A 72,089-nucleotide genomic window follows, 5' to 3' on the forward strand; every position below is an offset into this window, starting at 1 on the left:
GCTGTTTACGAGGGGTGACAATCACCAGGACTACACTCCCCACCGCCCCACGCGACCGGAAGTCGCGCACGCCCTGTCCCGCCCCCGGAGGTGCTCATAACTCCAGCCAGAGCCCCGGGGGAGCGGGGGACACACAGAACTGACCCAGGAGTCCCGGAGGGTCCTTGAAGCGCCACAGCCTTCCTGCGCTGTTTACGAGGGGTGACAATCACCAGGACTACACTCCCCACCGCCCCACGCGACCGGAAGTCGTGCACGCCCTGTCCCGCCCCCGGAGGTGCTCATAACTCCAGCCAGAGCCCCGGGGGAGCGGGGGACACACAGAACTGACCCAGGAGTCCCGGAGGGTCCTTGAAGCGCCACAGCCTTCCTGCGCTGTTTACGAGGGGTGACAATCACCAGGACTACACTCCCCACCGCCCCACGCGACCGGAAGTCGCGCACGCCCTGTCCCGCCCCCGGAGGTGCTCATAACTCCAGCCAGAGCCCCCGCGTCGCGGGACGCGCGCGCGGGCGCCGCCGGGCTAAGCCCGGGCAAAGGGCGGGCCCTCTGTGGCCCTCAGAGGCACAAAGAGGACGGGACGGGCCCCCCCCCCTGGCTACTACGAAGGAGGTGGTACAGTTTTTACTTTATATTGTCCTACCATCCACTGGACACAGGAGGTAAATTATATTGACTCATAATAGTGACTGCTTTGATACCCTTCCCGCCTTAACAGATCTGGGCTTATGACATTGTACACTGGTCCAGTACTGGTGTTTGTTGTTGTTACCATATTGCTGCTATATACGAAACCTTTCAGCATTATGGATGGCACAGGGGTCTTAAATAATACTAACTCCCGTGGGGGATTGGAAACGGGAGTTTGGATAACTCAAATGTCTGCCGTCAATCCCCTTTAGTAACAACCAATTACTGCCAACCGTTATCACTATTGGATGAACTTAATGCGCTTTGTAAAACTAACTACATCCTGTTTCAAGAGGGTAATGAATCAACTGGTGCCCCACTAAATTCAAGTCCTAGTCCTAACAAACCACCTACCCCCCAAGTAACTCACCAGGGAAACCACTCCTTAGTTTCAAACCCTCAGACACCCACCACCAAAAGAAAGCGGGATGCTAGTCTCCCTTCGGTCTGTACTATTTCCCCGCAATCATTTAGGGCACGTTCTACCTCTTATTCTCCCCTACTTTCAACACCAATTGATCCTTTGACCCTGATTGAACACATCATTAAAACTTTAATATCCCCTTTGGTTAAAAAAATCATGGTCATCGGGGAAAAAGTTACCTTTATAGAAGAAACAACGAAGGCCAACGCTATCCTCTTAGAAAGTCTGGTTAGAGCTAACAAAGGTGAACTCACAGCCACTGCCGATATGTCACAAAGCAGTACTCCCCCAACCCAGCCTTCTGCACCTAATAAATCCGAAAAGTCATTACCATCTAATACCCGGCAGACCACACCTAACAGATGTAGTTCAAAAAAGGTAATACCTTTGAACCCTGATAACGGAGTAGGGTCATCTAAACATTCAACGCCCTTAGTGGGGACTCTCTCAAAAAATGATTACAGGCATAGAAAAAGTAATCAAATTGACCTACCGCCGGAGGCTGCTCCATTTGTTTGCATCCTATCAGGCGTGCCTGAATTAAGCAATGGAAATATCGAGGGTCAAACCGAGCTGGCTAACAAGGTATCATCTTGGTTAACAACGAATAGGCCCCTTCCACCAAATTTACATGGGAAAATACTGAATGTCAGAAGGGTGAAATGGCTGGGTCCTCTAACCAAAGATATAGCGGGAGATCTGATTCTTGTAAACTTTAGGGATCCTCGGGTTGTCCATTTTCTTCTGGGCTGGCAGCCACAAAGGGGGGACGGCCCAATAGTTGTAAGGGAATTGAGAGATTTTTACCCCAGAGCCGCATATATGCCCCATGTAAGATTTAAGACAGGAAATTACTTTAGGGGCAACAATACACTCAGCAACTACAAGCTACCCACTTGGCATCATTTTTCGCATTGATCTGGAAATTCGAGCCTGAACGGTCTGATAATAAATCTCTGATGCCTGGGGCTGCCTAGAACTGCAGAGGAGGCGGCTCTAAGTGGGGGAAGGATGTTACGTCTAGACCGGTTAAATGCCGATTGAGTGAGGGTTGTATCCCCCTTTCCATATGAATGAATCTCTTTCTCAACGCACTTTGCACTTTTTTCGTATAATTTAAAAATTGTCTGTTTTATTTTTGTAAATTTATTGTATGTATGTACATATTTACTCTTTGGAATGGTATTCCCTTTTAATGTATAGATATGAATGTATTTTAATCTTGCACTGTGCTTTTATGGTTGCTTTGTCTCAACCGAATAAAGCTTATTATTGGCTTATTGATAAAGAAGTAATTACGTTAGGAGACAAAGATAGGGCCACCCCAGATCCCTATCCCACACCTTTCCCCATTACCCTTGATATTACATTGCTGGAAGTAGAGAGAGCTTTAAAGGCCAGTAAAGGGGGCAAAGGCGCCAGGTCCTGATGGGGTCCCTGTGGATCTCTTTAAGTTCAATATGGACCTTTGGACTCCAATTCTTACAAAGGTCCTGGAAGCATCCTGCGCAGTGGGCTTCATCGATTCATGGTCCAAATCTATTCTGGTGCCAATTTTTAAAAAAAGGAGATCATCAGTGCCCAGCTTGTTATCGCCCCATATCCCTGTTAGACTCCTTGGGTAAGGTAGCGGGACGGATTATCCTTGACCGCTTAAATCAATTGTCAGAGGACCATAACATTCTGTCCGACCTTCAATTCGGCTACAGGGAAGGCTTGGGCACAACGGAACAAGCCCTTAATTTAACTCTACTGATGGCCAAATATATAAATGCAAAGGGGGGAGTTTTTATATGGCTTACGTAGACTTGTCAGCAGCTATTGACTGCGTAAACCGTTCTAAATTGCGGAAGGTGTTGGGTGATCTGGGAATAGACCCCGCCCTATTAAACTTCCTCCGAGCATTGTATTCTAATGCCTCGGCTAGAGTAAAATTTGGAACAGGAGGTGAACTCACGGCCCCCCTTAGAGTGGAGAAAGGGGTAAGGCAGGGATGTGTCCTGGTGCCCTTTCATTTTTCACTTTACACGAATGGGCTAGAACAGGCAATGTTAGAAGGCTGCCAGGACCTACCCAGCATCAAAAAGCGGCCAATCCCCGCTCTACTCTACGCGGATGACGCAGTGATCATTGCACGAACCCCCTTAGAACTCCAACGCGCCATCAATAGATATCATTGTTTTTTGGCTAACCTAGACCTCAGAGTTAACATTAAAAAACCTTTTGTGATGTCCTCTGGGTCAAGAAAGAAGAAAATGCGGAGTATTTATATAGAACATACTAAGTTGGAAACCACCACCGCATACCCCTACCAGGGAATTATAATTGATGACAAGTCCTCCTGAAGACAGGCAATAGAGGCCAGGAAACTCATGTTTATTAGGGCCACGATGGCATTTGTTAACTTCGCACACAGGCTTGGTAAAAAACCTCCAGTAGAAATTATCCAAATTTACCAAGCCAAATGTATTAGTGTGGCGATGTATGGGGAAGGGGTGTGAGGTTATGGTAGAGTGGATTCAAAGATAGAGAACAGCTTTTTGGGGTTCCTCCTATCGGTTCCGCACTGAACCTCTACTTTCAGCTGCCATACGGAACTGGGCATGCCATACATTACAGACCTGGTGAAACTCCAACCTATTCTTTTATGGTATTGCATCTGGACATCCTCTAAATTAGTATTTAACAGGGAGCTTTTGAGCAACTGTCTCTCTCTTGAAAACTCAGACAAAATACCTTGGCTCCTGTATGTTAATAACTTTTTGTCTGATTTAGGTTTGATTAGATACTATTATAATCCATCATTAATAGCTGAGATTCCCAGGAAAAAAATTAAGAAGTATGTTTGGTTCATATGGAGGAGTTCCGACTGACTATGGATTCATCTAAAAGCTCAACACAACATATTCTATCAGTACAAACCACCCTTACCATGCAACCATACCTGACTTTTAAACTGAACGGATATGATATGTTTGTGCTAACTCGTCTGAGAATGAACACATTCCACCGCCTGATCACATTTCCCAAGGTTAATGATCGGTAACATTTGTTATCATTATGCCCCTGTGATGAAGTCTCCACGCAGTCTACACTTCATGTAGTCTTGTTTTGTAGATTCTATCAAGAACCAAGAAAACAGTAGGTAATATCAATGCTAAAGACAATGGGTTTGCGACAATGCCGTCCAGCCTTTTTGGCAATTTTATACCTTGAAACAGAGTGTTTCGCAAAGAATATGGCTATATTCTTGAAACTTTGCCTAAGACACAGACCGAATCTAGAACAGGAGCACTGAAGCACTTATGATATAATTCATTTTTAAGATGTTTTTCTGTATTTTAATGTAAACTCACAATCTACATATTTTGACTTTCTATTGTACCATTTTCAGGCTGGTGTGCGTAGCAATTTTAAATACTTATTATGTTTTTGTATATCTTTTTTACTGAAGGTAAAATCCACTTGTTTTAGTATTTTAAAAAGTATCCTTTTAAAAAATTAACTGTTATGGTTTTTGTACAATTCAAAACTGAATAAAGAAATCTTGACTTGAAGACCAAGATTTTTCAGCGAAAATTGAAATTTATTTCCAGGCAGCCAAGTGACTCTTAAAGGTGGTGAGGAATGGGCTTGTTCATGAGACTCAAAGCATAAACATAAGAAGTAGAATCTGTTCTTTGGTAAGCTGCTGGTAAGGTAACAGAAGAAGCAGCCAGAGACCACTTGGTTTAGCTCAACTGCTATCTTACCTGGGATGAAAGCTTCTCCACTCCAGATGGTGGGACGGGTAATATGAGGGCAGTGGTGGTATCAGTAAGCACAGTGTAATACAGTTAGTGTATAAAGAACAAAAAGCTCTTCTTGAGCTCCAAAACAGATCTTCAAAATTCCTAGACACAGTGCACTTGAGCCTAAATATGCATAACAGACACATAGCCCAAGACTGTGCTACTGGGATGAGCATAGAGCCACTTGTAAAGAAGAAAGTCTCTGTCATGGTAAGTAAATTGCAGGTTTATTAGGAATGCGGCACAGTACTTGTACATGGTACAATGCAAAGGCAGTAATTGTAAAACTGGGCTCTGGAACATGGAACCTCAATTATACAATGCTGGTACATGATTCCATGTTCCAAGCACGGGACAGAGCACAATGGGAAAGAAAAGAAGGGGAATGGAGGATGTAACACATCTCACCCCTGAAAGAAAAGGAAAAGGAAAAGGAAAAAAACTAAATAAAGAGCAGAAGAAAAAACACAAGAACAAGAAATCAAGACAAATATGTAGCAGGTAACAAACTCGGTCTATTGTTCCTCTTGACTCTGGATGCTACAGACTGGGCAGAAAGAGGGGATCTACTTTTGGAGATGGGGCAGGCAAACAACTGAAAAATAACCTCACTGTTCAGCAGTGATCATGATATTTGCACTTAGCTACACTTCTCACATTCCACACCTTACCATCCTGAGTAATAACACTGTTCTTGCAAACCTAACAACTTTGATGGGATGACTGAACTTGGAAATCCCTTTAACCAAGAAACCAGGTTTTTTAATTCTAACCCAATCACCTACAGTAAAGTCAGGAACTCTTACATTCATATTAGAGTCAAACAACGCTCTCATCTTGTCCTGCTTTACTTCCTCATGCTTAGCAACCAGATCCAAATCAATGGAGTCAGCATCCTTGTTGACTCTATTGATCCACCACGGGCAGATATCTGAAATAGGTTCTCTGCCCTTTAAAAGTCTGAAAGGACTCACCTCGGTAACAGAGTTGGGGGTGTTGCGGTACATCCACAGCCTCTTCCTAACCACATCCCTCCAGGGCTCACTGGACTTACAAGCAGACTCAATACCATCCTTTAGAACTCGGTTGAATCGCTCAACTTGATCTTTCTCCCTTGGTTCGTAGAGTGAAGTAGTCACATGCTTGATACCACACATACGGAGGAAAGTCTCCATCTCCTGTGATGTGAGTTGTACCCCGTTGTCCGTCACTAGGACCTCGGGGAACCCCTCACGCACAAAGACCTCCTTACAGAAGGTAATGATGACTTGAGTAGTGACGTTTGCTACGAACTTTACCTCTGGCCATTTAGAATGGTAGTCTATCATTACAAGTGCAAAACGTGCATTGGAAGGCAAGTGATCGAATGGGCCTGAAAGGTTGAAGGCCAGCTTTTGTTAAGGAAATTCAGGCCAAGAGACAGGTTTGAGAGGTGTAGAGGAAACCTTGAACATCTTGTCACTGCTGATGCAATCGGGACATTCTCTAATGGCTCTAGCGACCATTTTGTCAAGGCCATGCCACCAAAAATTGGCCCTGATAAGGTGTTTCATCGACGACATACTAAGATGTCCCTGATGAGCTAGCAGCAAAATCTTGTTTTGCATGGAGGCAGGAGGAATGATCTTTCCCCCTTTAAAAAGTAGACCGCCATCTTCAATTTCATCAGAGACCTGGCAAAAGGGGCAAGATCAGCAGTGACTGATTTTTCTTTAGGCCAGCCCTTTTTCAAACAATCAACAACTAGTTGGCACACCACATCATTACTCATTTCGGTCACCCATTCAGACTCAGACAAACCCAAAAACTCATCAGAGACGAAATCTTTAACAGTGGCAACTATGTCTACATCTTGTTCATCACAGGACACATAATCATCGGGACAAGGCAGTCTGGAGAGGAAATCGGCAGTAACCTTGCTTTTGCCAGGGACATACACAACCTCAAAATCATACTCCTGAAGTCTGGATGTGAGCCGAGCAATACGAGCAGTAGAGTTCCACTCCCCCGCCCGGAAATAGGATGCCAATGAGGGGCTTATGATCAGTCCTAAGTAGAAATCTGTTTCCACACACATTGTTGCGGAAAGGTTTTCTAGCCCAGATGCCTGCCAATAATTCCCTCTTGATCACAGCATACCTTCTCTCAGTAGTTGAGAGAGTCCTAGATGCAAAAGCTACACACCACTCTTCCTTCCCAGAGCATTGACTAAGTACTCCCCAACCATTAAGGCTGGCATCCACAGTAATGATGCATCTCTTATTTACAAAAATGGCGAAGATGCACAGCTGTCAGGTTCACTACTCATTGTTCTATCACTTTACACAGGGTAGGTTGCTCTCACAGGTAGCGTGTCCGTCTGAACGCTAACAAATATAGTTCAAATGTGCATACAAACAATTGGATGCATCCCTGTATGAGGCACTCCTTAAGGTTCAGAAAAATGACTCCACTGCAGGTCAGTTCACATTATTCAAGTTTATGTGTAGTATTGAATTTCATACTTTGTATTTAATATATCAATACATTTGAATATCTCATTAATCATAGAATTCATTCCAACTCCAATGCATTTCGGGCGCGTTTTGGTCGGCGGATCGGCATTTAGCTGCTTGGAATACAAACTACGCCTAACCTTACTAACCCGCTAACAGCACACCAACTAAAATACCGACCGAACGATTTACTCCTTGACAAAGGGCACTCCATGCCTGAAATGCATTGGAGTTGGAATTAATTCTATGATTAATGAGATATTCATCATTACATCAAATGTATTGATATATTGAATACAAAGTATGAAATTCAATACTACACATAAACTTGAATAATGTGAACTGACCTGCAGTGGAGTCATTTTTCTGAATCTTAAGGAGTGCCTCATACAGGGATGCATCCAATTGTTTGTATGCACATTTGAACTAGCATCTCTTATTTAAACACAAATATTTGAGAGTGGGGGCACTCACAATCTCGCTTTTGATTAGTTTGAAAGCAGTTTCCTGTCTTTCTGACCAAACAAACTCCGTGGACTTTCTGGTCAGTTCCCTTAGGGGCTCCATTTTGGTGGCAAAATTCTGTATGAATTTACTATAGTATTCACACAGACCCGCAAAAGAGTAAAGCTTCTTTCTGTTGTCAGGAGAAGGAGCATTTATAATGGCATCCACCAAAGACTTCTTGGGTACTACACCATCACCCGAAAGAGTGTGACCAAGGTACTCCACTGACTTGCAGAAATATTTGCATATCCCAGCCTTCAGTGTTAAACCACACTTTCACTTGACAGGTACAGATCCCTCTCTAACTTTAATCCTATGGCTGAAACCTTTAAGCTTGCCGAGTTTCTCGGAAATCACATCTGGGAATAACTTGGTAAAATCAGCACAGGAAGAAGATATAGAAAGAACGGATACAGGTTCTTCCTCCCTGGGATTTAACACAATACCAAGTTTGGCTTGGTCACGCCAGCCTAACACATTTACACCTTTCAGGGCTACATAAAGCGTAACAAAAGCAGTACTTCCTTTGAATTCAATGAACACTTCTTTGAAATCAATAAAATCAATATTGGAACCATCAAAATGTTGTGCTACAATCTCAAGTTTACACAAAGATCTGAGATCAAGAAAATCGCCAAATGACTCTGAACAGTATTCCTTTGTGAAAATGGTCCAAGGCGATCCAGAGTCCACCATAAGCTCAAGCTTCCTTCCTTCCAAGAATACAAACAAGACACTTAGGGGGACCAATCTTGTCTGCTCTAGAATCATCAAAGGAATCACCAATGGAAAACACAATGCCAGTCTCTAAATCACCCTGGGCATCATCACACAAGGACAGATTATGAGAGACACAAGAAATGTTCCCTTTGGTGTAATTCGGAGAAGAAGGGGCACCTTTCTTCATATCCTTACATATTTTAGAGAAATGTCGCATGCGTCCACATTCCTTCTCAATTGCAGGACAAGGAGGGAAAGAGGCTATGTGACCAGAATTAGAACACCTGTAGCGTTAAAAAAAAAATTGGGGTTAGAGATATTCTTATAATTGGAATTGGAAGAGCTTTTAGAGGTGCTGGGAGTGACACTATTGATTTCACTGATAGTGGGAGATTTAACATCTTTGTTGAGAGACTTTATCCACTTTTCAGACTGTTCCAATGCTTTGGCGGTACTGATAGCAGCCTCCAAATTAGGATCACCCATTATCCAAAGCTGCTCTTGCACCTTTTTACTCTGTATGTGAACAATGATTTGGTCCCTGATCATCTCGCCTGTGATCAAGCCAAAGTTACAATGTAGGGCAGTAAGAAAATTGTCAAAACGTTCCCCTTCTTCTTGGGCTCTTGTGTAAAGCTTAAACCTATTTAGAGTAACACTAGTAGTAGGTTTAAACCTGTTCTCAATTCACAGAACAGCTTTGTCATATACATTATGATCACCTCCAGACCTGACAGGAGGCAAAGTCCTGTAAACCGCTTGTCCCTCAGACCCTAAACAATGAAGAAAAATGTCTTTCTTTCTCTCAGCAGACATGTGTTCGCCATCAATAGCCTTTAAATAGGGGATAAATTCCTCGTTCCACCTTGTCCATGGAATGGGCGGTTTCTCCTTCGCTTTGCAGAAACTTACTTGGTGGATCAAACTGAATAGTAATAATATAGAAAACACAATATATACAAAATATACAAATAGTAATACTTATAAAATAAATGGTGACAATTATGTTCTGTAGCAGAGGTAAAAATATGTAAAACAGCTTAAAATAATGACTAAGAGGAAGCTAATAAATAGATAGTAAAGTAATGAGAGAGGACAGAAGTTTTCTTGTCACCATATAGGGACAGGTTGAGTAACTGGAATGTAAGCTGTCAAGGGTGCCTGTCACCTCAAAAAAGCAGGCTAAACAATTTTTAAAAAAACGAAATGCAATGAGAGCCAGTGTATCAGTCACTGCAAACTAACAGGCTTGAAGGCAAGATGTACTAAAGTTAAGGTGTGCCTGTCACCGTAGTGTGAACAGGCGTCATACCTGTATTAAAGCAAAGGTGTGCTAATCACTGTGCAAAAAAACGCAACGAGGGTATGTTCCTCCAAAATAATTTGAGCAGACACAAATGGCTACTGGTAATTAGGGCAGTGTGCTCACCACAACGTTGGGCTGATGCAAACGGCTTCCGGCCTTTTTAAACAGTTAGGAAAAAAGGAGGAAACCTTCTTGAAAGTTCTCTTCTTAAAAAATAAATAAAAGTCAAATGTCACTTACACTGACAGAAGTTTCTTTCCTACAGCACAAACTTGCCTTGAGTCGGTGCCGGGAGAAGAAATGTTCTGTTACAGCTGCAGCGGGCGCAGGATGATGAAACGCTTTGTTGAGGGTGAAGAGAAACGTAGCCAATGGAAACCAGAAAATGACCGCCGGCGTGAGAGCGCATGACGTGGCAGACGTGAAAAGGAGATTTGCTTGGAAGACGCGTAGGGCAGTGAGCGTCGGGAAGGTATCCAGGCAACAGTTGATGTGCTATGCTCCACATAAGATCACGTACGGGAACTTCACGGATCACGTTTGACATCATAAAAGGAATGCAGCAATATAGCCGTTAGCGCTAGCATAAAGCTCAGAACAGCCAAAAAAAACATAAAAAAGGATTAAAAGTTACCAAAGGTGCAGTGTAAGAGTCAGAAACACCGGATTTCCACACAGTGGTACGGAGGGGTCCACAGAAGACAATGGAGACTTCGCCGCTGTCCCCCGCATTCAACGAACGACCTCCGGCGGCAGATCCTTCTCCTTCCTCGCTGCCAAAACTTGGAACACCCTCCCTACCCACCTTTGACAGACCCAAGACCTGCTCACCTTCAGAAGACTCATCAAGACCTGGCTCTTCGAGCACTAGCAGCACTCCCTCCCTCTTCGCCTTGAGACCCTCACGGGTAGGTAACGCGCTCTACAAGTACAATGATTGATAGATTGATTGGAGTGCTCCGATCAGCAGTACCCGACGGAACAGCCTGAAGAAAACGGAGTAGGGTTCAAAAGACATTGCTGCACCTGTGCCACAGTGAAGATGTATCAGGTGAGTCTTCTTCCAGTTGTCGCCACTTGTAAAGAAGAAGAGCTCCGGCATGGTAAGTAAATTCCAGGTTCATTAGGAATGCGGCACAGTACATGTACACTGTACAACGCAAAGGCAGTAACTGTAAAACTGGGCTCTGGAACATGGAACCGCAACTGTACAACACAGGTACATGGTTCCATGTTCCAAGCACGGGACAGAGCACGAGGGGAAAGAAAGGAAGGGGAATGGAGGCTACAACACCACTAGTAACACTTCATAGTAAATACCTTGTGAGTTGCATTCCTGTGAGATTAATGAATGGACCTCTGCGTTTCTGGTCTACCACTCTCGTAGACCCACACAAACACATAACGTATATAGAGTTGCTTCGCGTGCACTGAACGAGGTGTGACCGGGGGCGATAACTTGTATCAAGCTTGTTCTGTTCTGAGGCCTTTCTGCTATACCTTTAAAATATGCACATTATATAGCTGAAATGTTTGGAAACGGCTTGCCATTCTTAAATTTACAAAGTCTTTCAAAGCAATTGCTTTTTGGCGTAATGGGGCTCTGAATAAAGCTCTAGTGCTGTATTATGTCAAGCATTCTACAAGCAAAAATTAGCTTTTTTGAACATTCATCTAAAAGGAATTAAAGTCTATATTCCCCTAAGCCTTGATGACGCTCGCAGTACGCAACCTCTTGCGTGACCTATATAGCTCTGCTCATGAATATGCTTGCACTAAGACAGATTGATGCATGCATTCTGTTCTGTCAAACACCTGTGTGTATCCTGTGGAAGTGTAAGAAAAAGTCAACCTGTCTTTGATCTCCCAATTGTATGCGCTTCACTCTATCTCACACATGAGATTGGGTGCTAATGCAGAATGAGCTGAGTTCAGAGGTAACTAGATGTTGTTCAGTTTGTGTTGTGTTAGGTGTTGTTGAACAGATGTGCCTGCATGTCTCACTCATTGACAAAAGCCCCGATTACATCTGGCGTGCAATCCTGAGTGTAAATTGTGAACCTGCAAATTACCACTTGCAGGCTGTGACAATTAGTAAGTGATACATTTTCACTTGATTCCAAGTTGTGCTCCTGAGTTGCAATCCCCTGCAATGGGAATATATATTTCCTTTGTGCATGATTTCACGTGGTTCAGGTTTGAGCAAAGCAGAATTGCTTACATTTGGAACCCCACTCAGGATCTATGGCAGATTCTACCTGCAATAAATCACAGGCGCGAAATCCTGCATCTGGCGATCTTTCTACTGTTTCAGGTACAAATATAATTTTGCGCTGGAAACAGACAGATCCAATGCGATTTTGCATACATCATTACAATTACATTTTGGCGTCTCATTTCACGCAATGCGATGAAGTTTTAAACACTTTATGCTGGTCTCATTGCAAAGTGCTTAAACTCCTGCGAGGTGTATTAAGAATTTAAAACATTTGATGCTCATGTGATCAAACTACTTGGGGCAAATTTCGAGAATCAACTGTGGTCCTTCACATGAACCCAAATAGATATTTCCTGGAAAGCATTGTCTGACATGAAGGATCAGGTTGTAGGTTACTGCAAGGCTACTTTAAAAAGTGGGGGAGGACTGTAGGCTCTTCTCCCTGGCATAGGCGGGTAAAAGGGCCTGCCTTGCCACTATGAACGATATTGCTGGCACCGCATTCAGGGGCATATTATCAAGGGGGTTTATCTCCGCTTTTTTGGCTTTAAAAGCCAAGAAAGCGGAGATAAATTTACCTCCCTATTACCTAGCTGTCGCTAACACCAGTTAGCGACAGCTAGTAGGAGATAGCGACCATCTTGGGCCCCACTTTGCATGTCAGAGAAATTTATCACTAATGAGATACAAAGTGTGCGTGCCAAGATGTTAGCGAGTGGAAACAGTCACTAACATCGCTATCTCCTATTACCAACTTTTGGAGATATTCGCGCTAAGAGCCAATATCTCCAAAAGCTAACACCTGCCCAGAGCTGTTCTTAGCCATTTTATCCAATGGAAGGTGGATAACATGGCTAAGAGCATTAGCTTGGTAATGCCTGAATATCGCGGACTTTTCAGCGATATTCATGCATTGCGGCTGATTTTTATCGCATTTGCGATAAACCTTGGTAATACCAAGGTTTATCTGCGATAAAAATCGCCGCAGCTCAGCGGTACATTTTTGTCTCTAACCAAGCAATAGCGATAATTATCGCTATTGCTTGCTAATATGCCCCTCAGTCCTCTCTACAGCTTAGTGAGCTGACAGTAATCACACTCAGCAAAAACAGTGCACATTGTGTGCACCTCCTGTTCACAGCATCCCTACTTGGATCTCAATTTGCGTCTCAAAATACCTCTAGCGCACATGCACAATAGTCATGGAGAGGAGGGAGGGGAAAAAACAGGTACATTTTACGGAGGCGAATTTGAGGCTGATGTTTCTGCTATAAATACTGATACCACAATAGCTTTATTTGAGTTCAGTGTTTTGTCTGGCCTACCTAGGATACCCGCACATGGTTGCTGAGGACTGCAACATGATTTTGTTAGACCAGGAGAGATCAACAAGGCAAAAAGATACGCCTAAATTAATGCAGTTCTCTGATCATATTATCAACTCATTAGGACTTTAGTATTTTTGGTACATGCAGTACCAACTGGGACCTGCCTGTAATTTCTTGCCAAAAAACGAATCATAGATTAATAGACATTTTTTAAGGTCCTGCAGATTTAGACTCACAGATCTTTCGCGATGACTCCCTGGAGAGGTGAGTAAGCATCAAATTGGCGCCCTCATAAGGTTCACCCATGTTGAGTTGCCTCAGAAAAGGTCATGCTACACAAATCCCAGACACCTAACATAGCACCTTCACCACACTTTAACCTGTCTGAATACATGCATAATCCACCACACCACAACGCAGATCTCGACCACTTCACACCTTGTTTATCAAGACAGTTTCTCTTACAACATGCTGTAAACAACATGCTGCACCACTGAACCATACCAATCTCTTCAGGGAGGTACATTCCCACAAATGTCACTTACCTGATGACAGAACACTCCTAGACAGCAATAGAGTGTTTCACAAAACCTTCCATAATCTCCTCAGACACAAAAAAGACACCGGACAATCCTCACACAATAGCATGAATGAAAGATGTCAGCCTGGGTTCGGAGGATGGTCCCAATGCCTTACCTCCATTTCAGAGTACCTCTGATGGCGATACATTTACAAAGAATTCACACAGGTACCAGATTATAGGACACGTGCTATAAGCATTGCCAACCAAGATCAAAACACTTCTCTCCATGGAACATCCTTCATTGGAGCTACTCACAACAAACACACAGATCGACACATTAACATGTCTCCAGATATGTTCAATGAATGATTTGAGATGCGCTCAAAGCTAAGGATTGCCAATTGCAAAAGAACAACTTCAACCACTACCACAACAGTGCCAAGGTATTTGAAGAGCGTTAGACTACACAAAATGACACCAAATAACATGACATATTTATTCTTGCTTTTATATTTAATATGGGATATGTCTCCATGTAAAAACATAGGAACATCGACTGCTATTGCTTCATTTCAAGTTTCCATGTCATTGCCAAAGGCATTTTCAGACTTGTGGGTCTCTTTCAAGGCTTTTCCAGATGTTGTTGCCCACAGCACCTCTGCAAACAGCATGTTCCCCGCAATCTAAATAAAGCAATAGGAACCAAAACGAGAACTGACAAGAAACACTCAATTTTTGGCAGATATCTCCTTACCACTCTACTCTAAAAGAGGCTCTTAGTCCTAAATTTCGTGGTGTGGTCATACCAATTGATTGAATTTTTTTCTTGAGGGAGGGATCAAACCCATTGCTGTCTTGTAGACAGTCACGTGATATGCTGAAAAGGCGTAATAGCAACGCACAGAACTACTAAAGATACGGTACTAAAATGTGCATTATTTAGGCAGCTCTGGGGAAAGATTGATACCATGTGTTTCACCATTACCTTCCAAATTGTAACACGAACTGCATCTATCCAACAATTGTCACCAAAGTGGGCGAGTTTTAATTGATAAATGCTATTTGCGAAGTCATTTTATTGATTAAATATTGTTTTTCAATTTTCCTGCAAGAAACACATCGGCTGGATCGTTTTTCTTCTTTTTTTCCTGTGTCTGTCTCATTCTACACTCCACCTCCCCTTTCGTGTTTTATTCAGGGAGGGAGATGTACTTAAGTTATAGTGAGGGGCAGGGGCACCGAGCCGCTGTAGTAACCATGCAATTTCATGGAAAAGCTCAGCTGTGAACGCTTTTTTTCATTTCAGTTATGCAAAAAATGTGCAGCCCACTGAGCATAGTAGGAAAGAGCCTGAAATATTCTGACATGGAAGGTAAAAGCCTGCATTATCTGGAGGAATTAGCATGCATACCCCACTGCATGAAAGACATCAATTTAATGTCCAAGACCACCAGCTGAGCTGTGAAACTTATCCATGGTAACATTATCTTTGTGTGTCTGCACCAGGCGGTGCCAGGTGTGTGCAGTGGAGATGGCGACTGGGATTGCAGAGAGAAAATGTCTATATAATGTAATCATCCCGGAGGGGCGAGGGGAGGGAGACGGGGCCGGTTGGAAAATTAGGATGACCCTGTACTGCTGAATCACAGCATGCCACTGAATTAGTTGCTGGCATTTAGTGCCTGCACTATGGGTAAAGCAGAAACGCTTTCTTCCTGTTATCTTTCTTTTGTGGCCTGGAGCCGCCTGGCTCTAATCGCCTCACAGTCCTATAATCCTATGTGGACCCACAAGAAATACACATATGGCAGAAAGAAAGACTTTATTTCTTACAGCTCCATGAAATGCTTTCATTATGTAAAATAGGCCTTCCTTTCATGTGGCTTGTTTTCAGACGCATCCGTAATTATTCTCACACGGTGTACGGGCAAGCTATATAACGGGAATGTATTTCTCCATATGCAAAATAAAAGACTACATCACGGAATGGCCAAGAAAGCTGTTCACATGTATCTCCTGAAATGGCATTGTTCTGCCTAAAAGATGGCTCAATGAGTTAAACGCTCGACACTGACAATTATGGTGACGTGTTGGCCAATAGCTTGAGTCTCACCTGTTACATTTGGGGCCCGATGTAGGTAAATCCCATTTACCGATTTTGAAATACCGAATTTTACCGATTCGGTATTTCAAAATCGGTAAATGGGATGTAGGTCCCAACATCTGGATTCTTTTCCGAATCCTTAAAATTCGGTATTTACCGATTCGGTAAATACCGAATCGGTATTTGCTATTGAATCCTATGGGCCTTTGAAGCCCATAGGATTCAATTCAAATACCGAATCGGTATTCAACGATTCGGTAAATACCGATTTTGTCAAGGGTGCAGGGGGTGTCACTTTGACACCCTCTAGCACCCCCAAAACGGGCATGTGTGCAATGTGGCACACAGACATGCCCTAAGGGCACGTCTGTCTGTCACATGGCACATGTGTACATGCACAGATGTGCATGTACACAGGAATCGGTATTTTACCATGGATTTGTATTCCATGGTAAAATACCGATTCTGTAAGCCATTTGCCAATGTAAAATTGGCTACCCACATAGCATATTCGGTAATTTTACCGATTCGGTAAATATTACCGAATCGGTAATAATTATACCGATTCGTTAAATATTACCGAATCGGTAAATTTACCGATTCGGTAATATTAACGATTCGGTAAAATTACCGAATATGTGCACCTACATCTCCCTAGCCCTTTACCGATCGGAAACGGCCGAAAATCGGTATTTTCGGCCGTTTCCGATCGGTAAAGGGCTACCTACATCTGGCCCAAAGTGCTTTAACACTGAAATGAAGAAAAAGGTATTACTTACTTTGATGCAAAAAAATTCTCTAATTTAGACCTGAAAGACAATCAAAAACCTACAAATGAGAAAAAGGCAAAGCACAACAGAGCAAAAGTTGATCGCAAAATATGCTACATAGTATAAAAAAACGAAAGTGCCGTTTGCACATCCTCTGCCGAGGACCCTCATTACGAGTGGCCTGATATTAGATGTGATAATTATCTCAGTTGACTGAATCTGAAACCAAGGTGTTCACAATAGGTGCGGCAATTCTTTCCTAGTCTGTGTTTTGCCTGCACAAATGGGGCATATCATGAAGATTGTATGGCTTCCCGCGCCAATCGCTGAATGCCCGCTGTATATGCCCAGATTTTCGAAGCCCTTGTGTTGCCCTTGCATCATGCAAGGCGGTGCAAGGCGAGGGTTTCAATGAGATTTACTAAGCAATGCAAAGTTAACATGGCTTTGCGTGGCTTTGTAAATAAGGAGTAACGCAAGGCAGCCCAAGCAGCGCAAGTCGCTGCCTTTCAGTAATCTGCGACTGGGAAGGCTTCCAATGGGTGAAGCATGGGTGTTCCCAAGCGTCCACCCATGGTTTTTGGCACAATCCCCGATTTACTAACACTAGTAGACCTGGCAATGCGTCAAAATGCTACGCCTTCTCAGGTAAGGCTTGACGAAGAGAATGTTGATTTGTCCAGTTTTTTTCTTCTTTCTGCCTGTGTTGCATAGAAAGAGGAAAAAGCCCCAGAGGATTGTTTTTGTGCAGGAAGGTGTCCCTTCCTGCACAAACACAATCCTGCCTGTAAACCAGGCACTCTTGTACCGTGGTGCAAGGGTGCCTGCGTTAGCGCTAAGCTGCTCTCAGTGTGTCAGCACACGAAGAGAGCAGGAATGCATCATATCTTAGCAGCTATGGCGCATTCCTGCTCTCTCCCTGACATGCAGCATAGCAAGTTGTCTTGCTGTGTTGCGTGACTTGTTAGTAAATCTGCCCCTTTAGCATTCATTTTTCCCTCGGAAAACTGCGTCAGGTTTGATCTGCCACCATTTTACTTGGAAAGTTAGATAGCTGTGGTGTTTGCTGCCAAAATTAAAATTCCAGTGTGTGTGGCAATAGGAGTTACCCCACATACCACAATTTAACAGGACACAAGCAATGAGGGCCTAAAGGTAAGCGATAAACAAGGCACAAACAAAGCAACAATTCGTTGTCTAAAACTGTGCTAGAATCGTATTGCAAAAGTAACCTGAAACACTTAAACATGTTCCAAAACTTAATAAATCAATCTAGCAGTCACACTATTGCACAGCTGGAGAGCACTGCACATCTGGGTGTGCAGATCTGAGGAATGAATAAACAAAATGAGTATAAAATAAAGGTTGTTGATACACATATCATACAAATGCAACACTACTTGATGCATGTAGTTAGATCTCAGACAAGTTAGTATTCATATATTATTAATGATCTGGGTCCACAGGTCAATATGAGAATATTCCAGAACATGGTATCTCTGGAAGGAGGATCATTTCAAAGTGCCTCCCAACAAAATTTGCACAAGGATATGATGGACGGAGTGCTGACATTTTCCTACAAAATTTGCAGCACCATGGAGCTACAAATATGAGCTGGCATACTATGCATACAGCCCTTATGTCGAAAGAAGTCCACAGAAAATATAATTGATGAAATCAACAACTAGGTTAATGAAAGTATGGACTTTATATAAAAGAGGCAAACAAGGTCGACAACTTAGACATTTAATTAGGTCGTCCATACTTCCCTCAGACCATCTGAACCTTGAAGGCAAAATGTATACCAGAGATTTCCCAGAACTAAAGGTCCACCTCTTTGGTCCCCTCAACCTGCCAATACTGTCAATTTGTGAGAAAGTTTATGTAATGCTAGATCAGCAGTGCAACATCAGCAAGACATGATAGATTCTTTAACATTCATGCGCAGAGCAATGGCATTTGAATGTGAATTCGCACATCACACTTTACATTTCCTTCCTATTTATTCTTACTCACAAGCCCAGCTTCCATGCTCTACAAATTTTTTTTGTTAGCCATCTTATTCGGAAAAGGGATAATGTTCCCTTTAATCTGTGGTTGGAATCCCCTACAGAATCAGCCTTGAACCTTATCAGTGACCTCCTGGTCTTTAATCAGCTCCTTTGGAATTTATAACCGACACACCATTTCGGTCATCTGTGAAATGCCATTTTCTCTATCTCGACTCTCCCGCTTGAAATAAGGGCTGGTGTACCTCTGATCTGGGCAGGCTACTTAGCAAATTCCTTTTTTATCCAAAGTTGCCAAAATTTAGGAAAACTGTCATAACAAAGACCATACACTTCGAGAAAATTAAGAGAACTTCAATCTACCGCAAGCAAGTAAATTACATAAAACTAGAGGATCGCCAGATGGAGACAAAATGGAGCCAGACATACTTCGTCACAACTAAAATGTAATATTCTGTTATGCAAACCACTTATAAGAAATCGACACAGAAGGTCTAAAGGCCTACTTTATGTCTCAAATCTCCTTGGCCCTGAATCTGACCAGCGATCTCCTTAGAGAAACTGAAGACTTAAAATCATCACAGTTTCTCTATGGGATAAGCTGTGGTTAAAAATACACAAAACGTCCAGAGCTGCTAATACTACCCAAACTCTTTACTTTTTATATCACCGTTTACTACTGATTCCACAGAAATTGGCTACATTTTCCCAGGACATTTCGCTTAAGTGTTGGTCCTGTCCTTGCCAATCTGCAGATTTACTTCATATGTTGTTCCACTGCCCCAACATTGCTTCCTTTTGGCAATTGGTTTGGCCCTGCTTGCACAAAAAATTTGGTTTCACACTCCCTTTCTCCCTTTCCAACGTCCTTTTGGGTTCTTTGTCTCCTGATTTACCACTCTCCCCTTCTCACTATAAGTTGCTTGACTTATTTTTGGCCATAGCCTTTCATCTGATTACCTCCAATTGGAAAGGTTCCGCCAAAGTCAGTTATTCAGCTTGGTGGAATGCTATTTGTTTTCACCATAGGCTTGATACCAATTATGTTACCCCCGTTACCTTAGCTGTTAAACGAGACCTATTATGGTTTTCTCTTACTACCTACCTCTCCAAAACCTCTCCCTTTCCTCAAAATGCTATTGTTACCCACCAAAATCCATCTGATGATGTTCATAAGCCGCCATGATTTTGCTTATTTATCTTTTTCCTTCGATTTACAAAGTTTTACGCTTATTTATTACTCACTGTCAATTGTATACTTTTTATTTAAGTTTTAATATCTGCATACAATGTTATATTTTATGAATTGTCATACTTCACTTCCCTTTTTGTTTTGTTTCCTTTTCACCCCTTGTTTTCCTTTTCCATGACTTAGATATAGGTGTTTATTGATTCCGTTTTATTATGCCTTCTCAAATTTTATTTTTGTATCTCATATACCTTTCATTGATTGAGTGTATTACATTCTGTATTTTATGCTATGTTTTTGGTTTCAATAAACTTGAACTTAAAAAAAAATCATCACAGTTATTACAGGCCTTCACTCTTCCTTCACAAGATCTATGTAAGTTGTGATCAAGCTTTTTCTTTGAAGAAATTGGAAAAATAAGGGTTTATATCACCCGGCAATATATACCACCTCCTTTAATTCTTCTATCTGATCTGAGATTCTTGAACCTAAGAAACTCACATAAACCTCCACAGTTTAAGGCAATCTTGTTAAACATATTAGAGGAAACCATTGCAAATAGCTGCCAACTCTTTCCAGCAAAAACAATTAAACTATTGACCCCTTGCTACTACTATAACTTTAAACACTATCCAATAGTTCTCTTCAGCTCAGTGATGTCATACTATTTGGATGTTGAGTAGCTGACCTGTTGGACGTGACTTTGTGCCGACTATGGCTGGAACGACAGGCTGAGAAATCTTGCATACATAACCTCTATCCTTACAATAGGACATTTAGTACTCAAATACTGTTTCATATACATAAACCTCTTAGTAAACAAAGTGCACATCAGATGATTGGTTGTCCCTTGCGCGCTGATTATGCAGCTTGGATGTAAAACTGCCCTGAGGAAGCATCTATTAAGGCAAAGCGTGTTGGCTGCGTTTGTGCTTTTGAAGAAGAACATAATTAAAGGACAGGATGCAAATTAAAAGGGCCAACTAGTTTGATTTTCATTGTTTTTTGCATAAACATCCTTTGTGTATACTTTATTTTTTGTTACCTCTCAGTTATGTGTTTAAAAGCACAGTGATGTCCCACTGATTTGGAAAACAGTGATGATAAAACCTTTATTTGAAAACTTCTATCTTTCCGAGTGCTTCAACTAAATTTACTCAATCAAATTGTCGCCATATCTGGTCAGAGTACTAGAAAATTGTTTTTGTCAGACGAAAGCTTTGATTGAAAATAACTATAGATTACATACTTTTCATGCAGAAGTAGTTCTTGACTGAAGCATAGGGCTGGTGGTGATTGTAGGTTTGGACGACTTATGAAATTGGTGGATGAGTGTGGTGCTGGGTTCTGGTTCTTTTAGATCTGTATGCTGCCTTCAACACCATTGATCACTCCATCCTCATTTCCACACTCCGTGAAATCGGAACTGGAGGAATTGTATTTAAGTGGGTAAAATCCTCTGTAACTAAACAAGGGCTCATTTCACTCGTCCCTCTTTAAAAAAAAAACCGGAGTCTATGAAGATCAGCTATGCTGTAACACAGGGCTGTGTTCTATCCCCGCTGTTATTTAACTTCTATACATTTCCCATAGCTCGCATGCTGCATTTCCTAGGAGCACGATGACATATGTATGCCATGGCATGCAATAGATATTCAAACTTAATTTATAGTGTTTAATCTGTAGTGCCAAGATGCTATGGTGTATGTTGCATTCTATAAAAAATAAATATTATAACATTTAAGGTGCTAGGTCGTCCCAAAAACGTCCATGCTAGGCCTTTTACCAGACAAGGCCGAACCCTTTCAAGAACACACCCAATTAAGTCCAGTGGCGCTGCGGCTCAACTGCAAGTGAAGGAACCCTGCGATCTACTCCCTTCCACCTTACAAATGAAAACAACAAAATGTGAGATAGAGATCTAGGAGCCGTTTTAGACGCATGCCTCTGAAATCACAACATCTCCAGATAAAACCTCCATCAGAGTAGGTTAGTTCCCGGATACAGATTAGGCAGGATAGAGACTCTTTGTTTATGGGGTTTCCCAGGTGTTCAGTATTTTGTTGCATCTTCCTGCATATAAAGAGATGTCAGAGTAGAGGACTAAGATATTCTGTTTCCCCCTTGTATATGCCCAGGCCTGTCACTGTTTCAACATCTTCTTACCTAGCCACTATTGTGTCCCAGGCTATGTGGCCTTTAAACCCCAAGTTGAGGCCAGCACACTTTGGAGAGCACTGGAAGAATTCCTTCTAGGACAGCACAATCTCTGGGAGGGGGATTGTTTAGACCAAGTCAATGCATTGCTCCAGGCTCTTTCTGGATCACAGCAGGGACAGCTTCGCTGGGGAAAGGATACAAAGCTCATTGGGCTGGCTTCTGCCTTTCTGTTCCCTCCGACAAACCAGAATTAAATTAGGTAATACAAGTTAAATTAACTGTTTCAGACTGCTACCACAAAAGAGCAGCTACTTCCTGTTTTTTTAAACACCTACATTGAAATCCTCAATTCCATTAGCAAATATACCTTGACATACCCTGAAAACTGCAACTACTGCCCTGACTGCTTTCTCTGGGCAGTTTGCACGTCTATCTGTTTGATTTTATTACTTACAAAACATTATGATTCTCATGAACTTAAAAACTGTACATTTTAACAATGCTGAGGTTTTTAAAGGATATAATACCTCAGCTGCTTTTTAGATAAGGCAACTTATGAATGGGTCTATAAGATATTTTGGAACAGTGTTCTCAAGTTTTGGTCTTCTTAGCTGCAAAGACCACCTCCAAGATAATCTCACGAATTTTTGGGATGTTTATATTTGGAATAAGCACTTGAACATAGGCAGTTGACTGCAATGCAGAGGGGAAAGTGGCCGGGTGAGAGGCAGCTATTGATTACTCTGCCCAATCACACCTCTGTAGGCCTTACGACATATCTTTAAGATTAGTTTATGCTATAGTCCACTCTCTTACCTTCACTGCATGGTTTTAGTCTGGGTACCAGATGTGCACCTGGATTGCCCCTGCTCCTGTGGTAGGATGGTGGTGATAGAGCGCGGGACCTTTAGCTCAATTTACCATACTCACCCGGGCCCCTAAAACATTCACACTTTTAACTAGTAGTCCTGTTTTCCTTTACTATTAATAGTCTATCAGTACTTTGAGTCCTTTTAGGACTTATACCTGTAAACCATGACTTACCAATCCTTTGCACCTTATCTATAAGTCCTAGGGATTGAATAGGGTGTTAGAATAAATAGGTAACATTAAATAATTTAGCCTTTCCTGTAATAACCACAGACTCGGGAGAAGTTTTAAAAGCTTTATCTATGCAAAATTTAAGTGAGTCTTCATTCAACTTACAGAGATCATGAATTTCGTACATATGAATCTAATTAACAAAAGTTAAAGTTTGCAAGAAATCACAGTAACACCTTTAGACATTGGTACCTGGGAAGGGTAAGAAAGGGAAATAGCACAAGTACATACCACATGGATTACATTTACCTAGAATTGTGTAAGGACCAATCCTCACAATGACCTGAGGCAAAAGATAAGGCTCCCGACTAATCAAGTGCCCAAAGGACAAGACAGGTGCAGTTAAGGACAGGTGACCTCCGCTAAAGTGCAACGCCAGCGTCACACCCTCTCTCTTTTAGGCCAGTTTGGTACCCCGATTGGGTAATCAATAATTTCTTTCCACATCTCAATTCTTCTGACAGAGTGCTCCGCCAGCACCTCTGCTCTTGATCTCCTATAGCATGCGTTGGGTCAGTGACAGGTCAGCTACTCGGACAAGTTGGACAATTTTTCTATTTAAGCCTACCTTACTTATTCCATTTTGAGGGCAATATACCACCCCTAAATGTTGCAAATCTATGTGTTTCCCTTCAGTGATTGGTCAGAAAGATGGGGAGAGGTCATCACTCCATACTAAGATGAGATCATTTCCATTTTACTTATTGATTCAGTCCCCGCCCATAATTTATTTTCTCACGATTTTATTCCACCCAGCAATATTGGCATACAAAATATATACATTGTATTTGCTTCAATCTTTGCGCTTCCTCTGTAGAGGTCAGTTGAGCAGGTTCCCAGGAACATCGTGGGTAAGAAGGGTGTTGGCAGCCATTCACTGACCATGACTGCATAACTGTCTGGGTCTCTCTGCGCAGGCCCAGCTCTTTGAATATGGGGTTTCGCATCAATGTCAGGCCCAACTACGAGCTAGTAACAAAGTAAATAAAAAGACACATTAGAATACAAAAATAAATGAATGCACTGAATACCACTTATCTCTATTCTAACCCCATTACTTTATTTTAACCTTTGCATTAATAGTTAAGCAAAACAAACAAGTTTAGTACAAGCAGGATCATAAGCATTAGTATGAGTAAACATGAAGCAGCCATCTTGGCACTAGTGCGAAGAAGCAAGAAGTTCCCACCAAAAAGCAAAGGACGTCATACCACGTAGATGTGGCAGACGCATGCGCAGAATATTTCCCGCGTTCTCGGCGGCCATATTAGGACACTCGGGTTACTGTTAGTAAAAGCACATAGACAAGCTTCCCCAGCTTGCTAAATGTCGTGAAATGCAAATATTAGTTGACAAAAAATGTTGATTAATATATTATAGGTTATTTAGAGAGAGTTGAATTCAAGCAAGTTTCTGTACGGGTGAAACCTTGCTCCATCTGTGGCACAGGAGATGATTAGGCATGTGAAGTTGTTGTCAGTAGCTTTGCAGGAGCTGGAGATTATAGTGGCAGTGCAAAGAAGCTTCCTTCTTTCAAAAGGCCAGTTTTGTACCTGCTTTGGAATTTGCTTGGCAGGATTACCACGTACGTGGCTGCACAGGAATTGTCAATGGTACCATGATGCTTGCCAGAAACAACAGATACAGAGAGCATGGATGAATGCTGAATTTGGAGATGCAGAGCAGGGCATGGTGTGACTTTTGCAGAGGGAGACAGAACATCCTTTGGCTTACTCTCTGCTCGAAGCAAGAAAGGAAATATCAGAATTGATGGCATCAGCACAAGCATCAGTAAGGAGCTGACGAAAACAACTTTGATGGAAGTGTTGTGCAATGATGATAAGACATGAGATGCTATCATTGAAGCTTCTGGTACTGCCATGTCTGGTGAGGTGAACATACAATACTTGCTGATACTTATGGATCATGAACTCATCACTATATGTTGGATTGAAGCTTGTTTGGAGTAAGAAGAGGTGGGGCAAATCTGGAAAAGCTTGAACATGTGTGAAAAGTGATGATGAAAGCGAGAAAGACTGACATACTTCCAAATTTATATTGCGATGTCACCCACTGACCCAAAATAGGGCTTTGGTGTTAAGTGTTAAGATATCTGGGTATAGTAAGGGTTCTGCTCCTAACAACAATAGAATGAAGTAGTTGAAGAGTCAAGCTGTTTTAAACTTTTCTTCAAGTTCACTAGAGCTGATGTTTCATGGAGGAGGAGAAGACTATCGAAAGTAATTGTGCCCTGGAATCTCACATAGGAGACCATGTCTGAGAGACCACAAACAGAAAATCCAGGTTCTCCAAATGTTTAATTCTGCTCCCTTCTCCTTTCTTCCTCACCTGAGTCGCATTTAGGAAGCAAGCATTGTTCTTAATCCTGTGGGTGCTGGGGGAACTGTTGAACCATGCCTTGGAGCTATTGTTCATTCATTACAGGCTCACTAAGAGTAACCATATTGGGCCCGATTCACAAAGGTAAGCTTACACTTTTGTGTAAGTTCACTACTTTTCGGTATTCATAAAGGTAAACTTAGACCAACAGTCTAACTTTACTACTTTTTGGTATTCACAGGTCTGATGATTGCAGAAGTAATTTGTACAATGTCTGTTCAGCTGAGAGAGATCAAGAAGTAAACTGATGAAACTGATGTAGATAGTTCAAGTATGATGGATCAGCTTATGAAGTAAGAGAATGGGGCTTATCACCATTCATTGAAAATTTGAGGATATTGGGAATCAGCAGAGAAACACAAATCTGAAGGTCATGGGTTTTAAATAAGGAGCATAAAGAGGTAAACCTCCACAAAGCATTTTTAATCACTTTTAAGAGGCTGACTACCAAATTTAACATGCCCATTGATGACCCTTCCATGCTGGATCTGATTACAGTTTTGAACCTTGAATAATTTTGATATGCATTGGAAACCTCCTGTTAGGAGAAATTATTTATGTCAGACTACCTCAAAGAAAACCCATGTGGTTAAGGTTAGTGGCAGGGAGGTCCTCCTTTTTCATTCTTTCTGACTATTGACACTTGAGCACGGGACCCACGTCTGGGCATTCCCTTCCCACATAGGGTAAACAGCAAAACACACAATATGATGGACGGAATGTTGCACAATGGCAAAACATTCACCCCCAGTCACTGATCTGGGTTTAATCCATCGTTATTTTGCTCACCAAGCCACCCTAGTTTTGCTGTTCACCCTATGTGGGAAGGGTATGCCCAGACGTGGGTCCCGTACTCACTACACCACTGGAGTCAAGCTATCCTGGCTGAAGATGGCTGATAGCCAGAAACCGGTCTTGGATGCTTGATTCCGGTCCAGGGAAGACATGGCTTGGCAGTTCGGTGCTGGACTGTTTCCATGAGGCACAGGGTCATGACTGATTTGCATATGACCATGTCTGAACTGGGGTGGCTTGGTGAGCAAAGTAACGATGGATTAAACCTAGCTCTGTGACTGGGGGTGAATGTTTTGCCCAATCATTCACCCCCAGTCACATTCCGTCCATCATATTGTGTGGGTTTCCAGTATCTCTTCTATTGCCTACAATCTATTTGGATTCACATCTTAGACAGATTTTAATTAGTGAATATATTAGACCTGCAGAATTAAATAGATGCAAGTTCAAGTTATCTATCTATTATACTATTGTACTTAAAAAGTTTTCAGGGGGAGTAATCTCAATTTTCAAAGATGATTTAAAATTTAGAATGCTGCTATTACTATTGGTGATATAGTTTTGTTGTTTTTATTTATTTTATTTGGAATAAATGACTTCCAAGTGTCCATTTTTAGGTTACCAGACATTCTGTGACAATGCAGGGCATGAAGATGCATACCACGTACCTTTAAAAGGTTTTTGAACTACAAAGCAACTTGCAATATCCCATTGAATATGTTGAGGAATGTCATTACGTATAATACACAGTACTGTAACACCGATTAATGATCTCCTATTTCTTGCAGAAAACGCATAGGATGAGATGTAAAGGAAATAAAAACCTCTTTAGAGTTGAGTGGCAATGGAAAATCTTTGAGTTTCTGGTTGAAATGTAGGTGCAGATTTACCAAAAAGATCACATAATGCAATAAGGGAAGTTACTGTGCTGTGTTGCTTAAATGGGAGAGAGCTGAAAAGCACACTTGTGGCCGCCTAGTTCGCACATGCACCCTTGTGTCAAATTGCAAGGGTTAATGCGTTGTGGCCAGGATTGATTTTGTGCAGGAATGGATACCTTCCTGAGCAAAGAAAATCCTCAGGGGCATATTACTCTTTCCATGTGTGCTGCAGAATGCAGCTCATGTGGAAAAAGGAAGTAACAAGTAGAAGTGATCATTTCTGTTTCATTGAAGTAAACAAAGGGAAAGAAAGGGATGTAAGTAGGTCTAAAATCAATTTTTATTGCTTACAAAATAAAAAGGGGCACAGACAAATATGCAATTCAAATCATGTAATTTTAAAAGAAGAAATTTCTTATTAAATAATCAGCAAAATTTCAACAGAAAGCATTCAATACACAATTTAAAACATTATATCAAAAAACATATTTAAAAAGTGGCATCAACGATTTAATTCTCTACGCGCGTTTCGGCGACCAGCGCCTTTTTCTGGAGTAGCCACGTGTATCCTATATAATGGAGGAAAACAGGGAGAAAACCAAACTTTAAAAAAATATTATACAATATATTTTAAATAAAAAAAGTTCATAACAAAGCAAAATATATTCTTATTAACATATTTTACCTATAAATTACATCACTTTCATTATATCAATCAAGTTTACAATATTTATCTTTGCCCTGACTAAGGGCTTTCATTTCTTTGTGTATTTCAAACACAGCTAGACCAAGGGACATGGAGATAAATGGGGCAACTCAAAAGTTCAAATTCATTGTATAGAAATCTATAAGTAAGGAAGTGACAGGATAGTCACTTCCTTAACACACCTAACCTAATATTACCAGGTGAGTACTGATTTATAACGTATTTAGATAGGCATGGGACATACCTCGTGAAGTTGGAATTCATTCGTGAAAATTAATCAACAAGGAAGCCTTCATGATGCGAAGATCTCCCTTTAGGCAGCACAATGCTGCAACTAAGAGATAAAGAAAATGAAGGGGTGAATCAATATATAGCATATAGCTATGCAGTCGCGAATTACGATATTTTATAAAGGGTCGAGATGCGCTTACCGGGATATGCCGTATAAAAGCTCAAACGATTCAAGAGCGAGGCGCGGGGGTTTGTGGCTTCTCGGGATTTTTGCAGCAAGTAAAATTTCGGCACGTTTTTTATACTGGGTGAAATTGAACTAAAAGTTCAATTGAGATATGAGTAGATGCACCTGAGATAAAAACAAACTTCATTGGCGGGTTATGGACATCGTTAAAGGACTGCCGACCCAAATTACAAGGAATAAATGACGGACTATCGTGTAAATAGTCGGCACAGAAAAAAGACTAGCTTCATAGCGTGGGATAGCGTTAAAAGACTGCCGACCCAAATACAAGAAATTAATGACGGACTGTCTCGTAATTAATTGGCACAAAAAGGAGACTGTGTACCTAGTCTATGTAAACAAATAAGGCTTAATAAGCCTAGAAGAAGATTTTCTTGGATTGCTTCATTTGATAATACATAGGTGGCTAACTGCTAAATGAAAAGACAATAACTGTCACATTGATTTAGGTAGACGGCTGAACAAACTGACAGAAGTTCAGCATATCAAAATGACAGATTTATTTGGAATCAACAAAAAGTTAGTAAACGATGGTCTTTACTGCTATATTGCGTCAAGGGTTTGGAAAGAAGGGCGGGGGGGATTAAAAAAAAAAAAAAAAAAACATCCAGTCTATAATAATAGAATTGTGGCGCTCTGTTTCAGTTTCTTATTCAGACCATCGTTGCATAGAAGATAAGACTTCATTGGTGATTACTTTACTCCTCGGTTCCTTTGCTAAATTGTGTAAGTATAACCTGCAGATTGCCTTATCCCCTGAAAAGTGTGTAAACATAACGTAGAGATAACAAGCTTAGAGGAAAGGGGGGAAAAATAATATGGCTACAGCCATCCATAAGAGAAAGTGGTATAAAATAGAAAGTACTTGAAAGCTATCCTCCTTGTGAGACTTCTCAAATAAGTTAGAACACCTTTACGAACGGATGGTACTTACACGATTAATTGTGAATTCTATTTCCCTTTTTCGTTCAAATCCCTTTACACACTTTGTGTACCTCCTCCTTAACTACAATGAATTTGAACTTTTGAGTCGCCCCATTTATCTCCATGTCCCTTGGTCTAGCTGTGTTTGAAATACACAAAGAAATGAAAGCCCTTAGTCAGGGCAAAGATAAATAATGTAAACTTGATTGATATAATGAAAGTGATGTAATTTATAGGTCAAATATGTTAATAAGAATATATTTTGCTTTGTTATGAACTTTTTTTATTTAAAATATATTGTATATTATTTTTTTAAAGTTTGGTTTTCTCCCTGTTTTCCTCCATTGTATAGGATACACGTGGCTACTCCAGAAGAAGGCGCTGGTAGCCGAAACGCGCGTAGAGAATTAAATCGTTGATGCCACTTTTTAAATATGTTTTTTGATATAATGTTTTAAATTGTGTATTGAATGCTTTCTGTTGAAATTTTGCTGATTATTTAATAAGAAATTTCTTCTTTTAAAATTACATGATTTGAAATGCATATTTTTCTGTGCCCCTTTTTATTTTGTAAGCAATAAAAACTGATTTTAGACCTACTTACATCCCTTTCTTTCCCTTTATTTACTTCAATGAAACAGAAATAGTCTGGAGTTTAAGTGCCTTGGTTGTTACTTTTCACAATATTAATCCCTGACCTAGGACTTGTAGTATCTATCTTCTCAGGGGGTCCTTGATATTTACACGTAACAAAGAGAAGTGATGATATTTCTCTTCATTACACCTCTCTCTAGTAGGTGTACCATTTTGGTGCAAACACAGGTGTACTGCCTTTATTAAATCTGCGTTTGGTTCAAAATACAGGGTGGATGCATGGGAAGGCCTACCCAACGCAGTGAAATGCAACGGTGTGCAGGGCAATGCAAATTGGCCCTTGCTTGGCTGGACTAGCATTTTGTGTTGTGGCTAAGAAATGTGTAGAAAAACAATGGTTCCATAAGGCCAATAGGTCACCGATTGTTTTACGGGAAAAACACAATAGGTCCTATTTTGGAAACCAACTGTATACAGTATATCAAAGGAAAGTATAAACCAGGGTGATTTTTTAACATTGTGATGCACTTAAATTATTCACTGCAGAGTATCATCTTATTTTTTATCTTTTTATGTATAAGTACCATTATCCAGTCCTCACAAAAAACTTGAACAACAAGACACTGAGAGGCATATGTACAATCCCCTATTACCACCACAATGTCACTTTTACCAACGTTGTGGTGGTGATTAGGTGCTATATCTTATGTTCAGGCAGCGTTAAGCCACTTAACGTGGCTTAAGTCTGCCTTGTACAAAAGGGATTCAGAAAAGGGGGTGGTGATGAACAGAGTGTCTGAATTAAGCAGACCACTCTTACCCAGTCCAAAGATCAGGGCTTGATCCATCACCGTTATTTATCTCACTGCACCATCCCAGCTCAAAACCTGGCTATATGCAAATCAGTCTATCCCTGGCCCAGTGCATCATGGGAACAGGGCAGACTAAACTACCAAGCCAATTCTTCACCAGAAAGGAGACAAGCTACCGGGGACCGGTTTCTGGCATTTCAGCCGTCTTCGGCCCGGCTTGCTCTAATCCTGATGGTGCAGTGAGAAAGGGACTCATGTCTGAGTATACCCTGCCACACCTAAAGTGGCCAAAAACGATTCAGAAAAGGGGGTGGTGATGAACAGAGTGTCTGAATTAAGCAGACCACTCTTACCCAGTCCAAAGATCAGGGCTTGATCCATCACCGTTATTTATCTCACTACACCATCCCAGCTCAGAACCTGGCTATATGCAAATCAGTCTGTCCCTGGCCCAGTGCATCATGGGAACAGGGCAGACTAAACTACCAAGCCAATTCTTCACCAGAAAGGAGACAAGCTACCGGGGACCGGTTTCTGGCATTTCAGTCGTCTTCGGCCCGGCTTGCTTGAATCCTGATGGTGCAGTGAGAAAGGGACTCATGTCTGAGTATACCCTGCCACACCTATAGTGGCCAAAAACGATTCAGAAAAGGGGGTGGTGATGAACAGAGTGTCTGAATTAAGCAGACCACTCTTACCCAGTCCAAAGATCAGGGCTTGATCCATCACCGTTATTTATCTCACTGCACCATACCAGCTCAGAACCTGGCTATATGCAAATCAGTCTGTCCCTGGCCCAGTGCATCATGGGAACAGGGCAGACTAAACTACCAAGCCAATTCTTCACCAGAAAGGAGACAAGCTACCGGGGACCGGTTTCTGGCATTTCAGCCGTCTTCGGCACGGCTTGCTTGAATCCTGATGGTGCAGTGAGAAAGGGACTCATGTCTGAGTATACCCTGCCACACCTATAGTGGCCAAAAACGATTCAGAAAAGGGGGTGGTGATGAACAGAGTGTCTGAATTAAGCAGACCACTCTTACCCAGTCCAAAGATCAGGGCTTGATCCATCACCGTTATTTATCTCACTGCACCATCCCAGCTCAGAACCTGGCTATATGCAAATCAGTCTGTCCCTGGCCCAGTGCATCATGGGAACAGGGCAGACTAAACTACCAAGCCAATTCTTCACCAGAAAGGAGACAAGCTACCGGGGACCGGTTTCTGGCATTTCAGCCGTCTTCGGCCCAGCTTGCTTGAATCCTGATGGTGCAGTGAGAAAGGGACTCATGTCTGAGTATACCCTGCCACACCTATAGTGGCCAAAAACGATTCAGAAAAGGGGGTGGTGATGAACAGAGTGTCTGAATTAAGCAGACCACTCTTACCCAGTCCAAAGATCAGGGCTTGATCCATCACCGTTATTTATCTCACTGCACCATCCCAGCTCAGAACCTGGCTATATGCAAATCAGTCTGTCCCTGGCCCAGTGCATCATGGGAACAGGGCAGACTAAACTACCAAGCCAATTCTTCACCAGAAAGGAGACAAGCTACTGGGGACCGGTTTCTGGCATTTCAGCCGTCTTCGGCCCGGCTTGCTTGAATCCTGATGGTGCAGTGAGAAAGGGACTCATGTCTGAGTATACCCTGCCACACCTATAGTGGCCAAAAACGATTCAGAAAAGGGGGTGGTGATGAACAGAGTGTCTGAATTAAGCAGACCACTCTTACCAAGTCCAAAGATCAGGGCTTGATCCATCACCGTTATTTATCTCCCTGCACCATCCCAGCTCAGAACCTGGCTATATGCAAATCAGTCTGTCCCTGGCCCAGTGCATCATGGGAACAGGGCAGACTAAACTACCAAGCCAATTCTTCACCAGAAAGGAGACAAGCTACCGGGGACCGGTTTCTGGCATTTCAGCCGTCTTCGGCCCGGCTTGCTTGAATCCTGATGGTGCAGTGAGAAAGGGGCTCATGTCTGAGTATACCCTGCCACACTTATAGTGGCCAAAAACGATTCAGAAAAGGGGGTGGTGATGAACAGAGTGTCTGAATTAAGCAGACCACTCTCACTCTTACCCAGTCCAAAGATCAGGGCTTGATCCATCGCCGTTATTTATCTCACTGCACCATCCCAGCTCAGAACCTGGCTATATGCAAATCAGTCTGTCCCTGGCCCAGTTCATCATGGGAACAGGGCAGACTAAACTACCAAGCCAATTCTTCACCAGAAAGGAGACAAGCTACCGGGGACCGGTTTCTGGCATTTCAGCCGTCTTCGGCCCGGCTTGCTTGAATCCTGATGGTGCAGTGAGAAAGGGACTCACTGCACGGTAGCTTGTTTCCTTCCCAGTATAAGAATTGGCTTGGTAGTTTGGTCTGCCCTGTACCCATGATGCACTGGGCCAGGGACAGACTAATTTGCTTATAGCCAGGTTCTGAGCTGGGATGGTGCAGTGAGCTAAAAAACGGTGATGGATCAAGCCCTGATCTTTGGACTGGGTAAGAGTGGTCTGCTTAATTCAGACACTCTGTTCATCACCACCCCCTTTTCTGAATCGTTGTACAAAAGGGGCCCTTTCACGCTATGGTTAGTGTGAAAGGGGTGGGAAGTGGGTGTTGCGGTGGGCATTCCACCGCAACACCCATTCATTTTAAACCTGCCCCTATGTACCAGGATGGCGTACATAGGAGGCAGCGCAAAAATTTGGACCAGTTAAATCCTGGTCTTAAGTTAGCAAAATGAGGAGAAACTAATTATTTCTCCTAGTTTTTGCTTTTTCCATGTGTTTTTGCCTTGTGCAGCACTCATGGAAAAAGTAAAATGCGATGGTTTGTTTATGTACAGGACACCCATAAACAAACCTTTGAAAGAAATTACATTTTTTCACTTTCATGTGTGCTGCATGAAGCAACACACATAAAAGTGACAAAATGGCGTTTTAGGATTGTTTATGTGCAGGAAGGGACACCTTCCTACACATAAACAATCCTCCCATGCACGCACACACCCTTGCACTATGGTGCAAGGGTGTCTGCGTTGGCGCTAAACTTAGAGCCATCACAGGGGTTAACACACGGCTACACCACATTTTTGTAAATATGGTGCAGCCTTGCGTTTCAGAAGTGGCAGAGCGCGGCGTTAAACCAAGGAGGCTAACGCCGTGCTTCACCTCTTCCTTGTACATATCCCCCTGAACTTCTTAGGACAATTACATATAATAAAATAATGAGTTAGGTAGTTCTATGGTCGACAGTGTTTCGATCTCATGTAGTTGAGATCATCATCAGAACACGTGTGTGAGCACCTAGAATCCATAAGTTGAAAACAAAAAAATAGGGGTCAGAGTGTTGAACCCCACTTGCCTGCATAATTATACACTTTTTAATTTATTTAAGGAAACTTGCCTGTGACAAACTTGTGGCAAGTTATCAACATCCTGAAAGCACAACCAAGAGGGAGCGACAGTCAAATGTTACTCATCAGATTGGAATGCAAATGGATTTTTAAAACTCAATCGATCAGCAATGGGGTAACACACAGGAAGAATGACATTTCTCCCTCCTTTCCCTTCCTTCCCTCAAAACTACTGTCTTGTTCAGCGGAAAAGACACATGGTAGACTATGCATTTAACCATCCTGTGGTAATCCGTTTGACCCTACGAGTATATTTGTCATATGTTTTATGTCTATAAGCCTTTTGGTGTCCTTGTACATTTGTAATTATATTAATTGATGTCTTTCCAATAATTCTGTTTTCAAGTTGAATATATGAAAATTAAAAAAAAAACACAGTGTTCTAAATAGTTGTTTATTTATTGTTTATTCAGAAGGAACTAAAAAACAGAAAAAAATGGTTTCACTGAGTCTGTCAGTCTTGCCTATTGGGTTCCAACCTCTGACATTTGAACATAACCCCCAAATGCTGCGTGGAGCAACATCACACTCGGACCCCTGCATGACATTTGGGGCGAATACAGTGATTTAATAAAAGGGATTGTGGTGACGCACTTGCGTTAGCGCACTAGTGTTCCGCTAGGCGGAACAGGAAACACGTCACGCGTAGACGGAAGGCGGCCATTTGTAACCATTGGCGCCGACCGCGTCACGCTGAGCAGAAGTGTGTACCCGGCGCTCCGTCCTAAATAAAGAATCACTTACAAAGTAATGAGCGTCACTCATAATTTACCGATTCCATAATGGCGACGAGGCTAAGGGATTGACTCAGAACCCCGGATACATGCAGACGGTGATTGAGGTCGGTAAACGCTGATCCCGTCGGCGGATTCGATCCCCACGTGCTGACCAGCAGGACGGAGCGTGGCAGAGGCCTACACCAAGCTCCACACGGCGCACACCCCTTTCGAAGCACGCAGGACTGCACAGCAGCGGAGGTAGGCCTGCAGACACACGGGGCCCCAGGCGCCACGGAGGCTCGCAAGGGCGGGCGAGTGTAGCGACGGAGCCCGCGCCAACAGAGGCGAACCAAGGGGCGGTGGGGAGCAACACCCCAAGGAGAGCAGGACCGCCGAGCAAGCTGGCGGAACAGAGTGAGGGAAGGGGAGAGACTTCGAGCACTCGCCCTGAAGTGCCGGTAGGAGTGCAGACAGGAGCAGGGGCTGGGGCGCAACCACCACCCACCCCTTCCAACGCACAACTACGGGTGGACAGCGAGAGTGACCCAGAAGAAGGGGACCCCACCAGGCACAACGCTCCGGGCAGCCCCCAAGGGAAAACAGTCTCTGCTCAACCCTCCAGAAACAGAGAAGGCAGAATGGCGGCACACTCGTCGTCCCTCACGCAACTGGTGCCATTCCTGACCAACCCAGGGGAGCCGGAGAGACATTGGGAGGACTGGAAGAGGTATTTCCTCAACTACCACTACGCCTTGGAGGAGGAGGCAGGTGCTCCATACTCAAGCAAACGCAGAAAGAAGATCTTGCTACACAACCTGGGCCCGGAGGGAATAAGAATATACGACACAATTGTGAAAGCAGAAAGAGACGCAGCTGACAACGATGTTTTCAGCCACACCATTGCCGACTTGGACGCGCACTTTCGGCCCGTGGTTTGTGTCGCGATTGACCGCTACAATTTCTTCCAAAGAAAACAGAAGAGTAGCGAAACAGTGGATGAATACGTAGTTGCCCTACAGAAGCTCGCCATCTCATGCAAATTCGGAGCTCTACACGATGAACTCATCCGAGACCAAATCATCATGCATACGTCGAGCTCCCATGTCCAAGACAAACTGTGGGTGAACGGTGATGCCCCACTCAAGGAAATTTGGGCCATGGTCAAGAAGGCCGAACTCTCTAAACGCTGTGCCCAAGCAGCCAAAAAAGACTCTGGAGGTTCACAGTCGGTGTGCCAAATATCGACGCAACAGAAAGGGGACCGCCCGAGGCAAAAGGAGCAACAGAAGAAACCGGAGGGCAGGAAGCAGAAGTCCTCGTATTCCACCGACCAGAGAGGAGCTAAAGGAGGACGTCCGAGCTGCTACAGATGTGGGAGTGTCAACCATTTAGGGAATGATAAGGCGTGCCCGGCGTTCCGAGCTAAGTGCTCGTTTTGCGGAATATTTGGCCATTACGAGAAAGTATGCCGCCGGAAACCAAAAGGGGCCACTGTGAAATTCGTTGACCGTGAAAAGCAAGATGATACCAATGACTCTGAGGGTACTGATGACCAAGAGGAAATACTGTATATCGACGTCCAGGTGTTGGAGATGGATGACTCAGGCAACGACAAGCCCCGGTTGGACATGCACATCGGTGGTATACCGTTAGAAATGATAGCGGACAGCGGAGCCCCCATCTCGATCATCCAAAGGAAGGTATGGGAAGACAAATTCGCATCCACACACGGGGAGAAACTGCGTCCCATGGACTTGCGTCCAGTCACGTACACTGGGCAGAGGATCCCAATGTTGGGGTATTGTCCCCTATCATTCGAGTTCAGAGACCGCCAGGCGATATGCAAACTGTACGTGGCAGAGAAAGGCCCCTCAGTCCTGAGCTGGAGAGATCAGGGAGCTTTAGGGATCCAGTTGAATCCGGGGGGCATCGAGAAAATTCTGCTTATGGACATGGAGAAAAGTGACGATGTGGAGTCATGGAGAAGAGCGTACCCGAAGGTGTTTAATGGCCAAATTGGAGAGCTGGCGAAATACAAACACTTAATCAGACTGAAGGAAGGTGCAAAGCCAGTGATGCACAAAGTAAGGAACATCCCGTTCAGAAGCAGGGAGGCGGTACACCAAGAATTGGACAGGCTCGAGAAGGAAGGGGTAATAAGGGCCATAGAAAGTGCTGAGTGGCTTTCCCCCTTGGTGGTAGCTCAAAAACCCAACGGCAAGGTCAGATTATGCGTGGACCTGAGAGAGTTGAACAAAAACATACTCGTTGACAAATTCCCCCTGCCACGCATAAACGAGATGTTGTCCAAAACAAAAAACATCAAGTGGTTTTCGACAGTGGACCTGTCCTCGGCATACCATCAAGTCAAGCTACACCCTGCCTGCACACACCTCACCTCCTTCATCACGCCATTTGGCTGCTACGAATTCCTACGGATGCCATTCGGCCTAGCTTCAGCAGCGGCAGTCTTTCAAAAGATGATGCATAAATTGTTGAGAGGAGTGGTCGACGTCCAATTCTTTCAGGATGATATATTGGTAATGGGGAAGTCCATGCACGACCACAATGAGAAGCTCCACAAGGTGTTCAAGATCCTACAGGACAATGGTCTGACAGCAGAATGGTCAAAATGCAGATTGGGAGTTAAATCAGTCACTTACTTGGGCCACGAAATAAGTGAAGAAGGAATCAGACCCAAAGCCACCAACATGAAGGCCATTCAAGACGCACCCACCCCAAGCAAAAAGGAGGACGTTCGGTCATTCTTAGGAATGGCCGAATACTACAGCAAGTTTGTGCCACAATTTGCCTCCAAAACGCACCACCTACGACAGCTGCTCAAGGAGAGGAACGGATTCCAGTGGGGTCAAGCGGAACAAGAAGAGTTCGAAAATTTAAAGAAAGAAATGAGCGCCGCCATCCCGCTTAAAGGATTCGATCCCCAGGCAGAGACAATCCTCATGACCGATGCAAGTGACCGAGGATTAGGTGCAGTCCTAATGCAACGCTCTGGAAATGGAGACTTGCACACAGTCAGCTTCGCATCCAGGTCTTTGGCCCCCAACGAGGAGAAGTTCAGCGTGGTGGAGAAGGAGATGCTGGCGGTGGTATGGGCAATGGAGAGATTCCGCCAGTACCTGTAGGGAGCGCGATTCTTAGTAAAAACGGATCACAAACCCCTAGTCCGTGTGCTAACATCAAGCGGTCATGCGCATGCCACGCCTAGGATCGCAAAGATGACCCTGCGCCTATTAGACTTTCTCTACGACGTAGAACACATTCCCGGACCTCAAAACAAGGTGGCTGATTTTCTCAGCAGGGCAGCGCCCATGGAAGCGAGGAGTGACCAGGAAGATCGAGAATGGGCAGGCTATGTGGTCGCTACCATCCAGGAGACAGAGAAGGCGATAAGTAGACAAGAGTGGGAGGAGGCGTACAAAGAGGATGATGATCTGGAAGCTATTAAAGGATATGTAGTCCACGGAGGCCGGAAAAGAGGCACCTAAGAGAAGAACTCCGAAGATATTGGGAGGTCAGGGAGGAATTGTCTCTGGCAGAAGACTCCATCTTCCTGTTGAGAGGTGATAAGGTGATACCACCCAAAGGAGTACTGGACCACCTGATGGGATTACTGCATGAAGGACACCAGGGCATCACAAAAACCAAAGCCCTCGCCAGACAGGCTTACTGGTGGCCAGCTGTCGATATGCAAATAGAAAGGCACGTGAGGCAGTGCGAATCTTGCGCGAAGGCAGACAAATCTCAAACCCTGATCAGACCACCCCTGGGGAAGTTCCCCATACCGGATGGCCCGTGGGAAGTGCTGTCAGTAGACATCTTGGGACCGGTCCTAAACAGAACAGGGACTCAGAAATATGTGGTGGCGCTGGTGGACAAATTCTCCAAATGGCCTGAGATCGAAGTAAGGGAAACCATGGACACAGAGGCGGTGGTGAGCTTCTTACAATCTACATTCCTAAGAGAGGGCATTCCCAAGATCATCGTTAGTGATAACGGTCCTCAGTTCACCTCGACAAGATGGACAACCTTCACTGAAAGGAATGGAATCGAAGTAAAGCACCCACCCGTTTACCACCCCGCAGGGAATGGCCAAGTGGAGCGGTTCAACCGCGTTATCATGGGAACCATCCGAGCAGCCATCAACGATGGGTTGGATTGGGAGAAGGAACTGGAGAAGATGGTATGGGCATACAGGATCACCCCGGGCAGCACCGGGTACAGCCCGTTCAAAATTTTGCGAGGGAGAGAAGCGTTCACCAAGGACAATCAGGCGTGGAGGAAGCTGGTGATACAGAGTAGATGGTCTCCGGCAATAGTGAAAAGAAACCTAGAAAGAGCACAGGAGATCTATACCACTCACTTCAATAAGAACCACAAGGTAAAGGAAGCAGAGCTGGACAAGGGGGACTGGGTTAGAGTCAAGCTGGCAGTCCATAAGAAGAAGGGTGAAAGCAAGTTTTCGCCACCATTACAAGTCTTGGAACCGTATGACCGATCTGCCCTGTTAAGCGACGGAAAGGTATGGTCACTGGACAGGATGGCCAAGTGCAGCAGGATGATCAAAGAGAAAAGTGATGTGGAAGATGGTCAAGAGAATGTTGGAAGAGACGGAGAAGAAGAAAGTAACGGAGGAAGGTACGTGGATGTAGATGAAGGACAGCAGGAAGTAGCCGAGGAAGAAAACGGAGCAGGAGGGCAAGAAGAGCCGAGGAGCGGACGGAAAGGAGAGATGGACAAGGACATGGAAGAATAGAGTGGTACGCAAGTCAGGGAAAGTATGGAACAGGAGTGCAGAGAGGGAACGATGAAGGTGAGAACCAGAAGGGGAAGAGAAGTGAAGACACCAGAGAGATTCAAGGACTTTAACATGGACTGGAAGTAAGAACTTTTATTGTTGAGTTACGATGTGTAAAGGGGGGAGATATGTGGTGACGCACTTGCGTTAGCGCACTAGTGTTCCGCTAGGCGGAACAGGAAACACGTCACGCGTAGACGGAAGGCGGCCATTTGTAACCATTGGCGCCGACCGCCTCACGCTGAGCAGAAGTGTGTACCCGGCGCTCCGTCCTAAATAAAGAATCACTTACAAAGTAATGAGCGTCACTCATAATTTACCGATTCCATAGGGATCTACCTAGCCCTTTGTAAAATAAATTCTCTAGCCCACTATTGTCCACAATTCTAAGGACTCGCAGAGTATTCAAAATATATAAAACCAAGGGACTAATGCCCTTTTGTGACCATGGTACATGCTCTAAGCCTACCGCGGTCAGTGCTCTAGCCCACATTCGGCAGTGCATTATGCACATACACTTCCCGTTCATAAGTAATCCCTTCCACACCCACTACTTCAGTGAGCCTTCCCTCAGATAACCGGAGCTACTGCCCGGCTTCTGGATGTACTCATCAGCCAAATGATTGCCATCAAAGTACGTACTTGCTTTAAACTTCTGTTGACTCCCAGTACCGATCACCAAGTTTACGTACACCCTGATGGGTGTCTTTGTATTTTAGAAACCCTGATAGTAATGTAAAAAGCCATTAACTGAAAAGGAACCTACTCATATGGTTCCCAGTGAACACTCACGATGACATCTATCGCTTAAGGGGCAAGGGCCATTTGAGTTCCTTCTAGAGAACTCTCTTGACCTCACTGAATGGGCTACCGCTGCCCTAAAACCCCGTGCTCTCCTTTTCGTTAATTACAGGATTGCCAGCCCGCATGGGCACCATGAAATTTAATTGATGTTGAAATGTGGTTTATACTTCTGTACACCTGCTACATGGCTCGGTTGGCCGCTCCTTAAGTAAGCAATTATTCAATTTTCTAAAACAGCACATATTGATCCTGACTTGGAATTGTAGGTACACACAATATGGATTTGAATAAAAAATAAAACATTTGCAGGGGATGTACGTCTCTGATTAAATTACTTTAGTAATTTGTTTGACCTCACACAGGCAAGTTTCCTTAAATAAATAAATTAGTGTATAATTATGCAGGCAAGTGGGGTTCAACACTCTGACCACTACATTTTTTATTTTTATCTTATAGATACTAGGTGCTCACACACTTGTCTTGATGATGATTTCAACTACATGAGATCGAAACACTGTCAACCATAGAACAACCTAAGTCCTTATTTCATTATATAAAATTGTCCTAAGGAGTTCAGTGTCTTGTTTGACTTGATGCATGTTTTAATGTTTTTTCATTCACCACAGCACCTTTTTTCACTTTTATGTGAGCATTGGATCATGATATTTATATAAAAAAGGTAACAAATACGACGATACTCTGCAATGAATAAATTAATTGCATCACAATGTTAAACAATTGTCCTGCGTTATACTTGCCTTTGATTTACTTGTACAGTTGGGTTCCAAAATACGACCTTTTGGGTTTTTCCTTAAAACACTCCAGTCCAGAGACCTTTTGGCCTCAATGAACCATTGTTTTTTCTACACTCTCTATTACCCCAGGTTCTCGTAAATTGCGGGGTCCCTTGTTTTGAAAATATGTGCCCAAAAAAGTGGTGCAACTTTGATGGAAAATGTTAGTAAGTAGTAAGTCTGTGTCATAATGTCTGGGGGAGAATAGACCAGTGAAACCTCCTCCAGTCTAGGAGCAACATGATGAAATAAATTATACCCTGTAATTTCTTCTTATTTTGGCACTTTCTTTTCCATTATCATTCAATTCTTTTAGGCCCTGAAACACAAAAAGATAAAGGAACTTATGCAGAATAGCAGAATTTGATTGAGGTAAGAACGTTAGATGTCAAATCCAGGTCTGCGAATTTCCAAATCTGCAATTTAATTACTAAACCACATACCTTATTAATACTTACTTGTAGCCTTTCGGTGGAATTATTCACAAGGAATCTGTAGCTCAGTGAAATTGTCTTCCTCTCTAGGAGACTCATTGCCAGTCTTGCTTACAGTGGACTGTATTCCAGTATATCTACAAGGGGCACACTGTAATCTTCTAGTGTGTGCCTCTAGTGTGTGCCTAACCTGTAAGTATGTGTTAATTAAGATTTATAAAGTTAATATTCACTGGATAAGTCCATAGAGGACGTCAACCCGAAGAGGACACAGGCTCCAGAAATACCAAAGCGAACCGGAAGTGAACCCGCAGACTGGGGCGTTGCTTCACTCCGCATATCGAGGACCTGAAAGAGAAGAAAACAAAGAATCTGAATAATCATATTGTCTATGAAACATAAGTAAATGTAGGAAGGAGTTCCTCTTTCAACAAACACACAAGTTGCTTTTTGTGACTTGGTTCACCGGCTGGTGAACAAGGAGACTGATGTCCGTCTAAGAAGAGATTGAGCTTGATGTTCTACGTCCTGAGGAGAACCCGACATTAATGTCCTAAGGGTTCGAAACGCGTCAACTATTTTCATTTCTAACCAAATAGGTGCCCACTAGGATGGGTAGACCACATGCTGCTCACTATTGATTAGATGCATAAAAAGTTTGAAATTATTGAGTGAGCACAGTAGGTCCACCATTTGGAACTGGCCTCTGAATTATTAAGTAAGAAGGCTATGTAAATAATCAAAAAGTTTCAGAGGCACTGCTTTTTTTAAAACATAAAGACAAAAATCTGTTTAGAACAAGAGCTGTATAGATAATTTGTCTACTGTATATATATATTTGTATTTTATCTGTACCACATGTGTGTGTCTTTTTGTGTTTAGTGTTGTGTCCTCAGTGTAGTCCATAATTGCACTTAATTTGCATTGTTTAAATTTATAAGTTATTGTATATTAGCAAAAAGAAAACAAATAGGAAAGAGAAAATATTTGATAAATAAAAATAAAATTCTGCTTTTTCCAACCAGAGTGTTTAGGTCATCCCGAGCTTGGTTTAATTGTTGAATTTGAATGGGTATCAGTATTGGCATTTCTGTGTTTTTTAATGATATATTGGCCCGGCCTTACTGAATACGGGCCAAACCCTTTCTTGTTTTACTAGAAATGCCTAAGGCATCCCGGCCTAGGAAGCCTATAAGGTTGTTAATCTACTTCAATCAGTTCCCTTGCTGTGTAGTGATGAGGGGAGGGAATGTATAGATTACTCATCCACTCCAGCCTACTGATATAAGTTTCGTATGCCAACAAACAAAAATTGTTTTTGTTTCATGGGGTGGGACCGATGTTATTGGACTCTCATATGGGGCACACTATGCTAAGCACAGATTTTTAATTTACCTGATTTTAAGCCACACCCTTAATTCCGCTGGCCGCACACCTTTGACAGACCCCCCCCCCCCCTAATTTTTTCATCTCACTTTCAGCCCTGAGTACTGGTATACTGACATTCTCAGTGAGGTACAGAGTCTGTCAACTCACCTGGCAATGGGGATGCAAGGTTTGGTTTGAGTGCCTGTGGGCTGCACTGACAATCCTGGAAGGGAATGCAAGATTAAATATTTGGCTTATATATATTACAGGTGAGGTGAATTTACGTTGTTGGTGTGATTTGTGTGCGGGATTAGGACCACCATGGGCATATATGGTGGGTACGGAGGTCTTTATGTGGTGGTCCAAGAGGTGTGCACATAGAAGGCTGCATATTGTAAGTAGTTTGTTCAAGAACTGATACGAGGGAATGAACGTTTTGAATGTCTGTTGGTGCTGTTGAATCATTGTGGTCACTGTGTGTGAGCAGATTGCTCTGTGATGAAGTGCATGGAACTTTTTAAGGAGAGTAAATGGGAGTTTCCTATTTTACTAAGCTACTAATCAATGCTTGTGGGGTGGTAGTTCTGCACCAGTTAATTTTAAGTGTGCGTATAACATTCCTTTTTCTAATTAGGAGTAGTGGGTATAATAGTGAAACTGTATATGAATGGGTGGAGAGACTTGTAGTGTTATAGGTAAGATGTTAATGAGATGAGTGATGGAAACTGTCTATCTTGGTCCATGAGTTGTAATTGGTACCGCTTGACATTATATTGGTACGTAGATGAGGAGATAGATGGGTTGTGGCTTTTCAAAGACTGCAGACGGGTGTTTGACATTTAGGTCCTATTTGTGCTGGTGAAGTTTAAAGTGGTGGTTAATGGCGGAAGCCTTGTGTTGGGGCAAAAAGGTTGCTACATTGTGAGCTGCACATGGTGGGTCATCTATTCCTGTGTTTGGGAGAAAATTGTTATTTGTGATTTTTTAATACAGTGATAGAGCCTAATGCATGGTGTTGCTTGGTCCAGACAGATGCACGTGGCCTGCTTTTGACATGCCTTTGGCAAGACATATGGATGAGAGCAAGATACTGGAAGTAAATAGTGGGACTGCCATGTGTCCTTGGGCAACCCATTGATATGACTAGAGCATCAATTGGGCTATATTTTAGCACACAAATAATGTCACCCCCACTATGCTTAACGTGCTGCTTACATTTGCTGCTTGCGGATGTATGACGTGACAACGCATACTGTTACCACGCATACCTTTACAACGCGGTATTTACAACGAATACCGTTACAACGCATAGCGCTTAGAGGTGCTGGATAGTGGTAAGTATAATTTTATATTCCAACTCCAGTCCCCGTGGACACTAGGGAAGGTGTTGGATATAAAATTATACTTATTCCCTATCCTAGAGCGCCCCCCAGCGCAATTCGTTGTAATGGTATGCGTGGTAATGCCTGCGTTCTAATGGTAGTGCGTTGTAAAAATTCCGTTGTATACCGCTGCTTGCATTTGCCTGCATGTTTTCTCACTGTCAATCTGCATAATCAAATGGACTGAGCCCTGTCATCCCTATTGGAGAAGCTATCATAGGAGTGGCGTGAGTGAGATCTTGGGATGGAGAAATGAAGATATAGACATAAACTGTAGATCCACTCTATGTAATAGACCAACACCTGTAAACAGTGCAGCTATTAGCTATTTTATTTTAACTGTAGACTAGAATTGACTTCTGTTTCCAAATCAGATTGAACAGTTCTCTTTAGAATTCGCAATGGGTGCCTTTGAATTCGAACCTACAAAGCAAAGAGAAAATTCTAAGCCCAAATGGCTCATTTAGGTCATTTTCAGAGCAAGTGCATACATTTGGGAAAAGCTTATAAAGTGTTGTGCAGCACTATGTACTTTGAGGGCACATTAAAGTCATTCAACACAGACTGTCGATTACTACTGTTTAGGCAATATATAGCACTGCACTTATAGTATACTTATGAAAAGGCAGCATCTATTCAGAAAAGGAAATATAGCATGCCCATTGGATTGCATAAGCCAATTAACTTCTAGAAAAGGGAAACAGCAGTAACTGAAGGAAACAAAAGAGGCTACACTGAAGAAAACATTCAAAGGGCAATTGCAACACACCTCATCTCAGGCAATTTGCATTTTCTAAACCACAATCAATAGAAAATGTTTTATAGACACTTAAATAAGTTGTAGCAGTTCAGCTGAAGCCAGTTAGTAAGGACTTTGCATTAAGACACAATTGAATCTCTCCCCAGAGGACAGTTTGCAATGTTCAGAGTTAAAAAGGCTTTTTTCACTGCTACCTAGAGCCTTTAGACCCCTGACTAGGCAAGTATATTTTACAAATGATGCAGCATTCACCTCCTGCTTGTAGTTCTATGACTGTTAATGTTTAGGAAAGCAGCGGGGGTTGTTCTAATTCTCAAGCTGCAAAAACATAAACGACTACAACTATCACTTACAGAATACACAACCTTTATTATCACATATTATGACTGCTTTGAACAAGCATGTAGTTATTATCATCATGGCACTGATCTCACTAGATATGTGTCTACAAACAGAAATAGCTTCAGCCTATAAAAGGGATCACTTTGTCTGCACAGGGAGGAAGGGGCCAGAACGCTCATTAGACGCCACTGATTTTCTTTTATAAAAAGGGAGTTGGGTGGTGGGTAGCCTGTTTGGCATTGGGCTGCTCCATATTCATCGGCCCAAGACAATTGTTTTATGCCCCCCCCCCCCCCCACCCACCACCACTTAGGCTTTATGGTCTGAATACACAGCTATTGCCCATCGTAAGTGGGAGGAAATTGGGATTTATTTTGTGTAGTTTTGAAATATGGGCTGGGAGAGGGGGTTAACCCCCCTAGGTTTCCCCTTCCAGGGTGGCAGAAGGGTAGGGGGGAGCAAATACTGAGTAAAAGGCAAATTGTCCATCGCTTGACAAGAGCTCAGTGTCCAGAAATGATCCCTTCCATAAGCACATCGTCACTGACATATGTTTGTCAATATTAGCATCCACCCAACCCCTATCTATTGATTGTCCTAGTAGGTGTATTGCAGTATTCTAAAGCTCCCATCACTGGTGTATACAACTTTCCCTATCAGACAGGCTCCCTCGTTTGTTTATAATAGGGCTGCCAGTGTTAAGCTAAAACTCACAAGCCTAAATTTGTGTTATTAAGTTATTCCAGTCCCTTAGCAGCCCACCTCATAAGTGAAGAGAAATGCCAACTACACAGAGTCAGTCAGTAGAGCCCAAAATACCTGTGGTTTATACTTTAACGTGTGTTGTGTAATGGGCTATACTATGGGGATCTTCTTTATACTTGTGATAAGTGTTGTACTCTGGGACCACTTCTATATACTGCTGAGATAGAGCTTATTTAAGTTGTCGGCCCAATAACTACCTTGTATGCGGCAACCTGAATAGTAGATGCTGCTGTTATCCAAGTCTATGGCAGTGGGGTAACAATAGCCCCAGCCCCCACTCGTGGTGCGTGGGGCCCTGACCTCCAAGGACCCCCATCTGGCACTCTGTGCTGGCCCGTGACCTGAGAGCTCATGTCTGGGTATGGAGTGTGTGGGCCACCTCAATGTACTTTTCAGGGGGACCCCTTCAAGTTCTGTTACGCCACTGGACTATGGACCTCCAGTTATTGATTTTTGAAGGATGAATGGCAAAGGAGAGACGGAAACACTTGTTTGGAGGATCCTTCTCTACAATATCAGTGTGTGCACTCAGGGAACCCTCTCTCTCTTATCTTGTCTCAGTGTGCATGCCAAAGGATGACAGTTAAGTAACTTTCAATAGAAGGAGGGAGGCACAAAGATAGTCAGAGGTGAAGAAGGGCGAGGAGGGCGAGGAGGCAGGCCCTCTACGAACTCATATTCAAATATAAACAGTGGGCTCAATTAAATTCACTTTGGCTTACCTATGCATTGTGTATGTGTGCAAAAAGCGCCATCTGTGAGCACAAATGGCAGATCCGTATCATAGAAATCAGGGTCTACTGCTTTCACACTTGCCAAACTTACAACTATTGACAATTGGCTTTTATATTGAATTTAGCAAATTTGGAAGTTTAACACACACGTATAGGTGTTTCTAGAGGAGTGAAAAAATGGTGGTCCTTGTGAAATAGGTAAACACCCACAACATGGTAACTTTGTGCGCATTTACAAATCTTCTCTATATTGTGTTTTGCAATGCATTTGTGCAATTAATTGTGTCAAAGGGCTCACTTCACGGAGAGGTTATTTTCTTTAGAAACCCTAGGTTTGTGTCTATGATTTTCACAAAGTTTTTCATTTTATGGAAGCATAAATGACCATCTGGAACTACAGCATGGTGAATGCATATCTGGGAGACTAAGAGTGATGTGGCATGATCTGGTGGTGCTCATAGAGGTGGAATGCTAAGTATGACCAGGTTTGTGTTTACCATTCTATTAACAAAAGTTGTTATTGAAGGCTTACTGAATTTCTGAGAGTTTGTAAAATTGTAGATAATGAATTGACATGCACATCAGGAGATAGGAATTAACATCTCAAATAGAAGTTTTGCTGCAAGATTCTGGATAAGTTGAAGGTGTGTGACAGCATAGGCAGAGAAGTCCATATGAGCTCCTTTGCTATATTCAAGGAAAATTGCTGGCAGACAACATTTACCATTTCCAAGTGGTGATGGTGCAAAAAGGTAGTATTTGTGTAATTGCACTTCTCTGTAAAACGAATTGGTTATTGTGAGATTTTAGGCATAATTGAAAGTACAAAAATATTTTGAAGCAGTTGTTTCCCAGCACGGATTTGGCTTTTGAAGTGGTTCCCTTTCAGGTTAGCCACACTGAGGGATGCAAAACATCTGCATGCTTTTGAGTCAGAAGGACTTGTGGTTTTGAGGGATTATGGTCAAGAAATGTTGCGGTCATCAACCAGGACAGATGTGATACTTGTATGATTGACACCTGTGTGACAGCATATACCTAGAGGTGAAATTTGTAGCTATGTATAAATGGAGGAAGAGTTAACGAGCGAGTATGATAAATGGTTAAGGAATTGCCATCCAACCAGTATTTTCAAAGTTACTGATCGGATCAAAACGATAATAATATGTTTTCAGTGAATAGGTACATTGTGGATCTTCTATATAAAAAAAGAGTTGAAGAAGAAATAGATGTCCTATTGTACTGGAAGCAACAAAAACATCAGTAAGATCAGTGTTGTTTCATTGTCTTTATCAACTTAAATTAAACTGCAGGTCATTATTAGCACAATTTGAAAACAGACACGGTGGAGAAACTAGGAAACTATTTGGATCGAAAGGGAACTAATACAGGACAATGAAAAATACAACGGAGATTTGCGAGAAGGTGGGCCTTTATAGTCCCACTGAAATTGCACAAATGTTTATTTTTGCCACACTATTGATAAAACATAGGGCTTCAGATCTAGTGGTTTACTCCGCTATGTCACTGGAAGGAAATCTTACTAACAAGAAAGTAAGTAAGGTGCTTCTGAGCAAGAGACTGAAGAACGAAGTAGCTCAAATTGTAGCTGAACCTTAATATGCAGAGTGGCAGTTGGTAAAAAGGCAGAGCAGAAGAGCAGAAACGATAACTAAACTGTGGAGCATACATTCAAAGTCATGCAGGGAATGAATGAGGGTGTTTTATAGCAGAACACAAATTTGAAATGGAAAACCTAAGGGATGCAGTGAGAAAACAAAGGAGAGGTCGGAATATTAGTTATATGGACCAAGCATGGCAAACCATGCTCAATGATGCATCACATTTCAGGTTTATAGGACCAAATAGCTAATATTTTGGTTTGCACAATAAATACACCCACTGAATCTGGCTTTGACATACAAAATTGGCTTCATCTTCTTTTTGCGGCAAACCTCCCATTTGTGATTAACGGAGAACATGGTTACTAGGTATAGAAAAGTGCCAGCATTCTCCTTTTTTCTCAATCCTAAACTAAAACTAACACCTTTTTATTTCCTTTGCTGGTCATGCATGTTAAAAGAGTGGTTAACATTTTTGGGCAGTAGTTATTTAGGGGTCTCAAATGCACACCAAATTACCACAAAATAACGCAGCACGGCGCCTCAACGATTATGCTGTGCCGAGCTGCGTCATTTTAAAAGCACAGGGATGCATCATATTAACAACAATACAGACATATCCATGTGCCTTCCCCTGCGCTAATGCACAATTTTCTAACATGCATCAGTGCAGGCACCCTTGCATCATGTTGCAAGGATGCTTGCGTTGCGGGGATGATTGTTTTTGTGCAGGAAGGTGTACCTTCCTGCACAAAAACAATAATTGATGGAATTTTCCTTCCTCCATGCATGCTGCATAGAAAGAGGAAAAAACTAGGAGAAATAAAAGTATTTCTCCTTGTTGCGCAACTCCTACGCCTCCTGGGGGAAGATGCAGGATTCTGACACATTCCCAGCTTACAAAACATTGTTATTCTAGGAATGTGTCAGGTTTCATGGATACGTGGGAACACCCATAACAAAACCCATGGGATGCCTTTTCCACACAGAGTAATTTGTGATAGGGGCCCATATTTACAAGGCCATAAAAAGTCACGCACGGTGACTTTACGTGGCATTGTAAACATGGGCAAGCCCATTGCACCGCCACTGCATCAAAAGTGACGCACCCGAGCCAAAAGGCTTTTTTCCAATTCACAAACGGGCCGATTCTGAGAATCTACCCGTTTGCAAATGGGAAAAAGGCTTGATACATATGGACCATGAATCTTTAGAAGATACTGACAGAGTACTGATAAAGAGACAAATACATTTCAACAAAATTATTCAACCACCTTAGAATATCGCTTAATGTTTAATTTGATGTTTTCCATTATTGTTCAATGTCTTATTTATTTCCCGTATTGAGGATTTCTGACTGTATATTCATCTGAAATTATGCAAAACTGAAACATGGTCAATGATATGTAACACCATTGGAACAAATGCACTTTCTCATTTGTTGATTAATATAGAATATCCAAGACAATTAGTTATACGGTTATATTGATCATACTGAACCGAACATATATGTTCTCCACACAAATCTTTGTATAAACATGGAATAATATTTCACTTTTTCTGCTAAGAATGAGATGAAGTTCAAATGAATGTTTTATTTTGAAATAATTAATCATTGGTTTAATATAGCTGACCAGCTACCACCTCAAACTCAAACCCAACAAAACTGAGCTCCTTCTCATTTATCCCAAATAAATATTCTTTTCCACATACAGCTGACTGGACAACCTCCAGGCTCTAAAATGCAAAGTGTCCATTTCTAACTCTGTTAAATCTCTGGGGATTACTCTTGAGTGCCACCTCAGCATGAAAGACCATATCAATGTCTCTGCAAAAAGCGCATTCTACCCACTGAAAACCTCAAAAAAGTGAAACCTTTCATCACATTCAGTACCTCAAGATGGTGGTGGAATCCTTAGTCCTTCTCTAGTTGGACTACAGCAACACAATGATTACGGACGCCCCAAAATCTTATCAAGCCCCATTGAAACCCACACTCCACGCAGCAGTCAGATTTTATCAGGGGAAAGGCTCTTTGATCACTTCTCGCCTACCTTCAAACAACTAAATTGGCTGCCAATTGAGGCTGGGGTCATATTTAAAACTGCCTACGTACCTCACAAAGCGCTCTTCACTGAAAAACCAATATACCTCACAAAGCCAGCCAAAAGAGACCTTTACGAAGCTCAAACAGTGTACTCTTGATTCCTCCAAAATGTAAGAGAGAGAAATCTCGCACCCACTCGTTCTCTGGGAATGCTCCTGAAATCTGGAACTCCCTGCTCAAGGACCTGCGCTAAAATAAATTTGTCCCACACTTCAAGAAAAAACTGAAGTTTCTTCTCAACAAATACCTAAACCGCCTCCTTAAAGCCCTGGTCAAGCCTGCAGGCTCCCTCCACACGCCCTCTAAACAAATCTGTGCACCTCTATTCAGTGAAAAACTGTGCCTCAAAATTCCCTCATCCTTAGGAGGCCTTACCCCAGCTACCTGGGTTGGGCGGTCGGACTGTCATTGCGCCACTGCTGCTGTTCCCTGGCAGAGGTGCGGCGGTCAGGAGCTAAGCAATATGCCGGTGGTGCCTCTGTGGCACCACCATGCATATTATGAGTTTCAGGACCGCCAGAGGTGTTCTCCATGAAAAGGTAGGTGGTCCTGAAACAAACTGCAGGGCCCCCTTTCGCCCATGTGCATAGGGATGCAACATGTGCCCCCCTGTGTGCATGCACCCTAGTTTCTGCACTGCATGGACTTTACATTCTATGACTTCACAAAACATGAACCTGAATTTCTTAAAAACTGGGGCCCAGATTGCATGGCTCTGTGTGTCTTAGTAAATCCAGAGTAAGGCAAGGTGCTGCAAATCACTGCCTTGCATTGGGAAGGGGTTCCATGGGTGGATCATGGGTGTTTCAAAGCATCCACCCATGTATTTGTATTCAATCTCAGATTTACTGAGGGTAGTAGACCGGGTATTGTGTCAAAATGGTACACCTTAATTTCCCCTCATTATGTCCTCTTTCCTCATGTGCTGCATTCTGCCTCTTAGTACTGTTTTTTGTGCAGTAAGTCGCTCTTACCTGCACAAAATCAATCCTGCCTGTAATGCAGTCACCCAAGTACCATGGTGCAAGGGTGCCTGCATTGTCGCTAGGCAGCATTCAGTGTGCTTGCACAGGGAGAGAGCAGGAATGCATTGTATCTTAGTAGATATGGTGCATTCCTGCTCTATTCCTGTCACACAGTTCAGCACAGCGCAGCAAGCTGTCTTGCTACTTGGCATGACTTTTTTTAAATTTGCCCCTGAATTTCTATTTCTTCTTTGCTTGTATTCATACTGAGTGCTTCCAGCTCAAACCTGGATTAACACTTTTGGGATTCTAGGTTGTGAACCCATCATCATTGACAGTTCTGAATCCCTAAGTTTCATTCTTGATAAATGGCTCAACCTTCAAAAACAAACTAATGTGATGGCCAAGTGTGCACACTCTCAGATGAGACTCTGTGTGGCGATTTGTCTGTTTATCCCAGAACTAGACACTTCCTGGTGTTATCAAGGGTGGACTACAGTAATTTGCTTTTGACTAGACTTCAAAGCAAGAACACTATTCAAGACAGCACATATTACCCATAACGTCTTACACACCTCTACCCTAGTACTGCAAGTGGACATGCCTGAACCTTGCTGGCCCCTGATGGAGTGAATTCCTGATCCCCAACAGGTTCCTCCTGGGGCCCTGGACAATTGGCTGGCATCAGTGGAGGTCCTCCTGTAAAAATCCTGACGTTTTGAATTCTGTGCGCTGGATTTTGAGAAGGTAACATTTTCAGTGGGACTAGCCTGGTCCCTGTATCCCACCAGTACACTACTGTGGTTGACCTGAACTTGTTACTTTGTCCTGGTCTAGCACAACCAGATACCCACAGTTAGTGCTTTCTGCTGGTATTTTTACTTAAGCTTTTACAATTGCATATCTCCGATTCTACTAATTTGAGTTTTGTCATTTTGTCTCATTTTATTTATTAAAATTGTCTCTATTTTTCTAAATTTGTTTGGAATTTTCTTGTGTTGTTTTTTTACTTTACTACTGTTTGTGTGCTCCATAAACACTTAACACAGAGCCTCTAAGTTAAGTCCGACTGCTTTGGTACCAAGCTACCGAAGGGTTAAGCACAGGTTAATTTAGGTACATTTGTGGTTCAACCTTGACAGGATTGTGGTCGTTGTTTGACAAGGGTTAGCACCCTCCTCAACCAATAATCCAATTTCGCACAATCACGCCGTAGCCCATGCTACAATGTAGTCACATTGAAATACATCTTTAGCAAGCTGCTCCAAGTGGTCTCTTCTAGAAGTTGGATTTTACTTGTATTTATTTATTTATGCAGGTTTATAGTGTAAGTATGGCCCCCAGGCATTAGGAGGCTTTACATGAACAAAGGTTACAGGATAAAGTAAGGCGACTATACACAAATAACAATCAAAAGCATGAAAAGCAGAATCAGTGAAATAGCAAGGGAAAAACAAAATGGTTTATATCCAAACTTCAGAAAAATTTAGGATATCAGTCAGAATCAAGAGAGATGAATGAATGAAATATTTGTAATGTGCACAGCTGCCAGGCAGACGTTCCAGTGATTCAGTCGGATCAATATAAAGGCAGGATGAATTAGGAATTGTGAGAGGCAAAAGGGAAGATTCAGATAGTTTATGAGTGTGATGGGAGGTGCTAGAGTCAGGAGATTAAGAGTTGAGGAGAATAGTGAGTACATTCTTGAATCAAATTAAAAGGGCAATCAAGCAGCCAGTAAAATTATGTATCTACAACCTGATGGAAAGCTTATTTTGATGATTTATTGAAGGTAGCCATCAAGGAGTAATGCATAGAAGTTGTGGTAGAGAATTTCAGACTCTTGTTTCCCTTCCTGAACAGGACTGTGCCATTGTGTGTTCCAGTTTGAAGGGTGGAGGTTCTAATAGAAGGTTTTTCTTACTACTAAGAGATCCAAGGCAACCTAAACTTTTCCGTTTTAAAGGTAAGGACTGAGGGAAAATTCACAATAAATAAACTACATGCCAAATTTCCAAACCAAATTACAAAATGTGCTATAAAATTCACAGAGAACAAAAACAATGTTAACAATATATAACATTTAATGCAATAAAATAACATATTCTAACATACCCACCCTCTAAATAATAAAAACAGTTACTTACAGTTTCATACCTGAAGAGATGAAACACCATAATAACCCAGAAGGCAAAAAGAATCCATAATTACAAATCTAAAATCCCGGAAGAAATGCCAAAAAATCAAAGTGAAAATAAATCTAAACTAGCAATGACAATGCATGGAAACATTCCAAAACTCCTGAAAAAATAAAAAGTTAAAAAAATTATCCAGGCAAACCAAACAATAAAAACATTGGTTAAAAAAGTCACCAAATGTATTCCCTTGGGGGTAAAAATCATCTAAAAATATGACGTCTCTGAAGACCCAAATAAAAACTTGTTAAGGAGACACAAACACCCAGCCAAATAACATATACATTTCATAAACATTATTATACAACTAAAAAAATACATATTTCAGAAAAATAATAGCTATAACTACACTACAATAAGGCCTGACACACTCGACTACTACAACTACAACACAATTCTATCACTAAACCAAAAAACTAATGCAAACTAATTAAAATCATCCTATACCCTGCCCTACAAAACTAAAACACCAAATAGTAATTAAAAAAAATATTCCTACCTTAATTGGATAACAGGAACAGGGAACCATGACTGAATGTATCCAGGAACAACCTAAAACAATGGTGTTAGTGTACAACATAAAAAAGCATTAAACAAGGGGGTTAAATAAACATGAGAAAAGACTCAAACCCTACATCAAACAAATAAAAAATTAAACATAGTATTTATTTTTCTTATTTTACCTGAACACACCATTGTAATATATGTGATGAAGTACCCCCTTCATACATTATAAAGCTTTAGAAAGTCCCAGAGGAGGTCCATGACCATGTAGAGAAGCGGGCTGAAGGTGGAGCTCCAAGGTGACTTACAATAGCCTTTTTGTATACAGCATGGGGTACTTTATTTCTTATAATACATGGTGACCCCATCACTATTCCCACAGACGACTTAAATCTTTTGTGCGTAGCTCTTTAATATGAAAGAAAGAGCATGTTTGCTAACCTGAAGAATAAAAAATAGAATGCTTCTTCAAAACAAAACAAATCAAAAAAGCTGTTCAATATAAGTTACAAAATATATTAGAATGAGTTTAATGCAGATCAGTTTTGTAAAACACAATTTGCAGTAGCTTGGAATGTGTAGAAACTTGCAGAAAGATTCCAACTATATTATTGCCATAAATATCCCCTTTCTGCTTGTCACTATACAGCTGAAAAACTGAGAAGGAGAAACTGCTACCTCTGGCAGCAGGCATTGTGATGTCATAACACACATGTAATAATTATTACAATTGAGCTGCCACGGCATCACTTTATAATAGGCGGAATAGCTGCATCACATGTTGAGTTCTATAAAGAAATTGGAGACAGGATTTTATATAGGCAGTGCAGAATCCCAAGTATAATAAATAAATACATGTTGTAAAAGTATATTGCATGCCAAGGAATAACTAAATGTGGTTCAGAATCTCTCTCTCTCTGTCTCATGGCTATCAAGAGCATTACAGTCCCCACCTTTACATCCCCACAAATTAAATGAGTTTCTTATATATATTTTTATATTTCTATACATTTTCTTTAATGCATTAAACGTGCCACTGCTTTAATCCTCACTCTATTATTTGTGTTTCTAAGCCAATTAAAGAACAATTGATGAAAATACTTGGAAAAGGATAGAAAAAAGAAAGTGACCTCAAATTGGATCTAAATAAAAGGATGGATTTGTGGCATCTGAAAATCAGTTTATAAGGACATGTAATGGTTTAGACTATTTTTAGTGGTCAAGTAGATTTAAGGAGTTAGGGCCATATGTATGAAACTTTGGTTTTACGATTCTCAAATAGCGATTTTTAGAGAATCACTATTTGAGAATCACAAAACGCTATGTATGTAGGTTTTGCTAATCATTTTGCGAATCCTACATATTCCTTAATTGAGAATCGCAAATTGGAATTGGCAATTAAGGAATACCTCCCCATTCATTCCTACGGGCCTAGAGGCCCATAGGAATCAATGTGAAGACATTCTCAACTTGCGATTCTCAATTAGAGAATCACAAATTGAGAATGCAATTTCAAGGGTGCCAGGGTGTCAAAAGGACACCCTGTTGCACCCCTGAAATGTGCATGTATATGCACCACATGGCACTTTGAAAAATGCTAAAAAGTGCATTTTTCAAAGAAATCGCAAATTACCACCAACTTGAAGTTGGTGGTAATTTTCGATTCCTCATGGCCAATTTACACTTTTTCTGTGCCTCTTACCTTGCATTTAAGGAATCACAATTTGTTATTCCTTAAATGCAATTGCAAAATAGGGAATCCCAAAATTTGCGATTCCTTATTTTGCGAGGGGTGTTTTGTGTCACACATTGGACACTGCATATTTGCGATCGCAAACGCCAAAATTCTGCGAATTTCAGCGTTAGTGATTGCAAAATTGCCTTCATACATATGGCCCTTAGTTGCCTGGCCACACACCTACCATTCCCCCACAGCTTTAGGTGCCCACTTTTGATGGTACCACTCCTCATTTGAGAGCTTAGCACTCAACCTTGGTCTGGTAGATCATGGGGTATTTTTCACTACCTTGAATGATTTCTCCTGAGTATGCCTATGTCATAATTTAAGAATTCCAAATAGGCAGGAAAATATGTGGCCACATCAATAATCAATTTGTGATTGATTCAAGATCAGATAGTTAACAAGTTCCCTTCTGTCATCTGTCTACTGCTCTCCTCTGCGAGTAGGTCCTAGAAGATTTTATCTCATAAGTAGCAGATAAACATAGGCTACAGTAGCTTTATTTACTGTAGATTGCCTAGGCTGTATCCCATTTGCCCGAGCAGCTCTAGTTCAGTGATGTATCAGCTAAGGAAGCAGAGTTGGCTTTTGAAATTGATGTGAGGTGTATCCATTTTATATTAAAAACTACATTTTAAAACAAGACCACATGGGAGCGCACACCGCTTACAAAAAGCAAGCTTTAGACATGAAATTTGAAATAACCTTTAACAAATTTTCTCACTAACTACTAACTGAAATATAAAGAAAATCATCAACTTGTAATTTCAGCTTTCAATTTCCAAATACATTAAAATATAGACTATCCATTTTTGACAGCCAAGTCTATCATGATGCTTCTCTTTTGTCTACTGATGACGTAAGTTCCTGTTGTTTTCTTCTGTTTGCTTTGTGTGCCAACATTTGTGAAGTATAAAGATTTGTTTGTGTATTTGCTTTCGCTTTTTCTTCACTCGAGTCAAGGAGATTCCATTATATCATTTCATCTTCTCAGGCTTGTCTGTGGCTTCTTTATGTCTGTAATGGTTTGTTTGGCTGCATGCACTATTCCAGTCTATTTGAATGTGATGTCTGACTAATTGTTGAAGTATCCTCACTTTAAGGTAGGATAAAGTTGTATTCCTGCAAAGGGGTAGGATAAATTTGCCTTCCTGTGAAAAAGGTGCTTAAAATTCATTTTAGCTAGAATGGTTTTTTAAACAGTGCTTTATTCATAAAAGAACAATGGGATGAAAGGGTGACGCAACTACGATGTAAGATTTATCAAGCAATGCAGAACCACCTTGCGTGGCCCTGCGTGGCTTGATAAATCTAAAGTAACGCAACACAGAGCAAATCTTTGTGTTGCATTACTAAGCTCCAGGGAGGCATTCCATTGGTGGAGCGTAGGTGTTCCCACGCATTTTCGAATGGATTAAGGTACAGTCCCGGATTTACCAACACTGGTAGACCTGGGAATGCTTCAAATTGCTAAGTATCCCTAGGTGAGGCCCAATGAGGAGAAGTTTCATTTTTCCCCCTCATTGTTTCCTCTTTCTGTGTGAGCACACATAGAAAGGGGAAAATACCTCTGAGGACTGTTTTGTGAGCAGGAAGGTGCCACTCCCTGCACAAAAACAACCCTGCTTACAAAGCAGGCACCCTTGCACCGTGGTGCAAGGGTGTCTTTGTTGCTGCTAGGCAGCACATTGTGCGCCAGTGCAAGGAACAAACAGGAATGTGCCATATAATGTTAAATACGATGCATTCCTGCCATTTTCCTTTCACCCAGTGCAGCAAGGTGGCTTGCTGCATGATCTTTTGATAAATGTGCCCCTAGTGCTGGGGTCCATAGTTTTGCTCAGAGCACATGTCCAGAGTTAACTCAGATCTGGGTGCAGGATATCAGGACTCCACAGTCTTGATTCCATCTCATGGATTAACACCCACTAGACACACCCTGCCTCTTTAGCTCACTCTTGCATGTTCTTTTTCATCCTTGGTTTCTTTCTCATTTTTTTCCGTATTTCTCTTTCTCCTTCTTACTCCCATTAGTGCTTTTTTCTCTCTTACTGTAAATCATAGTATGCTGAGGAAAACAATCTCCAGTCCACAAAAAGGAGTGCTGGTGGGCCCTTCCTGCAACCACCGCCTCAAATTAAGCACTACTTTTACCAAAAGATAGCAGAACATGCACTGTTTGGGTCTGTGTAAGTCATTGCTAATAGATGCAAGAGTTCTGAGGTTCCGTGAATTCTGAACCCATGTTCTAAATGTCACGGTTCTGTTACGATTTTGGTAACAGCGAACCGTTACTAATAAGTTCGGCAAGTACGAGTGTTTTCGCCATGTTACGCACATGAATTCACTGTGTATTTGAAGATTTCGTTCCGAACCTTAGTTTTCATTTTGCGTAAGGCAGCATTCTATGGTTGCCCTCACATAGGCCGATGACTGCGGCCGAACGAACCCGTGCCCCTTTTAGCTCGAGTTTGTGTTGACTTTTACATGACCCGAAGTGAACTGACCTCGTTGCCTGAAGCCGATCTTGCTAAGCCAGTTCTTGCCCGTTAGCTGATCAAGACTAAAGATCGGAGCGCAGGGCATCGTAAAGTTTTACTGCACACAAATATGCCTTATCCTACTTCTACCTGTTTCTGTTTCTTTCTTTATGGTGTATTTATGATATGGGTTGCGACCTCTTTATTATGGGTTTGTCCGGCTTGTCTAAAGAAGAATGTTGGGTTTGTCCGATGATTTACCATGGGCCGGACAACTGAAAAGTGGGTTTTACCGTCATGCAATACTTTTGGTGTGGATACATGTGATTGGACAATTCGTAAATATTGGGGGTTTGTCTGGAATGTGATTTTTGGCATAAAAAGGGATGACTTGCTTTGTAAAATTGAGCAGTCTCCTGAGAACTCATACCGTGTTGATTTCTAGGACTTTTGTTACTGGCTGCAGTCAATAAATTTGATCTTTGACATCACCACGAAGATTCCCGTGTCTCTGTATTCTAAGACAGGTGAACCCGAAGACTTTGGGCTTGCCCCTGGAGCCGCTGGGTTCTAAAACCCGGTTCTTCAGTACCTATGGACACTGTCTCCAGCAAGTCATATTTGTGGGTGCTTGCTAGCTTGCTGTGAAGGCCACTTTCCTGGCTGCAACACTGAAATTCAGCTTCGGCTTTCAAAACAGACATAATCGAGGGTAACTCCCATCCAGGAAAGGGTAAAATATGGCTGCAATTTCCATTTCGTCGGGGGGGTTCTCCCACCAAGAAAAGAAAACAGGCGTCTTGGAAAATCTCAAAGGCATAGAAGGTAAAATGTCTACACAAATGGTGCACAAAAAGATATGGAACCTTCTTGTCTGCATGACAGAAAAGTAATCCTACATCTTTGTTGTCGAGAACGGTGAAATCGCAAGAAGCCCTAATAAATTTTGAGGGGAATTCATCATTTTATGATTCGAAGACTTATTCAATTAATCTATACAAGCCTTCCTACCCTAGACATATAAACACACACACACACATAGACACACACACACATATGTGCGCTCATCAGCCTGTATGTTTATTTATCATTTATATCTAGTATATACTATGTTTAGTTATACTTCTGTAAGAAAACAAGAGAAATAACATCAATGAATTTTCAAGGGAATGGTAGATTTTTATTTCTGCAAAACCCTGTCTTCTATGAAAGGCTGGTTTTAAAAAATGAGCCGTGTTAATGACACGTGTAAGCCTGGTGCATACAAAATATATTTTCTTTTTTTTTTAATGGCCTGCAGAATAAATTTGAGCATCAACACAATGCTTCACAAGCTTAACATTTCTCAGCTGCTATGAATCATCAGCGCTAATGTATTCACAACAGACGAGGACCAACTGCTGCTATCAAAGGACTTGCTTGAATAACTGTAATAAGTGGAAAATTATTTTGATAGCCTGAAACAATCTTATATATCACAGAACTTTATTAAAATAATATCAAATCAAATTAGCCTGTATCCCCATAATGAATTAAGTAACAGGTTACGCTGATATTAATCTCAGCTAGCTCGCAGGCATTGCAGCAGGAACATTTAATAAGTCGGTCCCTGTTGCTCTGAACTAGCAGAAATCCTCGAATGCCCAATGCTTATTCATAAAAAAAAAAAATACATCAAACGGCTTTCTCAATAAATAATGTGTCCATTTTTTTATGCCTTTGGTGAAATTATTCATAAGACGAAAGAGAAAAAAAATCTTTTGGAAATCTCCTGAGAATTCTGATTAGCTGTTGACCTGTGGAGGAAGCTGTTTTCATAATCCCCTAAACACTGTCTAATTCTCGCCTCAATCAGCCCCGGAAACGTTGGCTTCACCTTAAAATAATGCGATAATGTTTTCTTATCATCTCTAAGCGAAACAGGCAGTGGCAAGATGGTTCCAGAGCTGTATTTTACAATTTTTCTGTAGTCATGCTCTGATTTAAGCTCTGATCCTTGATCCAGCGGCAATTAAAGAATGGCAGCTCGAGCCCACGGGGGTGTATGGGCGGGAGCCGCCATCTTGTGTAATGTATAAGGCCTTCGTGTGATCACTATGGAAATGAGGCTATTTTAGCACCGTTTATAGCATGACGGCGGCTTTGTTATGGTATTTGTGATTCTGATTTACAGAGCTAACATTTGCTAACAATTAAAGAGAAAGGGTAGTGGGAAAACAGATGACGAAACTGACTGGCCGAGATTGAGCTCCTCTCACCCCTGTGCTAAAGGTTCCAATTTTGGCCAATGCCTATTAGTGACTAAAAACATTTTCCATCCTGCGGACGCTGAAGGCATATTTATAATGGTTTTGAGTTGCCCTTGAGCCATGCAGGGGGGGCGCATGGGCGACGTAAAATCAAAGTCAGATTTATCAAGTCACGTAAGTCCACCTTGCGTGACCCTGCATGGCTTTTTAAATCCAGAGTAACGCAACTTGCATAGGGTTATTCTGCCCCAGAGAGGAGTTCTATGGGAGGATGTGTGGGTGTTCCCACGCATCCATGAATGGATTTTGGCACATTCTCAGATTTTCCAACAATGGTAAACATGGGAATGCGTTAACCCCTTCACTGCGGCGGCTATTCCGTCGCAGTGCTAAGGGGGCGGGGCGGAAGAGCGGTGGGCGCATGCTGGTGACGGAACCGCTCCGTCACCAGCCGCGGTTGCGCTGTGCTCATGACGGAGCGGTGAGCGGTTCCATCACGGCCCGCCCGCTCAATAGAACGTTCAGCGCAGGCGCCGAATTTGCGTCGCACAGGCGTTCCGAGCGGGCCGTGACGGAACCGCTCCGTCATCAGCACAGAGCGACCGCGGCTGATGACGGAGTGGTTCCGTCACCAGCAGGGGAGGGGTTAAAATGCTATGCCTTCCCAGAGGAGGCGTAACGAGAAATATAGATTTATTTCTCCTCATGTTTTCACCTCTTTCTATGTGTGCTTTATTCTGCAGTACACATAGAAAAGGAAAAATGCCTCAGGGGATTGTTTTTGTTCAGGAAGGTGTTCCTTCCTGCACAATAGGAATCTTGCTTACAACGCAGGCACCCTGGCACCTTGGTTCAAGGGTGCCTTCGTTGGCGCTAGGCAGCACATTGCGCCCGTGTGCTGAGAAATCACAGGAATGCACTGTAGACTGTTAAGTATGGCACATTTCTACCCTTTCGGTATCATGCAGCACAACAAGGTGACTTGCTGTGCTGCACTGCGTGATCATTGTTAAATATGCCCCTCAGTGACCAGCCTCAAATGCGTTATTGGTCTCAAACCAGTTCCCCAATGGCACTTGTATAATTTTGTTAAAGCTAACATAAAAGCTTTGTGCTCATTGTAAATTTATGTTCTACGCAAACAAATGATGGACTGAATGCGGAATAAATCATATATTCACCACCAGTCAAGAGATCTGGGTTAAATCCATCGTTCTTTTGCTCACCAGGCCACCCCAGTTTAGACCCAGCCGTATGCAAATCTGTCTTGTGCCTCTTGGGAACAGTCCAGAACGAACTGCCAAGCCAGGTCCTCCCTGGCACTGGTTTCTGGGTATTCATCTCCCAGTGTTTGCTTTGTTCACCCTAAGTTGGCAGGATATGCCCAGACGTACGTCCCTTGCTCACTTTGCCACTGGATTCAATCTATCCTGGCTGATGAAGGATGTGACCCAGAAACAGGTCCCAGAATGCTTGTTTCCAGTTCAGGGAAGACCTGGCTTTGCAATTTGGGCTTGGCTGTTCCAATGCAGCACAGGGTCAAGACTGATTTGCATATAGCTGGATCTGAACTGAGGTGGCGAAGTGAGCTAAAGAATGATGATGGATTCAACCCAGATCTGTAACTGGGAGTGAGTGTCTGAAAAGTTTTGGTGCTCCGTGCAACATCTCCTTGTGTTTGCATTGTAGATATATGAGCCTCATTAGATACAGTGAAGCTTTTTAAATTTTTTAGATCTGCAGCAAAAATACAACAGTCAGCAAAAATAAACCATTAACAGTGAACAGAATCATAAAAAAAACATAAATCAGCAAGCAACTTCATCTTGAAGGGGCATGAAATATGTACTTTTCGGAATACTAAGGCATGATGCCCTGGTAAATAAAGGGGTAGCAAGTTTACTAGAATCAGTATGTGCTGTACTACCCGAGGAGTTTGAATGGTTGGCCTATAAATGAGGAATAACAGGTGTAAATGTTGCTAGAAGCGCCAAACAAAGTCTTTAAATTGTGATTTATTAAAAGTGAACAGGGCGATACCAGGTAGGCCGTATCTGTCCTCAAAGAGAACTCTGGGGCATATGTACATGCCCCTGTTTCCACCACATCGTCATTTTTATTGATGTTGTGGTGGAGATAGAGTTTTTCCCTTTTGCACAAGGCAGCATTAAGCCACGCAGGGTGGCTTTTCCTGTCCTTGTAAATTTGTAAATGTGGAGCAGTAAAATATGCCACCAGTACGTCACAAACAGTGACGTACTAGTGATGCAGGGGGCTTGTAAATCTGCCCCTAGGAAAGGACAGGAATGCACTGTATGATGGTAAATACTGCACATTCCCACCCTTTCACGCAGTATTGCGTAAATTATCGATAAACATGGCCCTGGATACCTGATTTGGTGTACTTTTCAATGCAGCTGATATGTATGCCAGTACTGCCTACTGTCTCACTGCCAACAAATCTTTAGGATCCCCTCAAAAACTATCTTGCAGATCGGACAGCAGAGGTGCAGAAATACGGGACCCTCTGTCAAGTATAAGCCAGACTGCCTATGTGCTTGTCTTCTAATCGTTATTGATCCTAAATACTTCTCTAGCTGTGGATCTTGACTGTGGATACTGAGGATGGGTGATGGGGTCGTGCTCTATCTGGGAAGTATAAGATTGTTTATTCCAATTATCAAATTGGAGTTTGTGTGAAATTTACCATGGAAAGATGTTTTATTAGTGTGGGGAAAGTATGCCTGTATGCCTAACTTTATTTCTGAAAGGTTCTGATGTTGATGCAATATGTAGAATGTGAGGACTTATTTTTTCCTCATATTGGTATATCCATTGTAAGTGATCGCATCCAAAATAGTTTTTTTCCTCAAATTGGTGTGAACATTGTAAGGGATCACATCATAGTCGTTGGATTCTGGTGCAGACTCCAGCAAGTCTTTCTTCATTATACATTCATGGTTGTTTGTATCTGTAAATGATAAAATACTAAGGGCCCGATGTAGGTGGCCATTTACCGGCCGGTAACGGCTGATTTCGGCCGTTACCGACCGGTAAATGGGTGTTTGGGATGTAGGGGGCCAATTTTACCGATTCGGTAAATTTACCGAATCGGTAAAATACCGAATCAGTATTTATACCGAATTGGTAACTTCTAGATGTAGGTGGGACTCTTCTGAGTCCCAAAGGCCTTTCAGATTCTGTATTTTACCACCCAATCCAATTGGGTGGTAAAATACCGAATCCAGGTGTTCATGCACATGTGTGCATGCACACCTATGCCATGTGACAGACAGACATGCCCTTAGGGCATGTCTGTGTGCCACATGGCACACATGCCTGTATTTGGGGTGCTAGAGGGTGTCAAAGTGACACCCCCTGCACCCTTGCTGGAATCGGTATTTACCGAATCGGTAAATACCGATTCGGTAATGCCCATTGATTCCTATGGGCTTCAATGCCCATAGGAATCAATGGGCATTACCGAATCGGTATTTACAGAATTGGTAAATACCGAATCTTAACGATTCGGTATTTACAGATTCTGTAAAACCTACACCCCCCCTATTTTACCACTTCTTAAATACCGAATCGGTAAAATTCGGTATTTAAGAAGTGGTAAAATAAAATGACCTACATCTTGCCCTAAATACCATAATATGCATTTATTGACCCTGCTCAAATCTGTTTTAAATGTAGTGCTTAATGATAAACCACCACCCTGATTAAGGAGTATTAGCATTCGTGGTCCTCCTGAAGCTGTCCAGACTATTATAAACATAACTCTAAAAATTTTTGATTTTTGGATGGCTCCATTGCATATGTACATTACCTGGGGCCCAATACTGCAGGCCTTATACCTGTGTAACTTGAGTAAGCAGATAATCTAGGGATTTTTTTTAATCAAAAAGCTCTATAAAACCTGCATCTATATGATTGTTAAGCTTCAAACTTTAGGGAACATCCTGACGGGGCTCTCCAGAGTTTAACACAAGTTGGTCATTCACTGTTGTAAAGTGTCCTTTTTGGATGTTCATTTCCTCACTTTTTGCTGCTGGTTGCTGCAGTAATTGATCTGAAAGTGTGCTGAGCCCTGCTACTCAGGCCCAAGCATCACTGCTCTTTCCCTTAAAAATGTAAATGTGAACTGTCACACCCAACTGACATGTACTTTTGTACCACTGTAAGGCTCTAGTATCTGGTACCAGTACTACCCAGGGCAAGGACATAAAAGGGGTAAAAGGGCTGCTGCACTTATTGTGCCACCCAGAGTGACCCAAGTAAAATAGAAGTCAGCAGGTCTGCAATGTCAGCCCTGCAAGAGCAACTTGGCTGCTTGAGTTGGAACCGGCAGACACCATGTGCGACAGGGTCACCTCACTCCCTATAATATATGTCAGTCACTCCTAAGGCAGCCTCCCATACCCCAGGAGGCAGGGTGCATTATATTACATGTGTGATAATATATGTGCAAGCATATATTGCCCTGTGGCAGTATTCTAAACGTAATTCTACAACAAGTCACCGGCGGTACATCAGATAACATGGACCGGTATATATGGGCATTACCTATATGTTCTGCTACATGACGGCCCAACCAATTTCTTTCATGTTTGGTGTTGAATACCATGCTTTTTGAACCCTAACATGATGGTGGTGTTAAGGTTTAACCAGCATGTACCTAGGTGGCACTCTAGACAGTGTCCATCAAGTTAACTGAGTATTCTTGTTCCTTGGCATGCTTTTTCGAAGGTTTGCCACTAAGTCTGACTTCATGTTGGGGAGTGAGTGCCGATCCCAGAGGCCAGAGACAAAGACCTGTGTGTGTAGGAGGTGACACCTCTGCCCACACAAGATGAATAGTGATTAGACCGGTGCAGCAGTGAGACTCAAAGGCTTCACTGGATCCACTGGGCAAAGGAACTTGTCCCCCACTTGAGGACAAAGCCTCACTCTGCCCCAGGCACTGTTTCTCATCTGCAGGAGGGGTATTAGCTATTGTTAGACATGGGGTTTCTGTTTGGCAAAGGCTTGCGCCAAAGCCAGGCGGAAACCACCACTCTAGTCAGGGCAAAGGAGTTACACGTCAAAGATACCCCCTGCTCACCCCCTTGGTAGCTTTGCACGAGCAGTCAGGCTTATCCTGGAGGCAATGTGTAAAGCATTTGCGCACGCACACAGCAACAACATCCCAGGCACACTACAAAAGGAACTCCACACAATGTTATATAAAATTAGCCTTTGTATTCTCATAACACATTAGAATAGTAAACACATAGCATACACTAGGCCAACAGGCACGGGCAATATTCACAAGGGATTATTTACACAGGACAGGGCCACATGGGCCACTGTCAGGATCAGCACTTAGCAGAAAATGGTAAAAGTAACATTGGTCATAAACATCCAACCAGTAACCACTGGTAATCACTGTACTCTACCCCAACCTGTAACATAACTTTACATTATGCACAGTCACATCAGGCGCAAATTACATCCTGCGCCAACCTCACCAGCATAAACACATTATGCAATCTCCTCACTAGTCTAAACACATTAGACCCTACCTCCTAAGTATAACTCACATTAGGGGCGTAAAGCACAGAGTGAAGTATAACCTCACTAAAACAAACCTAAATAGGTAAAACAACCTCATAAGCCTAAACCATATCTAGAGGTATCAAAACAGGGTGCGTAAAACATACTAAATGCATTACATTTACTAGCACCATATTGCATGAGCACATCAATCACATTAGGGCCTTGCGCCCTATACATCTACCAGTCCCCCTGGCCAACTGGCCATCTCCAAAAGGGAGGGCTCAAATGCGCTGTGTCTAGAATGTCAACGCGCGCTGCCAGGGCAGCACCAGTCAGGGGTGCGCCATCTGCGCAAACCTAAACGTTGCAGCTCCCTACTACTTGCTGGGCAGCTGAGAACCATCACAAGGGGCCTAAACGATGCAGCTGGCACTAAGTGCTGCGCAGCTGTGTCAGGGGCAAAGGAGTGCAACTCACTCCTAACTCATGCATGGCCCCAAAGTCAAGAATTGCGACCTAAACGGTGCAGCTGCCCACTACTTGCTGGGCAGCTGGGAAAGTCACAAATGCGACATGGGCTCTCACTGGCCCTAGGAATAAATTCCCACACATTGGAGCCATCTGTTTCTAAAGACAAATCATCAGCATCGCAGTGGAGCCCTCTAGGCTCTAGTAATCGCAACTGGCGAGAAGACACTTGCCCTCAAAATTGTGGAGCGCACTAGCGCTTCTTAAAAGATAATACGCCCAGAGGCTGGGGCAATTGAGGGAGAACATCAGGGGCCACTGTGGGCCAGCCATAAAATAATGGTGCCCTCGCTGTAGCCCTCAGGAAATAACTGGGCAACCTTTGGAGCCATCTGACTCTTGAAGTAAAGATGCCCCATCGTTGGAGCCTTGCTTGGGCCCAGGAACACGACACGCCTCACGTTGGAGCGGCCCGCTGCCAGACGGGGCCGCTCGTAAGCAAACACTGTCCCTGTGCCTACAAGGCACCATGTGCATCCCTGGAGCTTCCCCCCGCAGCTCTTCAACACTCACCGGGCTGCTCTCTGGCCGTGGCTCCTCCGGGCGGCGGCAGTTCCCACAAGGCGGAAGGGGGGCAGGCACCGGCAATGTGCCTCGCCCCCCCTCCGCAGGACACAGGCAGCGTTGCGGGGCTCTCTCTTCTCTCGAGATTTCCACCTTTACAATGCACCAAGTCTTCACCTATTCCCCCATCTCGGGACCGGGACTTAGGATGTGGGATAGTATTACATGGTGAGGCACCCCTGCCATGCCACATACTACTTTTACCTTGCAACATTCACCTACTCAATGCTATTGAGCAAAGCCTCCCCAAAATACTAATCATCTCATACAAACAATGCCAATTGTCTGCACACCAAGGACTATTGTGTGGACCCAGAATATATTCAGAGCATTTATAGTTTAGAAGCAAATGGCAAAATGAATCATATTCAAGACTGTATGTATACATCAAAAATATCTACATGGCTGTAAACCAGTCTTTCAGTACTCATGATGTTTTTTTAAAAGTTTGAAATGCTTTATTGAAAAATAAACAAGGAAAATTACAGAAACAAAGGTGACTAATCAAATTATGGAATATGTCAATCAGAAATCAAGCAATATCTGTAATTAGGAAAAAAAGATAAAAAGAAAGAAGAAAACTAGAAAAAAGGCACAATTTAATTATAACTGTCACACAGAATAAAACAAATTTCATAAGAGACCGAAAAGGCAATGTTTCAATGAGACACAAACAGCATATTATGAATTTTCATACTTTTTTGTGAAGGGGAGGAAAGGACATGGAAAAGGAAAAGGAGAAACTAAATATTCTATGGCTAATAAAGAAAACAGATGATGGAAACGCAATAAAGGTAATGTGAGAACAATCGATGGGTGAATGACTTTAAAATTAATAGGAAAGAGACTAATAGGAAAACCAAGAATAATTAAATTCCAGAAGGTTTGGTTACTTCCACACTTTTAGCATTGGCAGATAAAGGGTGGGAAAGATATGAGGTCAAGGAAAGCCAAAGTAAATCTCTCTTGATAGCGATATGTAATAAGTAGGAATGAGAGGTGTCTAAGCTATGAATACGGCAAATGAAGTTCCACCATGCAAAGTAAGAGACTCTTTTGAAATCTCTCCAATTAGAGGCAATAACCTGAATAGCTACTGCCAGGAGAAGATCCACTAACACGCCTTTGGTCTTATTACCTGTCCATATATCCGAACAGCTGCCAGTAAAAAGATTAACTGTGTGAAAAGGAGATGAGAATGAGACTAGCTGAGAGGTTATGTGCAATATCGTTGCTAAAAATTTAACAGTTTGGGCATAAAAAAAGCCTGTGAAGGAAATCGCAATTGGGGGAACCAAAAAACCAACAATTATTGTTAGGTAAATGTTTTGTTTTGATTAAAGTGGAAGGAGTCAGAAAAAACCTATTGTAAAAAAAGAGCATGATTTGAATGAAACTGATTGAGTGCAAGGTAAAATGTATTTTTGCCACAATTTATTTCACATAGTGATTGAAAAAGAGGACCGTAAGTCCTGTTACCAAGCAAGTTCGGTTTTGGGTGTAGCCTTATTTGGGTCTAAAACGGAACGTTGCTTGTAGATAGAAGCTGCTTTCAAATCTGTAAGAGAGTTATGAGGAAGTAAAGGATCAGCAAGGGATATGTCTAGACTGAAAGAAGGATCAAAGACATATTGACGAAGAATATCTTTAAGCAAAGAATATTTATGCCTAAGGAAGAGGAATATGAACGCAACTGCATAGTTCCTCAAAGGTGATCAACTCATTACTGTACATGATTTGGGAGATAGATGTAATACCAGAGGCAATCTAAGAAGGCCAATTCAGAACTTTATTTGCTATAGTTACAGCAGAATTTTACCAGACAAGAGCTGTGAAGGAAAATATATCTGAGAAAGATACTATTTTGGGCAATATTACCATAGTGGTTTAATAAAGGTGATGACTTATGCTGAGGTTATTGTGAAATAAAAGCAAATTGAAGAATGGAAAATGGAAAAATAAGTGAAAGTTCGAGAAATCAAAGAGGGGGAAAGGTGAAGGTTTGGAGGAACTAAAAGAAGACTAGATCTGCATAAGAAAAAGGGGGAATGATATTGTGAAAACGCCATCATGAATTTTAGGGTTTTTAAGTTTAAATAAAGAAATTCTGTCCGGGCGCTTATTCCAAACGAATTAGAAAGTAGACTATCAATAAATCGAAAAAAGGTGTGAGAAAAGCAAAGAGGAATCATTTGTAGGTAAAAATTATTAACGGGCAAAAACATCATTTTAATAGTGGCTAATCTGCCCCACCAAGAGAGAAAAAGTCAGGGTCCATTTGGCAAGCAGGGTAGAGAAGAGCTTCTACATGAATCTTAAGTGTTTCTTTAAGGGATGAGGAATATATAATTCCTAAACATTTGATGCTAGAGGGGCTCCATAAGAAGCCAGTGTCGAAAGGCATATCTTAAGACAAAATTTATTAGGAGGCATAACTTCAGATTTGTCAATAGTAAGCCGATATCTGGACACCAAAGAATAATGGGACACAGGATGAAAGAAATCAGGGATAGAGATAAGATGGAAAGAAACATGAAGTAATATATCATCAGCGTATGCAGTGACTTTACTATACAAATTCATATGTATATATCCTGTAAGAGCTGGAGAGACGTAAAGATTCTAAAAAAAGGTTCTAAGGCAAGGATGAACTGTAATGGAGAAAGAGGGCAGCCTTGTCTGGTACTTCTAGTAAGAGGAAAATATGAGGATTGAAGACAATTAACAAAGACAGAAGTAAAGAGAGAATAGTAAAGAGTTTTAACATAATGTAAAAACTTTGAACAAAAGCCATGTCAATTAAAAAAATCCCAATTAACATGCCTTTTCAGCATTCAGAGTGACTGCACCTAAAGGAATCTTAGATTTGTTAGCACCATGAATAATACTAAGGAAAGTGCAAGAGTTATCAGAAATGTTATGACCCTTAACAAAACCAGATTGTTCAATGCTGATTAAAGAAGGAATTACATCATTAGCTAACAAGCCTAACATTTTGGATAACATTTTGCAACCTATGGTAATAAGGGAAAACGGCCTCTAATTTTTACATTCCACTAAGTCCTTTTCTTTCTTGGGAGTCAAACTAATCATGGCTTCCGTAAAGGAATTGGCCTTAGTATTCCGAGATAGAATGTGTTGAAAATGAGAAAATAGATGAAACACCAAGAGAGAAGAAAATTTAGAGTAGAATTCTACTATAAATCCATCTGGACCAGGGGTGTTATCTTTTGGGAGCTTAGAAATGGCAACACGTATCTCAGCTTCTAATGGAGCAAAGTCAACCTGTGGATGTTGTGGTTTTTGGATCTTATTGAAAATAGATTTCAGTGCTTCCACAGAGGACAAAGTATCTTCAGTATAGGGATAAGTGTAGAATTCTGCAAAACGTGACATAATGTCCTGAACTTTGAATAATTTATAACTGAAAGTGTCATGAATAACTTCTGTTGGAAGTGATATAATATTTAGCATTTATTTTTTGAAGAGCATTGCTAGCAGTAATGATAGAAGATCTATTAAATTAAATTTAGCCTGGAGGAGTTGATCTAGAACATCTTGGTGAGAGGAAGAGTAATATGTATGTTCTAATTTCTTTATATGTTGTAAGAGAATGGAGGATTCTCTGACAGCAGCCTTTTCTTTTACACAAAACATAATTAATAATATGACCTCCTTGCTGGAGCCTTGAAAGAGTCCCAAATATGATGGAGTATGATGTCTGGACTGATGTTAGTCTCAAAAAAGTCTAAAAAAAAGTTATAAAGGAATTGCTCAAAACCAGAGACAAATTGCTGATCTTGCAATAGCCAATTGTTGAAGCACCATCTTTTAGAGCGAGTGGAGGAACATTCTAAATCAATAATTACTGGGACATGATCGGAAATGAGGATAGGGCCTAGCTCCGCATGTGTCTAAGAGTTGCAAAAGGTTCTTGTCCAGAAAAATGTAATTGATTCTAGAGGAAGAGTGATGGGTGGGAGAAAAAAAAGAATATTCTAAGGGATCAGGATTATGCAGAACTAGGCTTCTATGTTTATTAGTCTGTAAAAGACTGTTTGCATGTTGTTAGGGATGCACTTAAACTTAGATTTTCTATCCAAGAAGGGGCCCATGAGTTGGTTACAATCACTCCCCAGAATTAAATTAGAATGCATTACAGACATTAGTTTCGGTAAGAGTGAATCCCAATGGAGGCATCTATGCCAGTGGGCCCATAAACATTGAAAAGGGAGCAGGGTGAATCATTAACATCAGTTTCTTGATTTAATATGGCAACATTTCACAATTTATGAAACAACTAGCAGCCCGTCCCTACCTTGT

The sequence above is a fragment of the Lissotriton vulgaris genome, chromosome 6, assembly GCF_964263255.1.
Source record: "Lissotriton vulgaris chromosome 6, aLisVul1.2, whole genome shotgun sequence".
In the NCBI taxonomy this organism is placed as follows: Eukaryota; Metazoa; Chordata; class Amphibia; order Caudata; family Salamandridae; genus Lissotriton; species Lissotriton vulgaris.